This window comes from Mesocricetus auratus, unplaced genomic scaffold, assembly GCF_017639785.1.
Source record: "Mesocricetus auratus isolate SY011 unplaced genomic scaffold, BCM_Maur_2.0 Super-Scaffold_100013, whole genome shotgun sequence".
NCBI lineage: Eukaryota > Metazoa > Chordata > Mammalia > Rodentia > Cricetidae > Mesocricetus > Mesocricetus auratus.
This window is the reverse complement of record NW_024429196.1, coordinates 69,022,493-69,094,581: the sequence shown is the minus strand read 5'-3', so window position 1 is coordinate 69,094,581 and position 72,089 is coordinate 69,022,493. Positions and strand designations below refer to the sequence as shown.

Sequence of the window (72,089 nt, the reverse complement as noted above, 5' to 3'; positions counted from 1 at the left end):
GACCTTGTAGGCAAACACAACACAAAGCAATTATAGAACCTGCAAACGGTTCCTTTGTTCAGGGTGTATTTCCATGCCTGTGTATGCGCATGTGGGTACAAGTGCCCTCAGAAGACAATGGAATCCCTGGAGCAGAGTTCCAGGCAGCTGTGAGCCACACAGTGTGGGTGCTGGGAACCCAACTCAGGGCCTCTGGGAGAGCAGTAAGTGTTCTTAACTACTGAACCATCTCTCCAGCCCTAGGAAAGAGTATTTTCACTGTAGTTTTGAGAATCTCTCAGTAGAGCACTTTTAGTTAAGACTTTGGTCTCTTAGAATTCAGATGTTCCCTAACATGGTGTTTCTTTAAACATTTAACTTCTTAATAGTGAATGTGGTCATGTGTTCCGAAACCTCTCCAGTTCCCCCCACTCCTCCAGAGTCTATAGTCTCATACAAGCTGTGTGAGGCTCTGTTAAGTCTGGGTCTGGATTTGAGGCTTCGTGCTTACTCAAGAGACCCTCCCATCTGTCTTTGTCACTTTTTAAATTGCTGTCATAAAACACCATGACCAAGGCAGCTTATAAAAGAAAGCATTTAACTTGGGGCTCAGAATTCCCGAGAGATGGAGTCCATCACCATCGTGGCAGAGAGCATGGCAGAAAGTAGGTAAGGGTGGTGCAGGAGGAGGAGCTCACATCTGGAGCCACAGCAGCAGGCAGACAGAGCTAACTGGGAAAGACATGGGCTTTGGAAATCCCTAGTAGCGCACCTCCTCCAACAAGGACACATTTCCCAATCCTTCCCAAACAGTTCCATCAACTGGAGAGCACCTGTTGTCAAATCTGAGAGCCTTGGGGAGCTTTCTCATTCAAACCACCACACGCCCTGTCTTGAATTTCATCATCTGGCAATTTTGCATATCAGGAATTTTTCTGAGTACTTGTTATTTCTTGATTCCTAGTTATTCTTCCCAGAGTCCCACCATCCTCCATGGATTTATGCAAGAGTCTTGCTTTAGTTGTTGCCTCCTCTCCCCTCCTCTTCTCTGCTCTGCTCTCCTCTTCTCTCCTCTTCTCTCCTCTCCTCTCCCCTCCCCTCCCCTCCCTTCCCCTCCCTTCCCCTCCCCTCCCCTCCTCTCCCCTCCCCTCCTCTTCCCTCCCCTCCCCTCCCCTCCTCTCCTCTCCTCTCCTCTCCCTCCCCTCCCCAAACTCCTTCCTCCTCTCACTAGCTTTGTGTACCACTTGTGTGACTTTCAATGGGGAGAAGTGAGGAGCCCCACATTTTCACCTCACCTGGGGCACTGATGACAGAAAGAAGAAATGCTTTCACTCAAGCCTAGCTCAGTGAAGGAATGAATTTATTGGGGGAACTTGCAGGAGCATGGCTTAGAGGTTATTTAGAGGAGCATGGGTAGGTCAAAGGCAGCTGCAGCATCCTAACCCTGACCCTGTGGGAGTGGTGACTGCTGAAACCTGCTCCCTTTACAGAGTCTCCTCTGCTTAAGGGGCCTTAGGGAAAGGCCTGGGAATCCTGTAGCTTTGCAAGCTCCCTGAGCCTCCCAGTCTCCTTCCTGCTCTGTTTTTTCCCCCTACATAGCTTGATTATTCCATACCTAAAATTCTTGAGACAAGAAGTCATTTGGATTTCAGATTTTGGGAGATTTACATATGCACAATGAGATACCATAGGAATGAAAGCCAAATCTAAACATGAAGTTCATTTTAGTTTTATCCTTGTAGTCTGAAGATAATTGAATACAATATTTTATGTTCACGTTTCAAGTTTTAAGCTGGCACATGAGGGTGGGGTGCCATTTTCTACTTGTGACATCAAGTTGGCACTTAAAAGCTTCCAGGTTTTGGATCATTGTGTATTTGAGATTTTCTATTAAAGATTCTCAGCTATTATACCTATTATGTTACTTCAATAAAAGCAAGTGTTTTTGAATTTAAGAACTAAGGTTAGTTGGATATAGTGGCTCATGCCTTTAATCACAGTACTCCACAGACAGAGGCAGGAGGATCTCTGTGCCCTGAATGACTGAAGCCAAGCCATTTGTGCCCCAGCTACAAGGTACTCTGACTGACCACATGAACTCATCTACCATCTCCCTGTGTGGGAGATTAAAATGCAAGGCAAATGCTCAGGGATGTTAATACTTAAAAATGTTGTATGTTTACTGCACATGTCAAATATTCCCAAGTGATGTGTGTGTGTGTATGTGTGTGTGTGTATGTTGTGTGTATGTGCTGAATGTTCTGTGCTGGTAGGAGAACACATATGTGTGCATGCCTGGGGAAGCTGGAGATGGATGTTGGGTGTCTTCCTCTGTCACTTTCCACCTTAGTTTAGTTTTTGAGGCAGGGTCTCTCACTGAGCCTGGAGCACACCTGTTTGTCATGAGTAGCTGGGTGACAAGCCTCAGTGATGTCCCTGCCTTGGCCTCCCTGGCACCACATTTGCAGGCATGTGCTGCTCTACCTGAATTTTTATGTGGTGTTGGAGATCTGAACTCAGGTCTTCATGCTTACATAGCAAACATTTTAGTGACCTAGCCATCCCCTCAGCCTTTCCTTCCCTGCCCCAAATGATTTTTAGCTCAAGAAGTAATTGCAAGTAATCTTCAGCTTCCATTCTTCTACAGCAGGTTTATTTGGTAATGTCACTGGAACAGGGCATGTGTTACTCACCTGCTTCATTATCTATCGATCTATCTATCTATCTATCTATCTATCTATCTATCTATCTATCTGCCTGTGTGTGTGTGTTCGACTGTAAAAATACTTGTAAAGATCTTTCGTCAAGTTTCTTAATGATGTTGAACACATTTTTTAGCAACTGTGGCAGACAAATCTATCTAACCAGGTGGCTGCACCATGGAAAGAGTCCAACTCACCTCTGTGGGTTTGGGGGTTGGAGGTTGGGTGTGTGTAATACTCTACAGCTCCAAGCTAAAATTGGTCTGCTAACTTTGATCGCGTGGAATATGGAAGCCAGCTTTCCCTAAAAGGATAGGCAAATGACACTATTTTCCATCTGGTGTGCACTCCTCAGTCTGAGATTCCATCCAGAAACAGTTGAAGTGTCCACTAGGACTCTGCAAACAGAAAGTTTCTTTTGTCAGCAAGCACCGTTAGGAGACTCCATGCTTGCCCACTCTGTTCTTCTCATCTAGCTGGGAAAAAAATTCAAGAGGCCAGCGGGTGGGTTACTTCTCACTGATTGATGACTTGAACACTTTTGTTGTGTGCTCCTCTTAAATCTACATGCATATTACATGTGATAAGGAAGAGTTTGTCCATAGGATGTGAGGGCCACACACATAGCTGTAACACCTTTCACCTCATTGACTGCCAGGACTGATTTGGTTGGTCTGATTGAATAGATAGGTGTCCCCTTCCTCCCTTGTAGTGCCTCTCTCTGGAAGGTGGTTGCTCAGTTGGTCAAAGAGGATGACTTTTCCCTTAATAGAGGAAGACCAGCCTTTGATCAGGGGCACGCAGGTAACTACCACCTCTGTTAGAACCTCCAAACAAGCACTCAAGAGTCTGCCTATACATTTGAAAGAGAACAGACTTTGCCTCTAGGTTGTAAGTGGTATGATAGCACATACCTGTAACCCCAGCACTCCGGATAATGAGGCGGGAAGAGCTTGGGTTCAAGGCTAACTTGGGTGTAGACAGTCTAGAAAGTTATAGACCAGTATGAGCTCCATAGAAAACTGCCTCAAAGGGTTAAAAAGAAGAGAAGAAAAAGAAATAAAAGACATTATTAGTAGCTAGAACCATTATTATTTTGAGTCTACCAGTATGCTATAGTCATCTTTTTCCTTTCATTTCCTTGTCTATGTTATAATTTCATTCATGTAATTTTCACTGAGATATAAATGTTACCCTAGTTCAATTTCTCCAGACATTCTCATCTTCTATGACCAGCGTGCATTTGTCAGAACTAAGCTGTTATCTTGCTATTAACTACACTCTTAATCATTTCATTACTCTTTCCCAGTACTGTTTAATCTATTACAGGATCCTGACTGGGATACCACAGTACATTTAGTCATCATATTTGTGGTAGTCAATCTTATTGTCAACCACCAGGATTTGGAATCACCTGGGAGAAACGCCTTTGGGCATCTCTGGGGGGGGCATTTCTGCAGAGGCTTAACTGAGGATGAAACACCCATCATCAATATGGATGGCACCAGTCTATAACCTTGTATTGTACACAGAATTTATAATAAAAAAGAGAAAGCCACATGGAGGCCAACATTCCTCTCTCTGCATCCTGATCTTAGATGCAGTGTGACCTCATCCTTCTGCTGGCCACACCTTCCTCAAATGGTGGACAGAATGCCCTAAAAATAAGAGCTGAGATAAATCCTTCTAGCTTTAAGTGGCTTGTGTTAGGGATTTTGTTACAGCACCAAGGAAAGTAATGAATACATTGTCCTTACTGGTCAGAGCTTGTATCAAAGCCTGTTTCCATGGTTGTGACTAGTCGTGTTTCACAGACAATGGATTAATTTGGGTTGTTTTGATTTCTTTTTAAGACGTAACTGAGTTTGTGAAGTTTTGGTAAGGATGCCTCCAAGTGAGCTGCCTTTCTCCTTTAGTAGGGAGTACGCAGTGTCAGCACAACTTATCACAGGTGAACATCAGCTCCATCATGATGAAGGCTGTGCATGGGTATTTTTAATGAAAAGTTGCCACTGCTTCCCCATTTCCTATTCTTCAGAAGCCAGTTTCTCAGATCCGCACACGACCCCCTAGAAGGGCGTGTCTGCCTGTATCATCTGGTAGCTGTTATTGTTTCCTTAGGAAAGATGCATCTTTCCGTCAATCATGTGTTGAGCTATTGGATCATCTACTTATACCAGTGCAGTGTCGTGTGTGTGTGTGTGTGTGTGTGTGTGTGTGTGTGTGTGTGTGTTCTGTGTTTTCACCTGAAATCCAACATGGGATACTTTTTTCTGTTAATTGAATTGTTTCAGTTTTGCTATAGGGAACTCTTTCATTTGGGGTCCTTTTGGACACGTTGCCACTACTTACTGTTACAGTAAACAACTTTATTTGCAGGAGCTACAGCATCTCCTTAATAATTTTTGAAGTATTTTTTAGTTTCTCCATCTGCAGTGAATAATATCCTCTTGGTTGTGTAGTTTTAGGCAGATAATCCCTACTTCATGTTTTCTGTGATGGATTATTTAGTTTCTTGGAAACTGGAGGGAAGAGTGGAATTTTGGACTTCTGGGGAAGTAGAGTAGCCAAGGCCTATGAGGGAAAAGTGAAGTCCATTGGGGGGGTGGAGTCACCATGTGAAGTTTCTGTCTGTCTGTCTAATTTTGAGACAGGGTCTCATGTAGACTAGGCTGGCCTCTAACTCTTCATAACTGATGATGACCTTGAACTCCTCCTGATCCTCCTACCTTTACCCCGTAAGTGCAGGGATCACAGGCATGTGCCATCACACTCAGATTCATGCATATTTCATCTCTTAGAACTGGCTTGCCTGTCAACTGTGGGAATATTGACAGGCAATACTGGGTTGTTCTGTGTCCACTGTTCAATCCAGTGGGGGGTTAATGTTCATTATCAGTTATTTTTCATTAGGACCAGGTGTTTGATACAAAGACTAATACCATTCTTAATGAGCAAACTTTTCTACTTTGTCTTAAACAAATCCCTTAACCATGGAGAATTGTTAGTGTCATGGTAACAGCAGATATATAGACCTTGGCTTGACTTTGTGAGCTGAGAGGCCAGGGACCCTTCTTGCCCAGTGATAAAGAGGACAGCCATGGCAGGCTCTGGGTCTCCCAAAGTGTCCTAGCCACTCGCAACCCTCACATGCCCAATGTATAAGAAGATTGTGATACTAGTGCGCCACGAGGTTAAACCGGATGATGTTTATCAGTGTCCTATACAGCATCTGGCACACAGCAGTAAACTATATTTGTGATTAAGGCTATTTTCTTTTTCATTTTAGGGTGCTTCCATATATTAGTATAATAGAAGATCCCAAGACTTCAGTCATCTACACAATCGCTTCTCCTTATTGCTTCTTAAGCAAGGTCAGGTCAGAAGTGCTTACTCCCTACTGAGCAGATGAGGTGGAGCCCTGGGGACTCTGATGCCCTCTGCCTTTCCCAGCTAACCACAACCAAGAGACAAGAGCTGACCTTATCCATGGGTCAAACCTAGATCACTTGCTATTTTGTGTAGGAAATGTCAGCTGATCCTTCCTGGTGAGCTACTTTATCCTTGAAAATATCATGGGACTGTGCTAAAAAAGCACCCCCCTTCACATGACCACCGATCTCTGGGAAATAGCATGGACACACGGTCCTTCTATTATTTTAATTTTCTAGTGATATGTCAGGCTGCTTGGATGGTTTTCTCTGCTACACAAATGTAGCTCATATGAATATCTATTATGTGTGTATATACATACATGTATTTTTTCTTGTTGCAACTAAAGTGCTTAGGGGTTGCTTTTGCTGCAGGTGTGGCACCTAGTGTGAGCATGCTCTTAGTATGTGCATTTCCACGTGAAGGACATTACTTAGCTCTTCCTGCTTTTTGGCTTTAATAGCGACACTTAGTGTCACAGACTCCAAAGGGTAGACATCTGGAGGATGTTCCCTGGGAGTTTTACTCTGATCAGTTCTTACACCCACTAAACATCCTCGAGTCCTGAGAGCAAATGCATTTGTAGAAAGCTGTCCAGCCCAGTTCCGTCTGATCATGTTTTTCTTTACAATGTTAGCTTTAGAGAAGCCACTGCCCTCCCACGTTGTGCCTAATTGCCTCTGTCAGCAGCTCAGTTTGCTATTCTAGACTCATGGCCAGTGGTTCTGAGTGGAGACAGGTGCTTCCAAGAAGGCACTCTTTCGAAGATAAGTATCATTCTTCTCACTATTTGCTACACTTTGTCTTTAATTCAGACTCACATCTGATTTGAGAGGAAGTTGTTAGTTGCTTTTGCAGTTGTGATGGAAAGGTGTTTCCTAAGGGAGTAAGTCAGACAAAGCTATTCACTGGTTGAGGGGCTAGGACACTGTTTATCCTGTGTGGGGTGAGGAGGGGATTTGCATGCCAGTAGTGCTTCCGCGTGTCACAATGGCTTGCTGATGGGTCTGGTGCTGAATGCATGGACATACTCATCAAAGTTCATCAAGGCATACATGAATGACCTGTGTACTTTACTGTTAAGTATGGATGTCATGCTTTATTAAAAAGTTTAACTCTTTGTGTTATATCTAGATAATGGAATATTATTCTAAAAAATTGAGCTTCATGTAATGAATACACATTTTTAAAAAAGCCCTAGGTGGGTATTACTAAGTGAGATAAAGCAATCTGAAAAGGCTTCATGAACTACGATCCCAACCATATGACCTAGAAGAAACCCATGGAGACCATAACAGGATCAATGAATGCTAGAGCTTAGTTGGAAGGGAAGGATGGCGTGCCAAGCCACTGAGAACACTTCGTGTGGTGAAGCTGTTCTGTAGGACGCTACAGTGACGTCATCACACGTCTCAAGTCCACAGAATGCAGAACGCTAAGAATAAACCCCATTGTCAGCTACGAACTCTGAGTGACAGAGGCAGAGCAATTTAAGACAATCTTAGGCAGTACACGAGGCTAAACTGGCTGGGGATATTGATATTAGGGGCATCTGTGTCTACAGGGGGAGGAAGTGTTGGAGGCACATGGGTGTCTCTGTACTGCTAGCTCACGTGTTCTCTGAAACCAAGACTGCTCAAAAAAAAAAAGTCAGTTATAAGGAAAATCACACACATATTTTGTTAGTCAGCTCTCTGTAACTCTACCAGCTCTTAGTTGCTTTCTCACTGCTGTGACACGATAGTTGACAAAAACAGCTGAAGAACGGAAGGGTTACTTTGAACAGGGCAAGTGTGGCATGGACGATGACTTTGGCTGTAGTGACAGAGCATGGGGTGGCTGGTCATGTTGCACCCGTACTTAGGAAGTATGAGAGAAGGATGATGATGCACCCTTGCTTCCTCTGTTTATCCGGGTGGGTGCTCCATTCCATGACGTGGTGCCACCTCCACTCAGGGCGCATCTCCCCATCTCAGCCAAAGCTGTCTGGAAACGCATCAGACACACCCAACCACCAAGGTGGCAACAACTATCGCAGCTGCTGTAGCCAAGCACTGACGTCATCACCTTATAAAGGCAGGTTTATTTTAGCTCACGGTTTTTGAGGGTTTGGTGTGTCCTCTGTTGGCCCCAAGACCTTTGGGACAAGCACTGTGTTGTGACAGGAGTAAGGTGAGGTGGGACTGCACCGTATGGCCAAGAGGCAAAGGAAAGGAAAGGAAAGGAAAGGAAAGGAAAGGAAAGGAAGGGAAAGGAAAGGAAGGGAAAGGAAGGGAAGGGAAAGGAAAGGAAGGGAAGGGAAAGGAAGGGAAGGGAAAGGAAAGGAAGGGAAGGGAAAGGAAAGGAAAGGAAAGGAAAGGAAGGGAAAGGAAAGGAAGGGAAAGGAAAGGAAGGGAAGGTAAAAGAAAGGAAAGGAAAGGAAAGGAAAGGAAAGGAGGGGGTATAATTCCACAAACCACTTGAGGGGCAGGCCTCCACTACCTAAAGACCCCCTGCTAGGCTCCGACCCTTAGAGTCTGCTATCCCGTAATAGCAGACAGTGGGTTCAAGTCTTTGACTCATGGACTTTGAGAAGACATTTAAGATCCAAACTGTAGTGTACGCAAACATTACTTTCCCTTTTTTGTTATAAATAGAACCATCCCTCAGTGTCTCCCAAGCCATGTGGTACCCATGTATGGGAAGGGTGTAGAGAGGCAAGAGAAAGCAGCCCTTGGAGACAATCCTTTCCTCTCTGAGGTGGGCTAATCATCTAGAACAGAGCAGACATCGTTAAGAACCACAGTTTGATAAAACAGTTTACTAATACTCATCACAGCAGCAAGTAGTGGCTACTTCTGGGTGCAAGCTAGTGGTAGCAGAGTCCCCAGACTTCTATTCGTTCAGTTATTAAACATGGTCTCAAATGACGTGGGAGAGAAAGTGTTAGGTGAACACATACTGCTAAACTCTTCTGAGCATGCAATGTCTAGAAACTCTAAAAGTAGGTTTTAAAAGCCAATTGTATATAGTAAACAAAGAAGATGAATTTCACGTGGGTAAATTTTGATGGAGTGTATGTCTCTAACTACCCATTCATTCATTAGAGGAAAAACTGCCTCTTAAGTACCAATCAGTGCCTGAGGTATTGGACTCCTGTCTAAGAGTTCACCACTATGTCAGGGAATACGACAGAGTCTATCGACGATTAGTGACAAAGGATGACACACACTGTGACAGTACAGGGTGTTAGGGTGCTTGAGGGGACCTCACCTAAGTGAGGAGAGAGAGACTGGGAGACCTGTGTGTGTGTGTGTGTGTGTGTGAGTGAACGTGTGAGTGTGTGAGTGTGTGTATGTATGAGTGTGTGAGTGTGTGTCTGTGTGTGAGTGTGTGTCTGTGTGTGAGTGAGTGTGTGAGTATGTGAGTGAGCGTGAGTGTGTGAGTGTGTGAATGTGTGTCTGTGTGTGTCTCTGTGTGTGAGTGAACGTGTGAGTGTGTGAGTGTGTGTCTGTGTGTGAGTGTGTGTCTGTGTGTATGTGAGTGAGTATGTGAGTGTGTGTCTGTGTGTGAGTGTGTGTGTCTGTGTGTATGTGAGTGAGTATGTGAGTGTGTGTCTGTGTGTGAGTGTGTGTGTCTGTGTGTATGTGAGTGAGTATGTGAGTGTGTGTCTGTGTGTGAGTGTGTGTGTCTGTGTGTGTCTCTGTGTGAGTGAGTGTGTGAGTGTGTGTCTGTGTGTGAGTGTGTGTGTCTGTGTGTATGTGAGTGAGTATGTGAGTGTGTGTCTGTGTGTGAGTGTGTGTGTCTGTGTGTGTCTCTGTGTGAGTGAGCATGTGAGTGTGTGTCTGTTTGTGTGTGAGTGAGTGAGTGTGTATGTGTCTGTGTGTGTGTGCGCTTTGGGGTGGGGAGAGCTGTCATTTGGCACAAGCCTTAACACAAGAGACAAATCTGTGAGAAAGAGAAGCTCTGGTGCCTTCCTGGTCACATGTTTGGGTACATTAGAGAGAGATCTGGGGATGTTGGGGAGATGGCTCAGTTGGTAAGATACGTGCTGTACGAACATGAGGACCCAAGTTTAACCCAGTAGTACCCATGTAATAAAAGCCACATTTGGTAGCATGTACCTGTAATCTTAATTCTAGGAAGCTGGACACTTGAGGGTCCTGGAACTCACTGGTCAGTTAATCTAAGTGAATGAAAAAAACTCCGGTTCAGTGAGAACCTGTCTCACAAAACAAGGTGAAACACTATTGCAGAAGACATCTGATGGTGACTTCGGGCCTCCACACACACATGTGCAAACACGTGCAGAACTGATCAGAAAGCAAGGAACTCCTTGTTCCCTGTGTGCAGTTCGAGACAACTTAAGAAAAATACAGAAAAGGCGGAAAAGTTTGGGAGAAGGGTGAGTCCACTAATGAAAGGCATTAGCTGTCACTTAGAGATGCCACATGTTGCCATGCAAGAGTCACTCTCATGGGCCCCAACTGTTGCTCTCTGACTCCTTATGACCACTGTCCCCAACCTCCACAGTGATAACCTGCTGCTGCTTCAATCACCCATAGAGAAAGAGCTACTAGCAACACTCCTGGAAGCAGACTACCAGAGGTAGGACCTTAACTTGACAAGTATGAGTAGAAGCTTACAGTACAATATTGGGATGTGGGAATTTATGTCTATACAAACAAATGCCTATATAAATGGAGCTTGTAGCTTGGGGCATTGTGGAAGAGAAGAAAGAAAACTGGGCTCTTCTTCATTTGAAGTGATGACAGTTGGAATGAAAGGTTTTGGTTAAATCTTATAGCAAGTTTATGAAGGAGACAAGGCCCGTTGGTCTTGCAGAACACCGGGAAGTGTCGTCCATTCTTCCTGTTGCAATGGGTATCTGCCCACGTTCTGCAAGCACCATATAGAAAACCTGACTCCTGAACTACAAGGCAACCGTGAGAGCTGGAAGAAGAGAAAGATAAATGAAGTAATTTAGTCTAAGTGATGGGGAAAATCTAGATATCAATATTTCAAAAAATTATGCAGGCTGAAAATATAAAACAGCAATAACATGAATAGTGCTACTATTAGGTCGTAGCCTCAAGGGTAAAATATTCATGAGTCCAGAGTGATAGCAGCAAATGATTAAATAGATAAATAAATGGAAAAAAAGAGAGAATTCTCCCTTACAGAATTCTAAATACTATGTATTAATACTGTCCCCTCAAGGGAATATTACATTTCCCTCCTACAAACTGTGGAGTGTTCTAAAGAACTATGAGAACTACATGCTGGTGGGGGTTTTTTGGTTGTTTTTTGTTTTTTGTTTTTTGTTTTTTTTGGTGGGGAAACCCTGCAGGCCCAGTCCTAAACCCCTGAGATCAGAGATCAGATGGTGACAACAGCAGCTGAGCTCTGCCTGCCTGAACATTGTGCCACAAGGTGATGAGAAAGCTTTTTCCCACCTCTGCTGTGCCCCTTCTAGAATTTAAAACCACAGTCCACTCAAGAAAACATGCCAGACAAACCCCAGCAGAAGGCCGTTCCACGAGTCCTCCGTGCTGAAAGGCCATGAGAAGCTCAGCGAGTGTGAGACATGGCAGGCCAGAGGAGTCTGACGTAAGAAGAGCTCAGCACATGCTGAACCAACCTAGAGCTTAGCTAGCAACTTTGAAAAGCGTGCCATGTTAATATAAGGAGCTGATGAGTGGTGGCATGGCATTGCCTTCGGACCTTTCTGGAAACTGAAACTTATGCCTGTATTTGTTGCTTTTTTCAACATTGTGACAAAAGCACTTGGTGGAAAAAACTCAGGAAAGGAAGTGTTATTTTTGGCTCATGGTTTTAGAGACTTCATGGTGGGAAAGACGTGTGTCCTGGTAGTCCTCCTGTCCCTGTATCATCGCACTGCCCAGTGGTTGCATCAATGCCCAGTGTGGCCACACCCAGCTCTTTACCCGGGTGCTGGGGGTATCTAACCTCGGGTCCTCATGCTTGCCTAGCAAGCACCTTACCAATTGAACCATGTCTCCAACCCCCAGGTAGGTTTCTATACATGAGAGAAGGCGCTGGGTCTCCAGTGAGGATTGTGAAGGGAAACACTTGTGCTAGCTGTACGGGATGGCAGGTACAGCTGAGGGCCTTACCCCACTTTAGTGTGTGGTCACAGTGCTCGCACACGCGCAGTGCGTGTGATAGAGTGTGTGGGAAAGCCCAGCCATGGTGTCCATCGTGGGCTGTTTCCCTTCCTTCCCTAAATACTCGTATCTGTCTCTGAATCTGTATTTTTTCTCTTTATTCTAATTCTTAGCAGGTAGCAAGGGTGCTGCCGTGTCTTCCCCCACTCAGCTTCCAATATCTCTCCATCGCATGTTCTTTCTCCTTTCTTCCCCCTGACCCCCTTTTCTTCAGTGTGCTGCTCCTTTATTATTGATTCAGAAAGCAGTTACAGAGTGTTTATTATGCCCGGAACCTGGCAGAGCGAGGATGGCCCATGCCTGCTATTGGGCATGGGGCAGGCCACATGGGCAGACGGCAGCAGCCAGAGCGGGATGCTCGGAGAGGAGACCGGTGGGTTGCGTGTTCAGGCCTGCTGCAGGTCTCGTCCGGGTTGTAGCAGTTACTTTTCTCACTTCTCCATCTCATATGTGAAGAGCAGCTGAGGAAGGATTTGTGTTGGTTCACAGTCTGAGGGTACAAATCAAGAGAGCTGGTGTCCTGCCCACTCCCTCCCGTTTCTCCAGCCCGTTGGATGGTGTCATCCACAGTCAGGGTGTCTGCCCCGCCCCTCAGTTATCCCCTTTAGAAATGCCTTTACCCGCAGCCAAAGGCTCGGCTCACTAACACCGAGGCATTTCTTAATCTAACCAAGCGGACAGTGGAAATTGTCACCCTGAGTCCTTGGGAAACCAGTTCCTTCTGGGAAAAGCCTTGGACATAGATCCTTCCAGGAAGGACTGGGGACCTAGGCCAAGTAGCCATAAAAGGCCTGAGAGGAATGAACTAGAACCTGTGAGCAGGAGGGGGTGGGGCCAAGGCCCTGTTCCTTTCTGAGATTAGGACGCCCCTGCTGTGTCTGCTCTGCTCCTGCCCATGGAGGTGGTAGATGCAGAGTTCTCTGTCTCAGCTCCTGTCCTTTGCCCAACATTCCAGTGGCTCAGAATAGAGCTGACCACAACCCTTGAGGGGTCTAGCACCCAAGTATATCATTAGCCTGAAGGAAGAAAAGGGTAGGGATTTGAATACAATAGAAAAGGGACAGTACTGGTGGCTTGTGATTTGCAGAATTCTGCCTTTTAGCCCATTCCTGACTCTCTCTCAGACACTGTGTGTGTGTGTGTGTGTGTGTGTGTGTGTGTGTGTGTGTGTGTGTGTGTATGGAGAGACAGAGAGAGAGAGGGAGAGAAAGAGAGACAGAGAGAGGGAGAAAGAGAGAGAGAGAATTAGTTCTGATACCACATTATAGCCATTCCAGAGCAGGTGCTCTTGGACCTGAATCTGGGGCTGGGCTTCAGGAACTCTATGAATCTCTGAACACTGAAATTCCAAGTACTAGTGAGCTTCTAAGAATTTTGTTCTTTTTATGTTTTCAGCATGTGTGTCTATATGTGTGCGTGCATGCACGTGTGTGGACGTCATAGAGGTCAGAGGACAATCCACAAGAGTCTGTTCTCTCCTCCCACCATGAGGGTCCTGGAATTGAACTCAGGCCTCAATGGTAGTCATTTTACTCACTGAGACACCTTGCTGGCCCATGATGAACTTTTTTTTCCTTTTAGGGAGGGATTTCTCTGATTTGCAAGCAGCCTGTGTCGTGATGATGACTGGCCAGGAAAAGTGAGACCTTATATGTCACAGAGGGAGGCCTTTGTCTCCATGTTACCAACAGATTACTCAGTTTCCACTGGTTTATAATGCCCCTCCTCCAACTCGCTGCTTTCTGATGAGTGGGGTTGCTTAGTGTTTTGTCAACTTGACACAGCTAGGGTCTTCTGGGGAGAGGGGGGGCATCAACTGAGGAATTGTCTCCATCAGATAAGCTTAGAGGCAAGCCTACAGGATATTTTCTTGATTAATAGTGGAAAGGCCCATAGCAGGGCGGGCACCAGTGTCACCCGGGGGAAGGCCATCCTGGGTTGTGATAAGAAAGCAGGTGAGTAACCCATGGGGAACAAACGTGAGCCTCCTCTGTGGCCCCTGCTTCAGTCCCTGCCTCCAGCTCCTGCCCTGGCTTCCGTTGGTGACGGACAGTAAGCCCCAAGGGAAAACAGACCTTTTCTCTCCAGTTGCTTTTGGTCTGGTGTTTATCACCAGCAAAAGAAAACAACCCAGACGGGGAGCATCCCTTTAGGAACCCACGTGGGACCCCAGAGGAGACTCGGTCGTCAAAGGGTCTGACCCCACGGGAACAACTGCCCATCATCACACTGTGTGGGAGACTCCTAGAGACCCCACTCACGTTCTCACAGAATTCTCACAGACATACTAGCTGCAGGACTTCCCTCTCACCTCTGACAGAAAGACCCAGGCTCAACGTGGCAAAAGGACTTGCTCAAACACCCCATGAGTCCACACAATGGCTAGACCCAAACTCTCTTCTGCTGGAATGAGCAGGCATGACTGTACCACCACGAAATCCTGCTGGGCTATAATATGAAGAGGCTGCTTGGAGCTCTACCCAGGGTGCTTCAAAACCATCCATTATTCTCCAGAGCCGCAAATGGCCTCACATTTTCCTTGGTGCTTTGAACCGGTACAAAACCCGAGGCCGCATAGAGCCATTATCAGAGATGTTCCAAAGTGCAGGAGACTGGATTTTTTTGATCTTTGTTTCCCTGAGGCCTTTAAACAAACGACAAGGACGAAGACCAGTTATTAAAATAAAAATGCAGTGTTCAGGAATCTGTACTGATAATCTTGGAATCTGACGGCTTTGTGTCTCTCTGGTTTAGCAGGGACCCAAATCCCATATGCCAGGCAGGCCTCTTCAGCCGAGAATTGAGGCCGTTATCTGATTATTCAAGGTGAAAAACCCGCTAAGGCTTCTATCACCTGGAGACTTCACGTGTTTTGTTTTTCCTAAGAATAAGTTTCTTTGGTGGACTTATCTGAGTCACCCACCTTTAGCCTTGTTTGGAAGGCTGTTGTTCTGATCAGAAAGGAGCTGGTATTTCTGCAATGACACCGGTTACAAATTTCACAGAAGTAAAAACCAATTTTCTACAGTGTTCATGAGGATTTATATATACACACTCCTTCCCAACACAGACTCTCTCTCTCTTTCTCTCATTTACCCACATATTCACACACACTAGACACACTCTCACACACATACATACATACACACATCACACTCCCCTCCACACACAGACTCTCTCTCTCTATATATATATAGATAGATATGTATATATATATTTACACACACTCACAAACACATAGACACACTCTCTGTCTCTCTGTCTCAGTCTCTGTCTCTGTCTCTCTTTCTCTCTCTGTCTCTCTTTCTCTCTCTCTCTCTCTCACACACACATACACACACACACACAGGAATTCCTTCGCTGTGTGTTTAGGGTACCTCTATTTTACCCTCTCCCTTCCCAGCCTCCTCTACCTCACCCAGGAATGCAGCACCCTGTAGACATACATAGATCATGTTTATGATCAGCTAATTATGCCCTTGTTCCATGATCGTTGTCTCTCTCCTGCCTTTCATTTTTTTGAAGCTGTTCACTGCTTCTAGAAGCCCCAGCAAATATCTCAAGAGCTGTGATACCTCCAGCAAGTCCTTGCTCAGTCGGTTCCGAGCTTGGGAGACATACAATGCCAGCACCACTCAGTAATCTTGTCAAGCCTGCCTCTCCACCTTCCCATCCTCATTCCAGGAGCCTATTAAATTAATGAGATAGAAGTCAGTGCTACAGCGGTCGACGTGTTATTGGGATAGAGCACCGGTGCTGTTACAGTGTGCCTGTTTTCTCTCCTGGGACATTTAATTTCCGCTTCTCAAATGAGCTGCGAAGCTGTGAGGCCTGGCAGTGTTCGTTCCCGGCACTCTGTGATGCAGATAATGAGGGTACTGATAGGTGCCTAGGAGACTTCAGTGGCTCCAAGCACAGCCATGGTCTGATAATGCTTTATGCCAGCAGTGTCACAGCGGAGCCACTATCATCCCTCAAGGAATGGTTCATCTTTATGTGTAATACAGCAGCTGTCACCTAAATGGCTAATGGGGAAGCAAAGTAGAACCTTAGTGCTAGTAATCTTTGTCACTTAATAATTTTAAAGACATCAGACTTCCGTGGCTCCTGCAAGTTTGAGTGAGTGAACCTGCCGATTTTGTGTTGTTTGTGGTGGATTAAATGTAAATTGAGAAATCCGCAGTGCTGTTCTGTGCAAATCTAATTTAGTATAATTTGAATAGCCAAGTAATTAAAATGTATTATAGGTATAAGATGCTGGGATGGTGGAGTGCCTGCGCTTAAGAGGAAGATTTATTGGGCTTGCTGCAGCCACAGCAAACCTTCTACAACCACATTAGCTAACATCTGTTGGAAAATGTCAAGATGCAGGGCAGAAGATGTGCTTCCAGGAGTTGGAATGACAAACTGGAAACATGGGGCACTTGCAAGTTAAATTAATTAGCAACGAGACCTGCATCTATATAGGCATGCAGGAGGCATGTGTGACTGCATGAGAGGGGATGGATGTATACATACAGGTACATACAAACATGCATCCTTTCTAATTAACATCCAACCCCTGCAGAGTGGGAATCGAAGTTTGATTGGATTTAAGGAACAGGGTAATAACAACAGGACAGTTAATGCAGACGGTGTTGGTGTTGACACTGCTCCATTAGTGTTTCCTGGCAGATTATTGTGTTTGCTTTGCCTAAGTGCACAAGATTATAGAAGGTGATTTAGTAGGCTAGGGCACTGGATCCTGAAGGGAAGCCAGGCCAATTTCAATCACACCTACAACCAGGCTGTTAGTCTTCGGGGAGTTGCTGCACCTGTGCTGGCAAAGGTTACACAGCCAGGGATTCTAGAAGGCACAGATACAGCTTTGTCCAGGGGGAGAGGGAGAGCTCAGAGGGATCCATTATTCTCTTAGGGGATAAGTCAAAGGATGTTTTGAAATCTGAATATATATATATTCATACACATACACACACATACACACATACACACACACATATTTGCAAGATATAGTGCTCAGATACAAAGCACATTCCTAGGAAATGATGGCCCAGAGACAGTCAAGAGTTAATCAGATGGATGTAAGATGTGTCTAAGTGTCAGTTAACATGCGTTCTTTCTTCATTCTAAGATGGTCACCTAGGGGGCCGGGCTCAGACACAAGCCTTGATAGGAAGGACAAAAGCCAACAGCAAGGAGGGGCTGAAGACATGGACAGAAATTGGCATTTGCCCTCACCCCTGCCTTCCTGATCACTCTGCCATCACATTCCAAAACATCGGGTCAAATACATGCGACATGAATGGGAAACCTCAAGGCTGTCATTGACTTCCTTCAAAAGACCCATCTTGCCTGGCTGAGCTCACTTGCGGGGAGCTGGGAGCAACTATGCACTGAAGTCCATGGGTACCAATGCTGAGTTCAGGCCCCTGGAGCCAGCAAGCATCTGATTCACGTCTCCAAGGACTGCAACAACAGCTGACTGTTTGGAATAAATATGTAGATTTTAAATAATGTTTTTAAATGCACCCTCTGGTTTGTGATGTCTGAGCCAAAAACAGGTATTGACACAAGTGCTGGAAACATTTACCAACACCTGCAGCCTGCCTCCTCAGTCACGTGTCTCTCCACAAGTAAAAGAAGCAACATGAATCCAGCCGTCATCACATGGGGGAGAAAGAAGACCCGGAATGCAACTTAAAATAGTTGTTTTGCTTAATATAATAGCAACACAGTAGTAGACACATTCTGAAATTAGTCTCATTTCTTTGACATTCATTACATTATTAAGTAGCGTGATTTCTTGGGGATTCTCATGAATGCAATTCATAAGAACTGCCTGCGCTTGGCAGTCCCCAGTGTCCACCTCATACAGCATGTCATATTTTGGGTGAGCTCTTCATCTCTTTTCCATTTCAATAGGAGACACCAGGTTTGTGCCCTGAAAGTCACTGGAAAGATGGCTTTTGGAGGTGGAATTCTGAAAGTCAGTCTGGAGGAGCCCGTAACATCAAATGTCTGGCTCTATCTTTCACTTATTCAAACCGAAGCCTTTGTAACAGGGAACGCAGAGGCAATGGCTGCAGACAGACCTGCTTCTATAATGCAGCAAATGGAGAAGGACTCTGTGCAAGTCAATAAAGTATATTTAGCATATTTTCATAGCACCAAATATCAGCTGATCCACCTCTTATTAGTATAAATGGCATAGATTAGTGTCAGGCATTCTCAACAGTGAAGAAATTACAGGAGTCTGTAAGGCTCATTAAGTTCTGGCTGCATGTTAACGAGGGGCTAGGCCTTATTAATACGAAGAGGAAAGGAAAACTCAGCTGTAGGAGGGAAAAAGGAAAAGCACATTCCTTCAAACATTCCCTGGCATTTTGACGTGAGACGATTGCATTGAGTGATCCCTCTCTTTCCTACTCTTCAAGGCATTTGAGGTGATGCATACATTATTGGTATCACTATTTTTTTTGGAATGTATGAAAATTATTCTGTTTCAGCACATGTCAAGGACATACAGGAACTGTGCAGTTTTGAGATTTTTGGCTTGGCTGTCAACTTTTGCTTCTGAATTGCTGTCGTGAAGTTGAGTTCAGGTTTTGCGTTTTTGGGTAGTGTTGAGGAAGATTCCTTCCTTGGCCTGGAGAAATGAAACATTCATGTCTCTCCTCTACTTGCACACCATCGTGTGGGGCTAGGTGATGATAGAACTCAGATCCTCAGACATGGCAGCACGTGCCCTTACCCAATGTGCCATCTCACTGCCCCTTTTCTCATTTTATGTATTTATTTTTTGGGTGTATGTGTGTGTGTGTGCACATGTGTATGTAGGTGGACTTACCTGTATGTGCTGGTGTGGAGGCCAGAGGCTGATTTCCAATGTCTTATTATTTGAGATGAATATTATTTGAGATAGTTCTAGTTGTTTTAGCTAGTCTTGTTGGTCAACCAGATCCAAGGATCTGCCCCTTTCTGTCCCTTAGCTCTGGGTTTACAAGTGCATGCCATCATACCTGAGTTTACATGGGCCTCAGAATCTGCACTCCAGTCTTCGTGATTGTACGGCAAGCACTCTGTACCTCACTTGCCAAGCCATCCCCTTAGCCCAATGATTACTTTTTAATAAAAAATTAAAACCTTCCATATTTTGTACTTTACAGGCTTCCAGCTAACAATATTTTAAAATTTTAGCTTACATCCATTGTTAGAAAAATCATTATTAAAGGAGAGAGCAACAGGCTAAAAAACCAGGCTATTTTTGAAAATCCAATGGTAATTTAGAGTTTAGGGTTATTTGGAATTATCTTCTATTATAGTTATTATATTGTCCCATAAGCTTAGAAATTACATTTCTTTTCAATACCCACCCTCTTCCTTTCTGGTTCATCTATTTATTTCTCCTACCGTATTGAGATGAAAAGTGAAATGCATTTTCTCTCGAGATTTGTTCTGAAACATCATTGTCGCAAATATTCTCACAGTTCCCAAACACCGTTTTCAGCAGATGACCATTGCAAAGTGGGATGGACAGCTTCAGTACAGGGCTCATCATGATGGCTTCATTGTGAAGTCCCAAAGGAAATATGGAGGTTCTGGGACACAGAATAATGAGTATTTTGGTCACTTTGCACTCTGCTATGTCTCTAATTATTGGAATGATTGAGGCCAGTATCATTGCAATCTTAATCTGTTTAATAACAATAAAGCTCTCTTTCTCTACTTCATCTAGGCTGTCTTCGAGGGCCAGGACTTGGTGACACATTATTGCAAACACAAAATAGCAGGTTTCTGTAATCCTACATTGTGTGTACACACAGCCACACCCAATTAAATTCCATGCTCATACAAACACAACTGTTTTCTCAAGATAGTCGAATCAAATTTCTGGAGTGCAAGTTTCTGAGCCATAATGGTCTCTGTGCAGCTATTTTTACAGTGTCCATCTCATCAAGGATCCTGTGAAAATGCCATGGAAGTTGTGCCCTGAGTCCTCACTGAGGAACAACAATTTCTCCTTTTAATCTCTAAGATGAAGGTAGAAAAGTCATTTCTGGCCACCATCCTCCCCAGCAGATTTTACCAATGGAATGGAACCTGGTTCAGGAAAACCCTGCAAGTCTCAACCCTCTGACAACCCCATCCTGAAAGAATGTGTGTGTGCTACTTGGCTTCCTGGAGTGACAAGGCATGTATTAAAAAATATTTCCATTATTGTTACATTTTAGGCACGTTTACTGTTAGCTGCTTGGCTTCATTGTGGATCATAGTCTGAATCTACAAATCAAGTATAATTAGACTTAGCTAACTGATTGGATTTCTAATTAAGCTACATTGGAGACAATGTACAATCAGTAAATATTCTGACTAGGTACATTTTAAAGAGCAACTCTTGGGCTTTTTGCTGATGACTAGACACCAGTGTCATTAAATTTGTTGGTGGCAAGCAAATTTTAAAGCTAAAATAGAGGCAATTAGTAAAGATCTTGAAATATTTAATCACGTTTGTCCAATTAGTGTGCAATTAGGCTGTGGTGTGGCGTGGGACAGGCATTCTGCCTTGCTACTTGGTGCAGAAGGATCCCTTTGAAATTTTGCTGTTTAGTTTATTGATATATAAAAAGGAAGTTATGGTTGTAATTTTCAATTTAAAAAAAATGCTGTGCAGATGGCCTGACTATATATTTAACAATGTTAAACAAATCCAAACAAGGGGAGCATGCTACCTGAATTGCACAGCTGTGATCTGTGAGTAAGTTCTGGATGGGGGAGATTACAGCTGTGCTTATCTGGATCACAGAAACCACCAGGCGGTTTAGACGGAGGACTCTGAAGCCTGATCAGCTTGCCCAACAGGTCTTAATGTGATTGGCAGCTCCTGACTTGTCCAAGCTCCTGGTGGTTAGCTATGCTATTCTGAATTCCAATGACTTCAATTTTATGCACAGGGAGAGCCTGGAGGAGATCTTGTAAAAAGTTGATTTGAAAAGCTAGATTAACCTAATAGTAGCTTGAACCCCTCCCGTGTTTTCATTGCATACGGACTCACTCGCGGCTACTGGGTGGTGATGCTGTCCATGAGAGATTTGGCATACTGTGTACAGAGGGAGAAAGGCTGTCTCTTGTTTTAGACCCTTAACTTCCCTTGGCCTGCCACAGAACACAGTGCTAAGCATCATCCTTGACCTTGCTCTGATCTTTGGGAAGGTAGTAGCCATCCCACTGTAGCAGAAGAGCTGCTTTGAGTGGACCGAGCATCCTGTATCATTGAGCTGAGTCAGATCTAGGATGGATGACTTCAAAGATGCTGACAACAGTGCTACTTCATGAGTTAGTGGGAGAGGCAGAGAGATGATATAAGAGGAAACTGAAGGAAATTAAGCGTGGGTGGGGTAACTGAGAGAGACCCAGAATATACCTAGATAGTCCGTGGGACTTGTTTAGATGAAAGAACTATAAACCAGTTTTTTTCTGGGGCATTTTCTGCCACTCTTAGGATTAATCATATTAGTATCATTTGGGCTGGGAAATAAAAACTGTTCTTGAGCCAGCTTGTTCCTCTAAACCTTGGTGACCTGGTAGGTTCTATATAGTTTCATGTTGAGTGTACAGGGCTCAGGACGAATGCCCAGACACACCGAGTTCTCCTGTGTGTGCTACTGTTCATTCACATTGCCAGATGCATGTAAACTGTTGGTGTGATTTCTGAAGGCTGACCGGAGGAAACCCCACATGTAGCTAAAGATGAAGAGCATGAAAGAAAAGTGAAAGAAAAAAATATTGAAAAGGGCACAGGAGGATATATGCAGAGTGTGGGTTTGAAAAGGAATATAAAACCTTTTGGTGATTTTGATTAGAATCTCAGTGAGATTCCTAGCTCTGTGGTTTCCTTCATTTTAAAGGCGTTTCCCCCCTTCTACTCCACTTTCTGGAAGCAGGCTATAATTGTCATATGTCAATGCCAAACTTTGAGTATAATTAAATTATACATTAGACATTCAAACATCTAAATTCTATATTTAGAATTTTCATAAACTTTCTAGGCAGTGTTGGCACACACCTTTATTCCCAGCACTTGGGAGGCAGAGGCAGGCAGATTTCCATCAGTTCGAGGCCAGCCTGGTCTGCAAAGTGAGTTTCAGGATATTCAGGACTGTTACACAGAGAAATCCCCTCTCTCAGAAAAAAAGACACAGAAAAGAATTTTCATAAATGTGTGGTTTTATTCCTTGCTGTCCTCTCATCGCTTTGAGACAGTATCTGGCTATCTTCCCCACACTGCCCTGGAACTCAGCTATCCTCTTACCCCAGCCTCTGGGTTCTGGGAGGATATGGCATGTGAGCTATACCATGCCTGGCTATGAGTCTTGAAAAAGCAATTTCCAAATATGAGAAGGTAGGAAGTCATTGAGTAGCTTAATGTGGCTCTCATCTCAATTTAGTTCTTGCTTGAGCAAGAATGAGAGCCTAGGTTGAGGCTTTTGGCTGTTGGGGATAGTCCCATAAGAGTCCTGAGAAACTTTTTACTGCCCATGTCAGGTAAGCTGGTAACAGACAAGAGATCATCCTGAGCATTTAGTCACTGTGGCAGACTACATAGCAAACATAAAACACAGAGCACCCTGTTAAACATAAATTTCAGAGAAGGCAGTGGGTATTTTTATATAACTGTGTATTGCATGGGGTATAGTCACACAAAAAATGACTGCTAACTCTAGACCTCAACTTTAGCTGTGTGTGCTGTGTGTAACCTGGGAACATGACTTCTGGAATGCATCTACAGGAAGCCTTGTCTCTACCCGGAACCTGTGGCATTTGGTCTCTGTCTGATCATCTTGTGTTGAGACTGCAGGTTTGCATCCAGGGACTGGTTCTCAGTCTCAGCAAAGTTGTGGGAACTTCTTAGGGGCCTTGGAGTCCTCTTGGCCTGGCTGGAACCCAGCCTTACTAAATTAGACTCTCCCAACGTGGGACTCAGGCGTCTATAGTGACTTACGTTCCGAATAATCCCAATGTGCAGTAAAGTGTAAACACCATTCACACTAAAAAGGGTTCTCAACTATGGCAGCTTGGAGCCACCTGAGGAATTATATACGTTCCATGTCTGGAGTCTAAACTTAGAGGTTCCAACGTGAATGGTCTTAGTGGGAAGCTGTCATTCATGCTTTAAAACACATGTGTTATATAAGGTTACATAAGGTCATTTTCATGCAGATATATAAGGTACTTCCCTTCCTCTTCCCCACTATTACTTCTCCCCTGGCTCCCCAGTGGCAGCCTCAGGCAGTGTGAGGTCACATGGTATAAAACGAGAGTTTAGGGGTGGTTCTATCCTCCCTGGCATCCCATAGAGGTGTGTTGCGCAGCTGGGCAGAGAACCCTTGTGCTGGATAGTACCTGGAACTCTGCAGAAAAAGAGCAGACCTGAGTTTCTCTTAGAAACATGAATAAGAATATGATGAGACATAGTGAGGTTTACGACTTCCTGGACTCTCTCTCTTCAGACATCCGGGAAGTGGGCAGGGACCACTGTGGGCGGTGGTGGGGCTGACAGGGTTGGTTCAGGGAATCAGAAACCTGAATGAAGGAAATAAAGTCAATGATAACAGGAGAGGAAAATGGTAGAAGCAGGCTGAGAAACGAAGAGATGAGACATGGAAGATGTGATACCACTTTTAAAGGTGTCTGTCTGTCTGTCTGTCTGTGTGTGCATGTGTCCACAAAAGCCTGAAGGGCATTAGATCTTCTGGAGCTGGGGCCATGGGCAGCTGTGAACAGCCTGATGCACACACTGTGACAGGAACTCCTGGTCCTCTGGAAGAGCAGCAAGCGCTCTTGACCACAGAACTGTCTCTTCACTCCTAAGCAATGCTACCACATTTGAGAGGAAGAGTGGCCGGTCCCTAGAGCAGGCAGCTTTGCTTCCTATAGAGCCTGGAGTCTGGAGTTCAGTCTCAGCCTCTCCATCTTCTTTATGTTGTCTTCTGGATGAAGTTTTGTTGCCCCATCCACAGAACTCAAAGAAATCAGACACAGAAACAGCAACTGGGGTCCCTATTAAGAAAGACTGCTAATGGTGATCTTAAGGGTTACCACAGACTAGACCTGGGTGAAACTCCTAGTAGGAGTTGTCATTTCTTCTGAATTTTAGACTTCCCTTTCCACTCAGTCATCCTGGGTCATGGTTATCTTGTCACCTCCCTAGGATTTTAGATATAAAATTCTCTCTGTATAATTTTGCCAGTTGCTTTTCAAAGACATTGTTAGCATATGCCCCAGCATCTCTCCAGGTGCTCTGGAACTCACTAGTGTTGGCTAGAGAGCAGACTCCTGGGGTTGCAGAAGATATGCTGAGCCCCCCTTGGGCTTTTCTGTGCCTGCATTTCCTTACTTGCCTGTAGAATGAGGACAGCAACTATAACAGTGAGAGATTAAATGAACATGCAGAGCATTTGCAGTGTGCCTAGGAAGTCGTAAACCTCAGTCTATGTACGTGGTTGTACTATAAGCCCCTTTCTGCTTACAGGGACTTCCATACATGTTGTCAATGCTCCCTCTCCAACTTGGATGCCCAAAAGAGGTGAAAGTTGACCCTGTGGTTTTCTCGGTATCTTTAGCCTAACCCCTCTTGGTGCTAAGTGCCACCTTCATCCAAGGCTTGATCTGAACTACACAATATGATGGATGCTTACTGCGTTAATGGAGAGGGCAAAATAGTATCAAAACAGTGGGCTCTTCCTGTACTCACACAGCTCAAACAGGGCACTGTACTGATACCTTTACACAGATTCTTTAAAGCCTTTGAAAGTCTGGGTTATATGTTTTCAACTTTGCTGATGAGAAAACCGAAGACTTAAGAGATTAAGTAGCTCCCCACGGCTAAGCAGTCATTAAGTGACAAAGTCAAGGTCTGACTCAAATCATCTTCCTGGAAAGGTCAAGCTCCTTGTGTCTGTGCTGCATCAGACATGGAGGCTACAGTCTCCATACATGCAAGATGCATTCCATTGGCATTCCATGGAAACCACAGCAGGGAGAGAAAAATATTCCTTTTTATATTTTTTTAAAGGACAATAGTGAACAATTGAGCAGGTTCTCTCTTGGGGATAAGCTGATTTCAAGACTGGGTTTGTGTGAACTAGACACAGGCTAGAGTCATCAGAGAGGAAGAAGCCTCGACTGAGGAAATGCCGCCATGAGACCCAGCCAGTGATCAATGGGAGAGGGCCCAGTCCGTGGTGGGTGGCGCTATCCTTGGGCTGGTGGTTCTGGGTTCTAAAGAAATTAAGCCGAACCATCCATGGGAGAACACCAGTAAGCAACACCCCTCCAGGGCCCCTGCATCAGTTTCTGTCTCCAGGATGCTGCTATCTTGCTTGAATTCCTGTTCTGACTTCTTCAGCGATGAACAGCAATGTAGACGTGTAAGTCAAACCCGTCCCACTTTTTGGTCATGGTGTTTCATTGCAGCAATAGAAACCCAACTAAGACCTATCTATAGTATGTATTATGTGTATATGCATATATATTGTATATATGTATACAAAAGTGTACATATATTTCAGAACAGATATTTGAAAACAGAGCAAGTCATCAGTCAGAATAGGTAGTAAATTTAAGATTTTATTTTTGATTGGCATGTATTTATTAGTCATAATGACAGCTTCGTAAAGACATTTAAATTCGGATATATCTTGTACTTTATCCACATTCTTAAATAATTAAAAATCATTTTGTGTGTGGGTGGTGTGTGTGCCTGGGTATGTGTGGGTAGATATGGGTGCAACATACCACGGTGTGGGCATGGAGGCTGGGGGACAGCTTCAGACTTGGTCCTTTCTGTAAATCAGGTTCTCTCTGCTGCACTGCATGCAGCAAGCTGGTTGGCTGTTTTTCTGCCATCTTGCCACAGAAGCATTGGGGTTATAGACGTGTACTGTTGTGCCGGCTTTTTCATGGGTCCTAAGGCCTCACCTCAGGTCCTTACACTTAAGAAGCAAGCATTTGACTCATGGAATCATCTCCCCAGGCTCGCTGTGTTTTTATTAATGTCCCTCGCTACCTCCCCTTCCCCCTCCACTAGGCTCCTTCCCTTTCCCAGAGTCTCACTTCTACTTTCATGGTGGGTGTGTGTGCATGCATATGTGTGCATATGGGCATGTGTGTGCTTCAGTCATGGGAATCTGCCTAGGTGTTCATCAATAGATGAATGGATACAGAAAATACACACACACACACGCACATACACACACACACAATGGAATTTTACTCAATCACAGAGAAAAGGGAAAGTGTGTTGTTTGTAGGAAAATGGGACGAACTGGAGAGCATCATATTAAACAAAATGCATCTGGCTTGGAGCATTTTTTGTGGTTTTCTAGCACCCTGATGGAGTAAATGGTGCTTCTTTGGCATAGGTAGACAGGAGGGAATCTGTGTCCCATAAAACCCACTTAGTAGTGCTGCAACTGTTGTACACGGGGTGGGGGGAGGGGTGAGCACAGGCCACATCAGTCTGGTTTGTACAAGAGCACAGTACAAGAGTACAAGAGGGAGTGTGAGCACCTTTTCTGATGTGGAGCCGTTCAGCAAGATGCTGGTTGGGTGACCCAGCTCCCTCCATGTAGTCTTCCTCGAAGACTGAGTGATGCTCCCAGACTCTCTGTCTGCTAATCGGCTGATGCAGGGCCCGGCTACTTTGAGAGAAGAGAAAAGATGTCTTTCTTTCTTTGTCCTTCTCTCCCAGCAGCCCTCCTCTGACACTGCCCCCGCCCACATTGTACAAAGCCACGCAGCTTTCCCGAACAGGTCTGTAAAATTAATTATACTGTGAGTGCTTGGTAACCAATGAATTGTAAATTGTACATTATTAAAACAGCATCAGAGCTTTGACTGATCTATTATTCTTTGGGGGAATGAATGAAGATAAGAGCTTTATACATTTTAGGGGTCTTTCTTGCCACCATCCAGCAGGCACACGGAAAAAACAGCAAGCATTTACGTTTTGTTTTTTTGGCAAGTTGAATTAAATAGAGAGTGTATTACTTTCTTCCATTATTAAATTGTCGTACATGTTTTCATGTGTCTGCTCCTAGCACTAATATGGTAGTGGATATTCAATAAATGGTATTTTATAACTGTGATAATATATATCTATATATGCTTATTCAAAAGGCAGTTTCTTGTCAACCCAATGTGAGTGGGAGATATATGATATGACATGGTATTACAGTAAAAACAAATTGTGTTAATACAGTGCTTCTTGGAAAAATCTCTGGAAGAATTCAGAGTAAACAGTCAGAAGCATTAAAAAAAAAGTCAGCTGAGTATGCACCAGGGGCCTTGTGGCTTCAGCTAAAAATGAAGAATCTGGAAGGAACTTTTTGTTCCTGTCTCTTCTAGATTCAGCAAGAGTACCCTTGGGGGCAGCTGGGGAAACCAGTCTTTTTACTGAACGATCTCCCCTGTGCAGAAGTTCTCAGCATCTTTTCACCTGCTACAGTGATTCCTTCCAGGCACATCACACACTTCTCCATGGAAACTTCTCTCTGTAATTGACCAAGCCTGCAGCCCTGAGACTGAACCCACCCGTCTGCCATGCAGCACTGCTCTCTTGAAAGCAGCCATGCTAGCTAGGAGAATCGTGACCAGGCAAACCACACAACAGAACACCACTAAGATAGCTAACCCAGCACCATCACATTGTGGACTTGGATGCCTCAGGACTGGGCTATTTCCAAATGCGGGGTAGAACCAGCTATTTATTCTATAGGGCCCATGCAGAAAGTAACAATGGGCTCATTGCTTACAAATTGATAAGAATTCGGAGACAGTCATCACAGAGCCATAAACTAAGTGTGCATCCTACTCAGCCACAGAGACTGAACGGGGAATGTTGCTGCCCAAGAGATTACAAGGGTATCTGTAGTTTCAGTTCATTTTAATCTTCTAGGGGTCTGATTGGGCTTTCAGAAAATTCTAGCACTTCCTTCATCAGGATAGCAGTGTCACCCATTCTTTTCCCATCCAAGAAGAGTGCAGTGAGGCCATCATCCCTTCATCTCCACACGAAGGGAGGGGCTGTTTTCTCTGTCATGACTGCAAGGACAGACCGAAGGAGAAGTTGCCACAGAGAAATTGAAAATAAAATTTGACAGGGTTTATTCTTAGACATAGTCTTCTTGCGATTTTTTTCTCCAGCAATACATGGTTTCCATCTCCTTGCTCTCCAGTAACACATATGAAACTGGGGGTGGGGGTGGGGGTGGCAATCACCTGTCTCCTTTTGCCTCTAAGGAAGATTCTCTTTTTCCTTTTGGTCTATGAATTCTTGTGGCAGAAGGAAGTAGGAGGGGAGACGGGAAGGGAGAGGGGGTAGCTGTGGTCAGGTAGGACCTGGGGAAGGAGCTCTGGGGCCACAGGAGAGCAGAGAGCAGCTGGTGGAGAGAAGGGAGAGTGGGTTAGAGCTGTGCTACTGGCATTTCTTCAAGCCCCCCCCCAGGCCTCTGTCACCCTGTTAACCCTACGAGGACCTCGGTCCACTTTTGTCATGGGAAGATAGACAGTACCATCTGGAAAAGCTCACAAAATGTATTCTGGTGTGGCTGTTCTCTTAGGATCTTGGTCACCAGAACTGGATGCTGGCATTTAGGGAAAAAGTAGATCAGGCTAGAGGGGGTGGCCTTCTGCGTGACAAACTCATTAAGACAAGAAAAGAATTTTTTCACAGTAGCCGTGGTGAGGACACAACCTAGATGATCTTTGGTAGATGAAAAATAACTTCGATGTGTCCTATATCTGCATCTGAATGTATAGAGCAGAATAGTATTCAGGCTTAAAAATAAAAAGGAAATTCTGCCTTTTGAGACAACCTGGAGGACATGGTGCTAAGTAAAATAAGTCGTGAACAAAATGGCAAACATGGAATTTTAAAAGGTAAAACTCTTAAAAATGGAGCTTGCACTGTTCGTTATTTTGCTTAACTTACTGATCTCTAGTTCCATAATTTTCCTTGCAAACAGCCTAATTTTGTTCTTCTTCATGCTTGAACAAACTCCATTGTGTATACTTACACCGTATTTTCTGTATCCAGAAAAACGACCAACATCTGTTAGTCAAAGAATATGAAGTTTCAGTTCTGTAGGACCGGCAAGTTCTGGGTACCTAATGTATCCATGGTGACCATAGTTCATGGGACTGGAAATAGGCTATTCTGTTTGGGGTTGGGCTCAGACCTATACATGATCCAGTTCCCTGTGCAAGATGGCTTGGGATGTGGATGCCACGGAAGGCCTTCAGTGAAGGTCTTTTGGTAGGGAAAGAAGAGTGAACAAAATGAAGCCTTGTTTGGAAAATAAATCTGGAATTGACGCTGCAAGGCTTGATGGCAGTGTTTTTCATATGATCTGTTTAAGACTGTACATCTCAAGAATCTCAACACACACACACACCTATGTCATATTCCCCCACATAAAACACACATGTGAATACTTGCACCCACACTCCCACACCAACCACGCTGCCACACCGCATCCCCAGTGCACACACGTGCACACACACACACACACACCAGCTTATGATGATCACTTCTTCACACACACACACATAATCAAGTTGCACATAAAATGTAATTTTTCAATTATATGTCAACAAAGCAGGTAGAAAAAAGAGAAGATCCCTTCATGTCTTTTGAGTCCTTTACTGCTTTGAGAAATGGGGTTGAATTTCACTTGGGGGACAATGACAAGGCAGCACTCAAAGGGACAGTTCCAGAGCGTTCTAGCTAGCCCTGGATAAGGTGAAGCTATCCCACAAAGGGAGAAAGACCTCAGGCAGCTGACCCTATTTCAGCTTGCAGTGTGCCCTAAAATTCAAGAGAGGGCAGCAGATAACCTACACTCAACCGCATGGAGGACCCAGCAAGAGCGGCTCCTGAGGAATGCCAGCGGGGTACTCTGGGTCTTTTTCAAAACTTCTGGAACCCTGGCGTTCACCGTGCCAGAAATTAGTTGCCAGTCCTGCAAGCCTGGAAAGCAGGTACATGATTGGATGGGATGGAAAAGAGCGAGTGAAGCAGATTGCCATAGCAGACTCTCGCCCCCCCCCGCCGCATCCTGCCCCCACCTCGAAGGGACAGTTCTGCCTGCAAAGTCAGCACAGGCATGCAAGCTCTGCTGCCCTGTGACTACTTCAGCTAGGTCTCTGCAGTGAACAGCCCCTACAGTCTGTCCTTGGCAGTGGCTTCCTACCCTGTAAGTTAAGCTCCACTGCGGAAGGGAACTCTAGAGAGTGTCAGAGCTTCCAGGAGAGAGTTTGCAACAGGAAGGACTTTTCCAAGTCATAGTGGGGCTGAGATGATAGAGGGAATGAGGGATGGGTAGGGTAAGAAAGACTGGGAACAATCTTTTGGTGGTGGTAGGTGTTTTTGTTTTTGTTTGTTTGTTTTGTTTTGTTTTTGAGACAGGGTTTCTCCGTGTGTCCCTGACTGTTCTCGAACTTGCTCTGTAGACCAGGCTGGCCTTGAACTCAGAGATCCTCCTGCCTCTGCCTCTGGAATGCTGGGATTGAAGGCTAGTACTCCCATGACCCAGACTGTGGAATCAGCTTGGGGACCTAACCTCTGCATCACAGGATCTGTTTATATAAATTGCAGGTTCCTCAGGGAGGTGACAGGGGAATGTGGGTCCCAAATGCAGCCCCACCTTAAGCAGGCGAGGAAGAGTGAGTGAAATAGAATCTTTACTGGGCCAGACAAATCTCAAAACGACAGTGCAAACCAAATGCAGCCCTTCCTTAAGCAGGCGAGGAAGAGTGAGTGAAATAGAATCTTTACTGGGCCAGACAAATCTCAAAAGGACAGTGCAAAACTCGAGAGAGCTGTGGAAGTCTTTTCTTTCTTTTTTTTAATTCTGCCCCGTGTTTAGTCACATTGTAGAGTCACTGCAACCTACCCAAAAAAATGCCAGATTACGTAAGCAGTTTAGATGTTGCCTCCACAAGTTGGACCCTTTTCGTATTTTTAACGGATTTTTTTATTTCCTGTTAAATAATTGAAATTTGTTAAAAAAAATTTCATCAGCAAGGTAACTGATAGAACTGTGGAGAGTTCTGATTTCAAACTGGGAAAGTGTGCATTACCTCCTGTTTTCCTTTTTATAACCTTAAAACTGCCAGATACTATAGGTTCTCAACCTATGGGTCCCAACCCCTTTGACAAACCTGTATCTCCAAAAATATCTACATTGTGATTCGGTGATTACAGTTATGAAGTAGCAACAAAAATAATTTTACGGTTGGGGTCACCACAACATGAAGAACTGTATTAAGGGGTCACAGCTGTAGGAAGGTTGGGGACCATTGCACTAGATACACACCTGACATGGCACAAAAGGTTTCTGGGAAGCACGTCTTAAAATCCTGGGCTGGTTTAGTATTAAACAGTGACTCTGGGGTTACGTTAATCTGCCACTTCATAGACCCTGGAGGGCTAAGGGTTCTCTTCATATGCATGATAATAAAATCCAGACTTGGCAAGAATACAAGTCCACCCCACACGTGCTCTGTCTCTGAAGTGCTGAGGCAGGAGGATGACATTGTACATGTGGGTCACACTTTGGGAAACTGGAAGTACAAGCTGATCAGCACATTGATAGAGTCTACTGCCCTACCTGGGGAAGAGGGGGTGCTGGGGACCTAGGGATTGACTTGTGCAGTGATCATGGAATCTTTCACCCTAGGGGAGCGGCTGTGTTCACAGAGTTTGTGTAAGAGGAAAAGGATCTTCCAGAGAAAGGAATATATGGTCTAACAGCACATATAGGGATTTTTAAAAAGCATGGTGGGGGAGGGACAGGGAGGGAGGGAAGGAAGGAGAAAAAGAGAAGAAATAAGGAAAGAAGGGAGAGATTGAGAATGAATTTTGATAGTACAAGTGTGTGTGTGTGTGTGTGTGTGTGTGTGTGTGTGTGTGTGTCCAGTTTCTGAAGTTGAAGTTTTCTCTGCCTGAGCTTCTGAAAGAACCTTTTAGATGTACATGTTTTTATTTCATGTGTAAGGGTCCTTTGCCTGAATGTGTATGCAGTGCATGCCTGGTGCTCTTGGAGGTCAGAAGAGGGTGACATGTCCCCTGGAACAGAAGTTATGGCGGTTCAACCTGGGGATGAATCCAGGTTCTCTGCAGGAGCAGCAAGTGCTCCTAACATCCTGCTGTCTCCAACAGCCCTGCTGGCAGCTCCCCTTACAAAAGGCACATCTTCCAGCTTCACAGCTTTGGTTTCACTCTCAGTAAAATGTGGGAAACTGGGCTCTTTTCAGGATGCTCTGGCGTCCTGACTCACTGGAATGCTGTAGTGGACACAATGAATTCTTAGATATTGACCCTTCCCCCACTCTATTGAATTTACCACAGTTAATAGAGATATATAAAACCCAAATACTTTCCAATACCACTTATAAGAGATGCATTTTTCTTGGCTATGAAGAAACAGGTTTTGATGTGGCTTTCAACTTTAGCCTGTTTACTCTATTTCTGATTTTGAGATGGGGGGTCTCGTGTAATTCTGTGGTGGCTATCTGCTTGCTGAGGCTGACTGGTCTTGAACTCCTCATCCTCCTGCCTCTGTCTCCCAACTACTGGGATTACAGGTGTGTCACCACTCCCTCTTCTTACCTTCTCAGCTGTCGTGCAGTATACCACTCTGGTTTTGTCTTTGTCTTTCAAGGTTGCTTCTCTTCCAAAAGAATGTAAATAGACTAGTTACTGTGCAAGTTATGAGCATTTAGCCACACATCAGGAAACAGATCAAAACACAGGCAAGCCCTGAACCTGACCTTCTAGAGCAAAATCAACAGACATAACCCTATAAGCTTCCCACAAGGAAGCTTGAAGAAATCAGGGCTTCTTGGCTTTCCCACCACGGCAGATCTGCCTTGCCCCCAAGACAGATCTTGGCTTTCTTATACCACGGTGTTTAAGATGGTGTTGCCTGAGCTTTGTAGTTCTTGGAGTTGCGGGAGACAGTTCAGTTATAAAACTACTTTCTGCATCAGCTTGGACACCTGAGTTCATTTCCCAGAATGCTTCTAAAAACCAGGCAAGACAACTTGTGCTTGCAAAGCAGAGACAGATGGATGGATCCTTGCAGTTGACTGGCAAGCCAATCTAACCAGTAGGTGAGCTGAGAGACCTTGATGATGTCTCATGCTGACCTCTGTCCTCTCCATGCACACGCACCAGAGCCCCCTTGAGCATTCTGGATCCTTGATGATGCCTCATGCTGACCTCTGGCCTCTCCGCACACGCGCACCAGAGCCCCCTTGAGCATTCTGGATCCTTGATGATGCCTCATTCTGACCTCTGGCCTCTCCGCACACGTGCACCAGAGCTCCCTTGGGCATTCTGGATCCTTGTTGAGGACTTCATCTTTGCTCTTCTTTTCTTCTTCCTTTTTTTCTGTTGTTTTGGTTTTTGTTTTTTGAGACAGGGTCTCTCTATACACCCCTAGTTGTCCTAGAACTCACTATATAGAGTAGGCTGGCTTCCACCTCACAGACATCTGGCTGCTTCTGCCTCCTAAGTTCTGGGATTAGAGGCATGTGCCACAACTAGTCTCTGCTGCTCCCCCGTACCCAGCTGATCTCCTCTTCTTAAAGACTGACAAATCAGCCCAGCACTTCACAGTTATTTGCCTACGATCCAAACCCCGCCTTCTTTGGAAAGAACACAAAATAATTGTAGATTATCATAACCCGCCGGGGGTGGGGGGTGAGGTACGAGAAAACCCATCCCCAGTGAGTTTACCACTCTGCTTCAGAGACAGAGAAACCTGGTCTCATGTCTCACCTACCACTTTGTCTTTTGCATATCCGTCTTTTGGCTGGAAAGTAGGACATGTGCTCTAATACGCAAGCAAGGTTTCCAATCATACACCTGCTTTTAGGCCCCAGATTATAGCAGGAGCAGTGAGCACTTGTCCCTGAATACTGCTTCTGAGGAGTTCGTGCAGTGACACTTAAATCCAAGGGGCTGAAAGCCAAGACTCGGCACACACACACACACACACACACACAGAGAGAGAGAGAGAGAGAGAGAGAGAGAGAGAGAGAGAGAGAGAGAGAGAGAGAGAGAGAGAGAGAGAGAGATTCCTCCCCACTCCCAGGGCCTGCTGCTGCCAAACCTTTGACAGTCAGTCACTTTGAGTCACTCCTCCTTGCCCTGCATTTTCTGCCTAGGCGCCGACTATCTTTGTCTACTTATCCTAACTTGAATCAGTGAAGCCTCTTTTTCTACTTAGGACACCAGATCTGTTCTCCCTCTCATTTCCCCTTCTCGATGTCTTCTTCCAACTCGCTGCCTGAGGCTGACCATACTCCTTCAATCTCAAGAACATACCGCTTATCTCATTTCCATGTTGGAGGCAGCCAAAGGCTTTTAGATAACGAAAATCTCTCCTCTGCAGTTTTGAGCTACAAAGAATTTGCTAGATTTGCTGGTACAGAGCTAGCACTTGTGTTCTGCAATTCTCAGAAGGTCAGGGGTCAACCATGAACATGGTCATATGAGAATATGAAAATAATGACAATATAGCATGAAGAATAGCAAAGATTTCCCCAGAAGGGGGAGCAGCTGGGTCTTGAGAGACAGTTGGGACTGTTATAATCAGGACTGGGAGCTGGGGCTCAGGGGTCCTGACAGAGGTGACATGGTGTGGGAAGGGAGGCAGGAAAGAGCAGCCCCAGATAGATCCGGTTGACTTAGCTGGTTCGGCTGGCAGGGCAGGTACCTCTGCCCCCCATTCTTACAGTTCCACATTCCAGGTGTATCTCTCCCTGGGCTGTTCTCCCCCTGACACTCAGGGATCAATCATAATCTGTCAAGACTTGAAAGATAAGCTAACTTCACACATTCAGGATGAGATCTGAGGTACAGTGGGAGCATAAAATGTGAGCATAATGACAGGAGGGGAGGAGAGAGGGCTGGTGGGAATGACCATCGCCTTCGCCATCGTCATACTTAGAGGCAGGGTCTCATGTGTCCCAGGTTGGCTTTTAACTTGCTGTGGAACTTGAACTGCAATCCTCTTGCTTCTGTTTTCCAAGTACTTGGATTATAGGCATGAACTGTTTACACCCAGTTTATGTGGTAAATTCCACTCGTGGCTTCTGTCATGCTGGAGAAACACGTCACCAACTAAATTATATCCCCAGCTTGGACATGACTCATTTGGTGCCCAGACACTCAGGTGTGCTGGTCCAAGGAACTGGACATTACCTCATAGGAAGAAAGGGTGACAGGTTTTGTGGCTACATACACAGTTGACAGACAAAGAGAGATAAGGCCACGTGCAGAAGATAGCACAGCCGGGATGGCTCAGGGGATGAGACCACTGACTCATCTTCCAAAGAAGACCCAGCCTTGATTCCCAGGACCACACGGCAGCTCTGTAACTCTGGTTCCTTTTTTTTTTTTCTTCCAGGCCAGAGGCATGCAAGTGGAGCACAGACATGCATTTGGGTAAAACACCCATACATATAAAATAAAAAATTTTTTAAATTAGAGAGCGCGCGTGCACGCACTCAGGAGGTGATACTGAATCCAGATGTGAAACGGAAGACCATGAACAGAGGTAGCAGAGACGGTGGGGGTGGGGTGAGGTGTTGGCATGGGGCTGTGAGAACTTCAGTAGTCACTTTTATGAAGCAGTCAAAGTGCTTCTCTCAGATTTCTGACCTGTAGAGAGGTTCCATCAGTCAAGATAAAGAACCCAAAAGACAGAGCAAGTCTAGGGAAAGACATTTAAATCTCTTGCTTCTTAGAGGCAGGGAGGACCAGAGCACAGCGCTCTCAGTGGTTTGAAGTGCAGGTGAAGAATCCTGGGGTGAAGCTGTCTGAAGGTGACATTGTTCATCCCACCAAATACAACACAAGGTGCCATGGGCCATGAGAAGAGGTTCAAACACAACCGTGTACTCAGACTCGTCAAACATGAAAAGTGTCTCTGGGGATGGCTGCAGAAGCCATGTTTCTGTTTTGCCTATTAACTTTGTGCTGTGTTTCCTGGGCTTTCTCTCATGTCTGACATAAAATTGAGAACATCTTCCTTCTCTTTATCTTTCTTGAGATTACTTGCAAGATTCAAACAGCATCCTATGCGCTTCTAAACACAATAGTCGATTTACCAGTGTTTTTGTTTTAATCCTGTATGTGCTTAAATATGACAAGCTTGGTTAGAATAGTTCAAGGAGTGTGTGTTCAGGGAAGGGGCATTGAAGGAAAAGGAAGAAAAAGAGGGAGGTGAAAACTTGTTGAAATTACCAATTTTAGAAATTAAATACTGGGGAGAATAGAGAAAAAGTTCATACAGGCCCTTTCAAAAGTCATTTTTCCATTTTCTTGTGTTCACAGTCATGACTGTAGTATCTCAACTGACTGCTAAAACATGTATTTTTAAGCTAGTATGCTTAAGGAAATATCTTAAATATTTCAGTAGATGTTTAAAATATTCAGGAGATGTTTCAGATATTTGAGTATTTAAGAAACATGGGTCTGCATGAAGAACCATTAGAATTCAATACCTTGGGAATTAAAACTGGGAACAAAAGATATAATTATAAAATTTGAATTTAATATGCATGTCAGAAGTGCCAACCGACATTTTATATCATGAAGAATTACAAAATGCTAATTAAAAGTCAGTGGTAATATCTTCGTTCCCCATGAGCCTGCATAGAATCCCTTAGAAAGTTCCTATCTGAAGTAGGGAATTTATGGGAAAAATTCCAGACACCACTGGATTCATATATAGAAAGTGTCTTGGGTCTCCTTATTTAGATGTTTGAAGTTCAAATCTTCTATGATCCTATTTTAGTTAGTGAAATCTGGGTAATACATTTCTCCCCTCAGAAACAGTGCTGTTTGACTTTTTTGTTTTTTTGACTCAGTGGAGCTTTCCAAGTTAACCTTGGGTTTTACACCTCTTTTCATATACAGGCAGCCTCCTTAAGTTAACCACTTTGCATGGGGTGTGTACAAGGCCTTTAGTACAGCAGTCCACATCCAAGCTTTAGTCTTTGAGATATTTTTTTCTTTTTTCTTTTCTATTTTTTAGAAAGAGCTTGGATAGGAAGGAAAGTTGAATGCAAACACATTAGAAGATTTCACCCACGGTTTACAGTAGTCCCAGTGACTCCTGTGAGACCTGAGGTTGTCATCCCTCAATAAATTGGTTCCCATTTGTGAATAGTATCAGTCATTGAACATGTGCACTAAGTCTTGTTCCAGGTAGAGCTGGAAGTCAAATCAGTTTTATAGTCTTATGGGCAGTGGTTTTAATTAATAAAACCAGTACTTTAGCAGAATATCATGGCTTATAATCAAAGAAGTCATGTGGGTCTGAAGCCTACTGAGGACAGCCCTATTAAGATTCACTCTGAAACAGAAAATTAATTTCCTGGACTTCACAAAGTAGCAGTGGGAAGGCTTCCCTTCTGCATAAGCCTGGAGGGTGGGTGCTTGGTCCCATGGACACCCAACGGCTATGTGGGCTGATTAACATGCATATAATTAATATGTGCCAAGTAGAAAGGCAAAGGCAGTTTGATTGATTCTGCACTACTGTGGGATATTTTCTTTCTGTGCCTATTATGATTTTTTTTCCCGGATCTAATCTTCTCCGAGCACCACTCTTTGGGTTTAGGATCTCAGCTTCCTGTCATAACAGACACCATCACATTGGAAAGCTAGCCCTACTCCAACTAGATCTCCTTCCTGTTCACATCACATTTTAAAGACACATTTTTCACCCCATGGTTAGGAACATGGTAAATAACTGAGGCGATCCATCAAGGGACATGCTCCTGATAATGAAAAATTGCATAACTCGGTGCCAGTCAATTAAAAACCACAAACTTCGGATCCTTTTTCTCAGTGAAGATTGATTTATTAGTACAGGAGGCATCTAATACAACAGGCTGGGGGGAGGTTGAATCAAAAATTTTTTTAAAGTTCTAAAAATGCAGTTAAAGTTTGACAATGAATTTGAGTAGGAATTACACAATACCAAAGTCAGTCAGTTCTTTGAAATGAAAAAGTGTATGTTGTTTTCTTTCTTTATCATAAGATGTCTGAGATGCCAGGGTTTTGTAACAACTTTAGGAATAACATCCTCAGCAGGGGATACCTATCTTCCTTCCAGGGTTTTAAATGAACCTTATTCTTTGGTTTTGCCTATACAATACAACTCTACAAATTACCAAAAACAGGTCAGGATATTTTCTTTGTTAAGCTAAATATTTGCACACTATCTGAATAAGAGGCTTAAAATGTTTTTAATATCTGGTTGCCTGGTTAGGACAGGCAATATAGTTCATAGAATGTGGTAACTTCTACAGCTGCATAGATTTTTTTTTTGTCATTTATGAGCAGTGGTTTTATTTAGAAATGTCAAATTCTGCTTCAGTGGGCCAAGGGAAAAATATGAACTCTCAGGAACAGAATCTCCAAACACATTTCTTTCAGTATTTTTGTATGCTCAAATATAAATTTAAACACCAATATCTCTTTTCTAACACCAGAGACATCCAAACATTAATTTTTTTTCTTAACGATTCAGAGTCTAGCAATGTGAGTTTTAGACTCTGCCTAACAGCTTAGGTAGGGTTCAGCAGTCAGGCATGACAAACACACAGTCCCAGGGAAGGACACACATGTGACACAATCCCTCTGAAATTAAACTGCCCAAGAAAGGAGGAATTGTGTCCTTTTAAATAACAATGCAATCCTTAGAGTTCTTCAGATTTGGAATTCCACCAGTGTTCTACTGTTTTCCTCCTGATGTGTGAGAAGAATGAGTAATAAAAAAATTAAGCACAAATCCTTTGACTCTATAAGGTTCAACATCAGATACATCAAATTCTCAAAATACCAGAGACCAGGGAAGGAGCTTAAACACTGGTGGCGGTGCGGAGGACACAGGCTTTTAAGAAACCCTCAAGTTCATTTTTAACCTGCTCATACTCACTTTGCTCATTTCTGTGGAGGTATTACCCCTTTGACTGACAGCTAGGGACTGTGACATTTCACATCCCCATAAATATTTGACTTTGACTTCATAAGAAGTCCCTTGGGTCTATAATACTTTTATTCTTGTATAATCTGAAACAAATCCTTTCCTTTTAAAAATCAAACAGACCACGTTTACACACAGTTCACTATTTACAAAGCACCCAATTAAATCCTACTTAATTCTCCCACTCTAAAAATTCCATCTAACTAGTATGTAAAATACCTATTACATTAAATGTGTGATGTTCACAAACCCTGGAGTTAACAGCTCACCTAGAAAATATGACTTTCCCGGAAGGGAAGGGCCCTAAATCAATTCAAGGGTGTTAAAGAAATCACACTAGAAGTCACAGTACAAGACAGATAAATCTACTTTTAATTTTCACATGTAAAAGTTACACATCACATGAAATTGGACAGGAGCTTAGTGGTAACTGACACCGCTATAGTGAAAATCATTTTTATAAAAAAATAATCTAGATGTGGTCATCAGAATTTTTGGTCTACGTAAGTTATGTTTGAAGATCGACTTTTATCCCTGCTTGAAGGATTTTCCATTATGCTTTTATTTTCCTTCTTCTACTGATGCCTATTAATATTCTTTGGAGGAAGGAGGGCAGAAAATGTCCGTTTCCAAGAGTTTGTCCTTTGGTAGCAAGCAGAGAACGTTTTTCATTTCTATGACTTAAATAATCTGTACAGATATGAAACTTCATGACATTATGCTTTAGAGTAAAATGAAGAACAAGCATTTCCACTTTGATAAGAGCAGATTCTGTAGCCTCCTTAAAGAGCCAAGCATTTCTCCATCCTATATGCAAAATCACTCAGAATCTATTTTTTAACCTCAATTCAATAAGAAAAAAACCCCACACACTTAATTCTTTATATATATGTTACACTATAAAACCCTGCACTTAAAAACAGATAACGTATGTTTTCAATATGTACACTTCCAATACAAAGGTTTCCATCTAGGTTAAAGAAAACACATCTGAATGGACTCAGGAGTTTATTTTGTGATTAAACATCTCATGCAGTCATGCAAGACCAGTACCTAGAGCTGTTACTTCCGAGCCTCAGATACTGGATACTGGGCAAAACAAAAAACAAATCAACAGCCTGGCCAAACAGAAAACACATCGAGATATTAAGAGCTCTGCAAGAGAGCTGAAAAATAATTTTCCAAAAGAAATATTCCCATAGATTAAAAAAACACACACATAATATTTACAAAAAATATTTAATTAAAAATATCTTATAATTACAGTAGTCTATTAAAGCGCATATACTTTCTCACACTTTATAGAACATCTCTATATATACAGGGTATGAAATGTCACTCACTTATCTATACAATATGTAACATTCTTGCAGAGAAAAAGTTCCCTGCCCTGTTATAATCATCTATTTTAAACAATAGATGTAAAACAACGTATCTACAATGCTCTGGTATATTAGTAAAGCTTCGAAAACAAAAACAGTTCCCTTGTCACAATGCAGCCTCTACAGTTGGATTCACTATTGGTCTTCTACTTAACAGTCCTGTCCTGTCACACTCACGCTTCAAAGTTTAACTACACCTCCAAAAGGGTGATAAAAATCACCACAGAAATGTACAATTCACAGCGGTTATGAAAGAAACAAAAGAGAATACGTACGGAGAAAGCTTGTGAACGTGCAAAAAATTAAAAGTGAATGAAAGGTTTACTATTTTTTTCCTCTCTCTCTTGGAAAGACGAGACGAGACGACGTTTCTAGATTTGCTGAAGGTTGTTTTTCCCCCTTTCCTCCGGTGGCTTTTTCTCTTAATTTCTGCTCTGACCCTCCCTTTCCAGGGCTCCTGGCTTGCTGGTGCTCGGGCGGCAGCACACCTGTGGAAGAGGAATGAATAGAGGGGGTGTGTGAACCATCTCTCTGCAGACTGACTGGCGCCACCGACCAAACTCAAGACATGCATGATCAACAACCCAAAACAAACCGCCGGATCAGACAAAACCCGCAGCCCGCAGCCCAGTCAAGAGCTGAGGAGGCAAATGCGGGATGGGGAAGGCCAGGGGTGCGTTCCGGGGGCGCTCTGCCCGCATCTCTTTTTTGTGGGTGTCAGGCCGCTTTGCTGGGGATGAGGAGTAGGGAGGAGGGCTCGGGGAACTCGGGACACCGGGGCAGTTTCCACTCCCACGAGGATGCCCTCCCTCAGAGGTAGAGGGGACCAGCAGAGCATGTTGTCACAGCGAGAGGAGCGCGGGCGGCAGGGACCGCAATTGATGAGTCTCGGCAGTGACCCCCGAGTTGGAAAGTGCGGACTGCCTCACTGAGTGGCAGCGAAGGTGTGAGTGTCCACGGGGATTTACGCTCCGAAATGCTGGCAGACAAAGATCGCCTCGGTGCCTGGCACTAGCAGTCCCCGGAGAAGAGATCCACCACCCAATTCGGGACCTGAGCGCTCACCTGGCCAGCGCGGCTCAGCGGCACAGAATGCTGTCGCCCTGCTTGTTCACGGCGCCGGCCTGGAACAGCAACCCAACACCAAAGGGAAGGTTAGGGTGTGCAGACGATGCTGTCGCCACCGCCCGGGAACCGTCCTGGGAAACTAGGCGGGCGAGCAGAGTCCCCACCCCAGTCCTAAGCTGAGGAAGCCCCCTGAGCTCCCGGAGACGCACGCACGGCTCCGAGTCCCAACCGGCTCCCGCACGGGGACTTGTGATCACCCAGCCCAGCAGGCGGCTCCCGGCGGAGATCCGGGAAGCCGCTGCCATTCCCTGGGAGGAGGGGGGACCACCCGTGTCTTGCCGCCCCGCCACCGCCCTCGCGATGCCCGGGGGGGAGGGTGGTGAGGGGGACGCCCGCCGAGGCTTCTCACCGGGTCAGTGTTGAGCGCGGTGAGCGGGGTCCGCGGCGGCGCGGCAGGACAAGCCCCGGCCGGGTGGAGCGGTGGCGCGGGCGGCGGCGGCTGTCTCAGCAGAGCAGGGTGCGTCTCCAGCGCCAGCTGCAGGTCCAGGATGTAGTCGATAACGTGCTGCAGGATCTCCACTTTGCTGACTTTCTTGTTGGGCGGGATGGTGGGCACGAGCCTCCGCAGGCGGCTGTAGCAGTCGTTCATATCGCACTGCAGGCACAGCGCCGGCTCGTCGGCCGCCGCCTCAGCCGCTTTGCAGCGCGCGGCCGCGGCGGCGGCGGCGGCGGCCGCCGAGCCACCAAGGCTGTGGCCGTGCTCCGCCAGGCAGCGTAGCGCCAGCTCTCCGCCGCCGCAGCCCGACGGCGCCTTTCTGCCCGAGGGGCGCACCGGGCTCACCGCCTTCATCGCGCGCGTCCTGCGCGAGGAGACCCGCTTGGGGGACGAGCGGTCGAGCGAGCACTGGGTCCTTGCCCGAGATGAGCTTTTTTGCTCCCTCGCCTGCTCGTCCGGCACGTTTTGCAGCACCGGGAGACCCCGAGCCCCAGAAATCGACGGGAGGATCGCTCGGGATTTTGGCAAGGGGATCTCAGTTCTCAGTGAGCGACACTCGGCTCAAAGCAAAAGACAAGAAAAATTAAAAGCCCCGGAAGAAAAATAAAGTAGCCCACCCTGGTCTCGGAGTCGTTCCCTTCCGAGCTCCGACTAGGTGGATCGCCACCACCGCGCTCCCCTAGCCGGCGACTACCCTCTCGAAGTAAAGACTCCCAACCGCGCCTCCCAGCTCAACGGCTTAGCCCGGCTCGCGGCGCAGCGGTATTTGTAGAGCCGCGCGCCCTGGGGGCGGGGCCAGCGCGCGGGCCGGGTCGCCCCGAGAACCGGACGCTGGCGAGCTGTGAGCGCGGGCGGAGACGCGGAGGGAGGTGTCGAGGGCGGGGCGCCGGGCAACCCGAGTGCCGGGAGGAGTGACCAGCCAATCAGGATGCCAGGAGAATGATGCTCGGGCCAATGGGAAGGGCACTCCATTCCGTCAACGCTGTGGGAGGGGAGCTGAGAAAATGAGAACTGGGTGGGAGGCGGGCCAGGATAGAGAGTGCCCAAGGGAGGGGAAAAGACAGAGAAGTTCCTGCGAAGAACTAGGGGAATGTGCTGGCTGGAATGCGTTCTCCGTCGGCCTAGGATACGGGACTCTGCGCCTTGCTCGCAGGTCCCCGTCATTCTTCAAAGTGGGGAGCTCAACCCCCCCGCCGCCCCCGGCCACCCGTCCCTATGATTCAGTGCCTTCAGAAGAACTCACTTTCAAGATGCAACGTTGGTTCATTTGTCTATGTTACCCCTCCTTGGTATCATTCATCTTTGGACAATTGCGGAGTCCATATGATGGAATGAGTAGCCTTTCCATATGTACGTATGCATGATTATGCACACTAAAGCTTAGCAAAAGAAAAAAAAATAGGAAAAGAATGCCGGAAGCCGGATCGAATGCAGGGTTTCTGATGAAGAAAAACACACTTAAAACAAGATCCAAGATCGTGGTGGGTTTTTCTTGAATCTATCCAGAAAGTGAGCTTAAGGCATGCAATTCCTTTGCGGGCATTAAATTAAAACACGCAAAAATTTAAAAATGCACGGACTCCACCATGACATATAATATTAATCTGATTTATGTAAAATTCATGCCTTAATTTAAGTCATTAATGCTTCACATACTTCAGCTCACCTTGCTTTGAATAAGGGGATAAGAATAGTTCAGAGGCCTCCGTGTAATGACTGCAAAATATTAACATTCACATCTCCAATCCCTGGGCTCCTGCTTGGACCCCACCCTGTCCCTTTAAGGGAGGGGGGAGACAGAGACAGACAGAGGAAAGAGGAAAAAGGGAGGGAGGGAGAGAAGAGAGGGGGGGAGAGAGAGAGTTAGCATTTTAACAAAAAAGGCAGCCCTTCAAGGTTCAGAATTAAGTGTTGCTTGTGTGTCCCCTTCAAGAAAAAAAAATCCAGGTCTTCGGATGGCAACTGAGCATAAAACCCCCAGCTCACGGGAAATGAATTTTGAGTGCTTTCTCCCTGTGAGTCCTCCCACCTTTAGACATGCTTGGAGATGAACTAACCAGAGAGTTTTCTTCCTTCCATACATGACATGGACTGGTGCCTTCATTTTCACTGATAATTGAAAGAGATGTGGTCTTCATTTCTTGTGGCCACCCTGGATGGGCTTTATTCTCCTCCTGTCTGCCTCTCAGAACTCCAGTGCCCGTACTAGGCAGGGTGTTTTGGCATGCATGTACACTGTAACGGTTGGGAGACTATTTTCCCAGCGTGCATTCCTTTTTCCTGATGAAATGGAGTGGATGATTAAATATCAGTTTCAAAGGTGGATACAACAATCTTCCTCTCCCCAAATCCTCAGAGGCCACTGTCCCAAATTAATGGAAACTAAGGACATTCTTGTTTGTGTATGTGCAAGTCTCCATTCACACTTCTAGAGAAAATCAGTTATAAAATGCAAAGTAACATTTTCTCCTAAAGTCGTAAGTGTTCTTAATATAAACACGCACTGTGATTTTAGATCGAAAGTGGGGGAGGGAGTCAAGGCAGGCAAAAGCTAGTGTGTGTGTTATCACATTTGATACTGGAAACACATACATACATGTGTTCTGTCATGTTTTTGGATAAACCTTACTATGTCTAGCGCACACACAATGTATTGAAGTTTATCTAGGCTGAACTTATCAACAATAAGACTAAAGTTGTAAATATGTGACAAGTTTTCTTGGCTCTTGCTCTGTCTCAGAGATCCATACCTTGCCTGTGCCAACAGTTTTAGGGCTTGTTGTAGGGCAGGGTTTTAAAGGTAGAAGTGCTGGTTTACTGTGATGGAGCAGAGTTCTAAGGAATGATCTTCACTAGTTGATCAAGAACACCCAGGAAAAGTGTGATCCCCAAACACTGATGATGCAGCAGGCAGGGGCAGCCTTTGTATGCTTCCTTTTGAAGGTCAGAAGGCATGAAGACAATAAAAATTAAAGTGCTACATAAAACGGTTAACAATGGGGTTAAGGAATATGATCTTGTCCTCTTAGGCCTTTGAAACCAGAGAACACTGGATCTCATGCAATGTATTTTTTTTTTAATTCCTAGATGTCGACACTTAGATAACAGCAAAACTGAAGTAAAAAGAATTCTGTGTTCAGTAATTTGAATTAACCTTGTAAGTTGTTATTGCTGCTACTTCAAGGAAGAAACATAGCTTGCCCATAACTCTTCCTTTTACAGAAAAGTGTTTTACTCACATTTGTAAAAATGAGGTAGGCTGCTGGGCAGTGGGGGTGCATGCCTTTAATCACAGCACTCAGGCGGCAGAGATAGGTGGATCTCTGTGAATTCCATAAAGCCTGGTCTACAAAGCGAGTTCCAAGACAGGCTCCAAAGCTATAGATAAACCATGTTTCGAAAACAAACAAAAAAATGAGGTAGGCTAGACCAAACTCATTGCTATGGAAGTGCTAGAGACTCAGAATTTACCTCAATAGAAATTCAGAATGAAACAATTCATTGAATATCAGGGAGCTTGGTGATCAAGGGACATGCATGCACTCAAGCCTCTAGATGAAGAGATCTGCAGGGCAGTCTTGAAAGACATTCTAAGTGTTCATCAGACCCTTGCTGAACACTTATATTTCCAGTGCCCCCATGTTTACAAGAGCACCCAAGCATATTGCACTGTTCAGCCTATAAGCCTTCTGAGGCTCTCTCCCTCTTTCTCTAAGTCCTGCAAGGGACTAGCAGGTGGGCGCGACGCACAGAAACACCTGCTCCCATGCCCTACTTCCCTCTAGATGTCAGAAATAGTCACAGGGGACACACACATTCTTGCAGGGCACTGGGAACCATTACAGACTCTCTGGCAGGAATATCCCTTGCTCCAAGAATGAGCTGGGGAATTACAACCAAGTTCAAGGCTGCTCTTATCAGGCACCTGCACACTCACCTGTGCCAGGGTTGCTGATGTGCATCTAGAAAACGCTGCCAACTTCCTGGTGCCCTCGCTCTTAGAAAAGCCAAGTAAGAAGAGGACCTTATACACTGAATGAGAATGGGCAGGTGTGGTCATCAAAAAATGCCTTATTTGGGGGGAATTCTTTTTAAAGGCATTAGAAATAGGTGAATATTCAAAAGTGTTTCTTACATTAAAGCCAGAAAAAAATGGGAAGGAAGAGAGGATATTTAGAGAATGCTGGCAGCCTGCACTCAATTTAGGAGTCTCATCTTAATGCTTTCATATTACTGAATACCTATAGAACTTATATATTTTATGTTTATGAAACATGCACCTCAGTAAATATATGTCAGTAAGTCCTGAGGACTGCGTGTGGCATCTAACAGGTGGGCAATGTTAACATTTATTATTAATTTTGGCAAATATTATCTCCTAATTTCTGCTTTTTCTTTTTGTTCACTTAATAACAGTCTTCTGGGGAGCAGTTGTTTGTGTTTTCATTTTAACAAAGTTGAGTTCATCTATTTGTTCTCTTAGGCGTGTAAGTCATTTTTCCTAACACAAGGTATGGAAGCTTTTCTCCTATGTTTTCCTCTAAGAGTTCAATATCCCAAGGCAGGCCTATCTGCTTTCATGGCGTGTAACTTCTGAACACATAGAGGGTCGTAGGATTGGAAGGGCCAGGACTCTTCAGTTGCCATCTTGAAATTCTTAACCATTTTATTTATTTACTTTTGTGTTTGAGAAAGGGTCTTGTGTAGCTGAGGCTGGCCTCAAACTCACTGAATGGTGGAGGCTAGACTTGAGCTCCTGATTCTCCTGCTGGGATTGTAGCTATGCATCACCATACCTGGCTGTTTTAGCAATATTTGAACAAGGGAAAGTGAGTTTTCGTTTTGCATTTGGAGTCCACAAATTAGGTGGCTGGATGTAAAGAGAAGCTTTCTCCTTGTTAGCTGCTTTGGTTTATCACCCGATGGTCGCCTGGGCTCTGCCGCGTTGTAGTCCCCAAATAACACTCAAGACGCTGTATTAATTATGAAGCTGTTGGACTTGCTTGTTTCTTACTGGCTAGCTCTGACTTAAATAATTACCCCATAATTGTTAATCTAAGTATTTCTCTTACTGGAGAATAGTTCCGGGCTTCCTACCCCATGGCGTTACATCTCGACTCTCCGTGTTTCTCCTACCCAGAGTCCTCCTCGACTCCTAGTCCCACCTATCTTACTTCCCTATTGGCCAACAGTGCTTTATTGACATATACACAGGACTTCCACATCAGCTGGATATTGTTTTCTGCATTATGTATAAGTCTGTTATCTTTTTATTTCATATGTGGTACAAGGTAATGACTAAGGTCAACACTTTGTGCATTTGGTTCAGTTGTTTCGGCTAAAGAGTCCATCTTTTGTTCCTGGCATTACTTTGACACCTTCTTCAAGTCAACTGAAGACACACATTCTACATCTATCCTTGAAACTCTGTTCCATTGACCTGTTTGTTTTTATACCACCAGTCTTGATCAGGGTAGCTTAATGATAAACCTGGAAAGCAGCTAGTGTTGGATAATATGATCTTCCAATGCCTTTTGGTTTGGGGCTGTCCTGGCAGGGTACATTGCTTTTCCATGTGACTTTTAGAACCCATTTTTAAAGTCTCTTCCAAAAGAGTTATGTAAAAAACACACAAAGACTGAAAGTAAATCAGAGGCAGGTAGAACACTTGCCTCTCACGAATAACACACACACACAAACACACAACACACGTGCACGTGCACACACAAACACACAACACACACACCCTTATACCCAGCAAAGTAAACATGGAGTTATCAGACACTGCCGGCAGGAATGTGAGTGACCATGAAGAAATGAGGAGGTGGGAGAAGGCTGGATACATCCATCATTTCCCTCCCTCTATACCATGTTGCTGTGAGTCAGGCATCACGCCATTAGCCAAATGCCGGTAAGCTGCACTTCCAAGCAGGTGCAAGGCAGATATTGACTGACAGCTAGCACAGCTATCCCATCACTTGCTGTAACTGCTTCATGCTAAAACCCACGTCTCCTACTCAGCTATCCCATCACTTGCTGTAACTGCTTCATGCTAAAACCCACGTCTTCTACTCAGCTATCCCATCACTTGCTGTAACTGCTTCATGCTAAAACCCACGTCTCCTACTCAGGTCTCAGATTGTTCTGCAAAGACATGATTCAAGGCCCTGAGGACCCAACCTGATCATTTGAAAGGCCTTTTCCTTTGCACAATTGCTAGATCCATGTTCTGCCTCTGTGATCCACCCTATCTGTAGCCTCTGCTGTCTGGATTACCTCAAATTCGCAGCTGCTTTGGGGAAACACCCAGTGGGTGGGGAAGATAAGAGGCTTCATTGTGGGTCCCTGAGAGGGGTCAGGAGATAAAAGGGTTTGTCCAGCAAGCTTGCTGACTCGAGATTGATCACTGGAACCTACAGTGGGAGCAAACACACAGACAGACAGACAGACAGACAGACAGACACACACACACATTTGAAAAATAGGCTCCATCATTTTATATTGATGGTATTTTACCATTTTTCTCTCATACACACTTTCCTTGGGGAGAAAGCATGATGAAGTGCCCCTTTTATATCTTCCACAGCAAAAATTTCCAATAGATACTATATTCTTTTTCACTAAAATTGTATGGTATGATATGTGTAAGCCCAGCATCTCCATCTAACAACAACAAGATTCACAGGACAGACTGAAGATTTACTACTCTGGAGGCCCCAGGGAAAGGCCAGTCAGTAAACAATGGGGACAATACAGTAGGATGCTCATACACATGGGATATTCAATAGCCCCTGATATCTATGCCAACAATGAAAGGAACTCACACGAGGGAAATGGTGATGGAGACATCAAAGAGGTCGTGCTAGCTCTTCGTTGTCCTTTAGCAGAGAAACTTGAGACCGGAATTATTGTTATCACAATTTAACTCATCCCAGGGGATCCCACTGTATCTGTCTGATGCCTTTTCTTCTTGACCCAGTTATGAATGCTTAGAAAGCCATCACCGGGAACGAGAGGCCTTTAACTCTATTTCCCTCTCTTCCAAAGAGAATACAGAATAATTCTGTGCTGGAGAAACTTGTACTTAAATGTATCTTAACTATTCAGAGGAAAAAAAATAAACAGTGTTTCACGGTGTATAAACGAGTAGTGAAGTTCCTCCACAGAGAGAACACACTTTTCTATTTTGTTGATATCTAGGTCAAGGCTGATAGGAGCAGATGCAGTGTTCAAGATAGTTGCATCTTTTTTTCCCCTGGATAGGAGCTTGGGGAACATTTTTGTAGAGCCTCCAGTTGGTTATCACTGGATGTTGGGGAGGCTGTATCAATGATTTTCATGTTCATAGTAGGAAATAACTGTGTACAGTCAAGAAAAGGTATGAAAACTCACTTGTATGTGAAATCAAAGCAATTTTTCCCCCTGCTAGCAAAGCACATTCGCAACAAATCCCTAATGACAGTTTATACTGGAGAGAATGTGGAGAAAGGGGAACACTCCTCCACTGCTGGTGGGAGTGCAAACTTGTAAGGCCACTTTGGAAATCAGTATGGAGATTCCTCTGGAAAATGGGAATCAGCCTACCACAAGACCCAGCAATTCCACCCAAAAGATCACATTTATACAACAAGGACGTCTGTTCCACTGTGTTCATAGCCACATTATTTGTAATAGCCAGAACCTGGAAGCAACCCAGATGCCCCTCAACTGAAGAGTGGATAGAGAAAATGTGGTCACAATGGAGTAATACTCAGTGGAAAAAAACAATGGAATCTTGAAATTTGCAGGCAAATGGATGGGGAGTGCCAGCCTACAATCCTACCGTCAGACACCCACAGCTAATCACTGAACTGAACTCCTGGAACCCAGTTGCAGAGAGGGAGGAGTGATGAGCAAAGGGTTCAAGACTGGACTGGTGAAACCCACAGAAACAGCTGACCTGAACAAGGGGGAGCTCATAGACCCCAGATGGATGGTTGAGAGGCCAGCATGGAACTGATCCAGATTCCCTGAATGTGGGTGTCAGTGAGGAGGCCTTGGCAATCTATGGGGCTTTGGGTAGTAGATCAGTATTTATCCCTGACATATGAATTTTGGAGCCCATTCCACATGGAGAGATGCTCTCTCAGCCTGGACACATGAGGGAGGGCCTAGGCCCTGCTGGGGAGGATATGACAGACTTTGGAGATTCCCCATGGAGGGCCTCACCCTCCCTGGGAATGGAGTGGGGATTGGGTGGGGAGTTAGGGGGGGAGACTGGTAGGGGATGGGGGAGGATGGGAGGGAGAGCTGGGATTGGCATGTGAAGCAAGCTTGTTTCTAATTTAAATAAAAAATAAAGTTTTATTTCATTCATTAAAAAAAATAAGAGAAAATTTATAGGTGAAGAACGGGAGGACAAGGTACTGGTTTGACTCTGAACTTCTCAGCATTGGTGGCTCTGAATCAAACCAGCCAGGCTCAGCCAACTTCTTCAGAGCAGACCTGGAAGACTGTTTACCTTCAGTAGAAACAGATCAAATGTATCGCTTTGTCAGGTGTTTGGGAGGAAAATGTCTCCTATAGGCTCAGGCATTTGAACACTTGGTGCCCTGTGGGTGAGTTGTTTGGGGCGATGCCCCCTTGCTGGAGGAATTACATCACTAGAAGGGCTTTGAGAATTTATCATCTCTCCCACGTCCAGTCCTCTCTGTACTTGGGCTTGTCTCTTAGCTTCCTGCTGCCACTGCCTGCTGCCATGCTGTCCCTGATATTAAGACTGGAACTGTAGGTCAAGAATAAATCTTCTGGTGTGATAAAAGACTGGCCAAAAGCAACTTAAGGAAGAGAGTTTATTTTGGCTAATGATTCCATAAAGAGAAAGAATCCATCAAAGGAGGAAAGGCATAGCATGGCAGCAGGAGCCAGGAGGCTGAGAAATCACACCTCAATCAGAAACCGGAAGCAGAGGGGGGCGGGGAATCAGGACAAGGCTATAAACCTTCAAAGCCAACGCCTAGTGATGAGCTTCCTCCAGCAAAGTTCTATCTCCTAAAGGCTCCATAAGCTTGCCAAACAGTACCACCAACTGACAACCATGTTTAAATACATGTGACTATGGAGGGCGTTTCCACCCAAACTACCAATGTGTAAATCTGTTTACATTATTTTAAAAATAAAATAAGTGTAATTAGTGAAAAAAATGACAATTACTATGACAACATGGAAAAATGCAAAGTATGTTTTCATCGACTACTGTGGGCATTTAGAACAATTTGATATTAAAGAAATTTAGTGAAATGTTTCTTTTGTTAACAGCAGTCATGAATCTGTTCCATTTTTATCAGTAGTCTACAACCTGCAACACGCAAGATGCTTTTGCTTCTTGGCAGAAGGTTAAGTTGATGATACTTGTGGCCACTACTGTCCACTACTGTTTCCCCTAAAGTGTCATCTTTTCTCTGGAGGCAGAGTTGTAAGAATGGTAACACTTTATATAGTTTCTAGAAAACCACACAGATGGACACGAAAACAAAGACCACCCACAGGCTCCTATGCAGGAGTAACCTGTTTTATTTCATTATGAAAACCAATGGTACCCGTGCTTAAAACCTCCAATTATGAATTCTGCCAAGCCTAGCTCTGCAGCCCCACTGTGTGTGTACAGGTTTGTGTGAATGTGTGCGTTGTGTGTGCGTGAGTATGTGGGGGCCAGAGGGAGCTGGTTTCTGACACCCTTCACCTTGTTGTTTTGAGGCAGGGTCTCTCACTGATTCTGGAGCTCACAGATTCAGCCAGACTGCTCATCAGTGAGCTCCATCTCACTGTCTGCCTTCCTAAACCTGGGATTACAGATGTGAGCCATCACACCTGCCTTTCAGTGTACGTGCTGGGGATCCAAAATGAAGTCTGCGTGTTTGTGCAGCAAGATTCTATCGACTAAGCCACTTCCCCAGGCCCAGTAAGAACGTCTATTAACTAATTCCCAAAACTGTTTCAACTGAATTAAACTTAGTTCTAGTTAATTCGACCACAAACTTGCCCCCATTCATCTATTATATGACAGAACTGAACTTAAAAAGAAAGCAAGTTCTTACTTAGTTTCAAGATTTACTTACCTTGGTGAATCTTGCTATATAAAAATGTATTTAAAGAAATTCAGCTATTGTGACGTTCTACACAGCGACACAGGCCTGGATAGGACACAGTTGGGGCAAAATCAAACCACACAGAATAACCGCAGCTGAATGTTGAAGGGTGACTTCATCAGTGGAAGACGTTCCAAGCAGTGTGTGCAGATGCTCAGAGGTACCATCAAAGTCTTCCTCCTCTGCTTCAGTTTGAGCTTCAGCATTGGTTCCCTTATGGTCTATCAGAGCTTCTCTTCCTCATCTCGTGACGGTCCTTCCCATGGAAAGGCTTTTCCATTTGTACTTCTCCCAGTGCAGTCATCAATTGTTGCAAGCACATCCTAGGACTTCATGATACATACCCTCTTCATACAAGAAGCTGCCTACTTCTCATCCACTCCCTGAATAGCCATGCTTAAAAACAATGTCACTGGTTTTATATTATGTAATAAAGTATGTATTATACAGTTTAAAAAAGGAAATACAAGCAAAAATACAGATTAAAATAAAGCCCACCCATGAACCACATCTGTAAATAACCTTTGTTATTTTACTACATAAATTTTCAGTTTTCCACCATATGTATAAATACTATCCAAGTGACTATTCTTTCTGGAGTAAAAACTGTAGTGTACAGTACTTGTAAATATAAATTTTCACTTAATATAATGTAAAAATGTTTCCTGGATGGTAGTTACTTGCCTATGTCTTAATTTTTATGGTTGCACCATATTTTCTTCCATGGCTAATCATAACTTATTTAACAAACATGACATCGCAAATATTCCTATTGTTTCCATTCTTGCTGTGTGTTCTTATCAAGTCTGATGTATACACTTCCTCTCAATACTGCATATTACATAATGGTTTGCATTTTTTAATAGGCTACTGTGCAATTATTTTTGGGCTAAGTTGTTCTTCTGGGTTTGGGTGTGCCCCTGGAATTCATATGTCGGAAACTTAGTCCTCTGTAATATGTTAATGATGGGAGTGAGGCCTTTGGGAGGTGACTGAATCATGAGAGCCCAGCCTTTCTGAATGGAACAATCCATTCATGGACTGAGAGAGTCCTGAGACAACAGAGTAAATTAGCGATCCTGAGACAGGGACTGTAATAAAAGCCAGACTGCTTTCATCAGGTCTTACCATATGAAGCACACTGTCTTCAGACTTTACAGAGGCCCTTCTAGTGAGAGCGTCCTGCCTGGCACAGGCCCTAGACTTACAAGGTCCTAGGACTATAGGGAACAAATGTCTATTCTTGATACACTATCTCATCGCAAAGATTTTTATTACAACAACAGGAAACAATCTGTGTATGTGCACGTGTGTGTGCACGCACACCATGGCGCATGTGGTGCATGTCCAGTCAGTTCTTCCACTGTGTGGTTTCCAGGGATCAAACTCATCTCATCAGGTTTGGCAACAGTTACCTTTAAGCAGTAGACCACTCAGCTAGCTCAGAAAACAGTCCCTAGCAAGCACTGTGTGTGCTCAGTACTCCATGAGCCATGGTGCTGTCTGAATTTGCAGACAATTCCGGATTTGAGGGATGAAGAAGTGAGTAATGCAAAGGTGACAACCAGCTGAAAGAGTCTTCTCACGGTGGAGACTCAGGGTCACAGTCTCAAGCTGTCCTTGTTCCTGTATTGTGAATAGAAATCCCAGATGCAGGGTCCTACAGCTTCCCTTCTTCCTACTGTTGTTTTAAAATTCTTCTACCAAGGACTGTAATGCACCCTGAACAAGACCTATTTTTTAGCCTAGGAAGGAAAATTTGGATTAGTGATTGTTAAGTGTCTGTGCCCTGCACCAACTGATAAATACCTGAGATTTTCACAGATAACACAGAAGAGAAAACACCAGGGGTTGGAGGAAGGATCCAGGGCTGACACTTGGGAAAGCAAGACCAAGGAGTCAAACGCATTTGTATTTGAACTAATGAGCTAGTGTAACAACATCTGCTAGATGTGGTACATTTCCTAGGTGAACACATAGAATTTATTCTGCATTCATATGTTTACGCTTGGGAGTGAGGACTGGAAATTATCTAGGTCACTTCCAAATGCAGGCTTCTCTGTATGACCTAACCATCTTTTTGCATCGCCACGCACAGCATTTCTCTCCATTTGTAGGCTTCAGTGGCTTTGCAATTTCAGATGTAGTAAAATGCTTCAGTAGTTTACACTTTTAAAGATTTATTTATTTTTATTTTATATGTATGGGTGTTTGGCCTGCATATATGTCTGTGTACCACATGCATGCCCAGTGCCCACAGAAGCCAGAAGGTGGCTGATCCCCTGGGATTGGAGTTACAGTTAGTTGTGAGTCTTCATGTATGTGTTGGGAACCAAATACAGGTTCTCTGCAAGAGCAGCAAGTACTCTAAACTACTGGGCTATCTGACCAGCCCTTATATGCACTTTTAAATACCTAAGGTCACTTTAGTACCAGCAGTCAAGAGATGAATGGACACCTTGGTGATACAGGTGGCTTCCCCGTGCCAATGACACTAATATATCACCTTGCAAACGCTCAGTGTTTATTTTAAAGCATCCAGCTTGATGCCTGTGCCTTGTGACTCGCTGTCCAGTCTGGTCTCATCTATACCATGCAAGATAGTGACTACATCATTTTGTTTTCTTCAGAGAGTGTTAGTTTCTGTCATCAAACCTATGTAGTGAAGACCTTATATATTTAATACAGTACTTGCAAGTAAACAAATAGGAAAAAATGTGACATCTTCAGACCACTATGGCTAATCATTTTTGCATGATGCCAACTCAACACAGTGAAGGGGTCCCCAGCCCTTCCAATTGAAAAACAAGGTTTTTAAAATTCAAATTATACATATGTACATATTTGAATATATTATTACAAGACCAGTCAGTATACTATATATATATATCAGTAACAGCAGCACTCTCTGGGCTCTGGAGGCATCTGAATAAAACTAAAGAGATGGCAAGAATGCGCTATTAAACAAATCAACAACAAAAAGGAAAGAGGTGCGAAAATAAAAGGCAGCGAAAAAGCAAAGTTCTGTCACTGCTGCGTAACCTGGTGTGGTTCTTTACTAGCTGCTTGATCTTCATCTGAGAAGGGAACATTCTAGTTGCATCATTCAAATCATCCTTGATGAAGCCCTGTCTAACTGCATTCTTGGAACACAGAGTACGTCTCTAAAAGAGCAATTCTGATTTCCATAACCTGTGTAGGAAAATTGGTCCCACCCCCAGGGTCCTGTTGTACAGATGAATTCTAGATATCTGACAAATTTTTATTGACACTAGACACTAAGAAGTTGAGTTTATACAGTTCTAAACAGGATCTGCAACAACTCGTTTCATAGACAGGGATGCTGTGCTACCAGACTCAGTCTTCTTATTAAATCAGGGAAACAGGCAGCTTCCCCAAAACCATGTTCTGTTATGACCATGATGTAGAGCCTGCTTTGTTCACTTCTGCATCTTCTCAAACACATAAGGTGCTGAATTCCTATGGAGTTTTGGCGTGCTAGAATTGTTATTAATTCATTAACCTAGTCCTTCCATTTCCCCTGAAAACAGAGACTTTTATAGTAATGATGATGATGATGATGATGATGATGATAACAATAATAAAATGCTTTGATCTGTTTTGTGTTACAATACTAAAATGCCATGGACTTAATAATTTATAACGAAAAGATTCATACCTCTGGAAGTTCAATATCAAGGTGCCAACATCAGGCTAAGGCTTTGCTGCTGAATCTGTGCCATGTCCCATGGCAGAAAGGCAAAGACAGAGGTAAAGAAAGTGAGCACCCAAGAGTGGATAAGATTAGTCCTTCCTTAAAGAAACCACCCCTGAACTAACCAACCAATTGCGTCAATTCTCAGTCCGTCATGAGAGTGGCATCCCCGACTCAAAGAGCCCTTAAAGGTCCCACCTCTTGATACTGCTGCATTTTTGAGGCTTGAGCCTCAACATATTGACTTTGGGGGACTTATTCAAACAATAGTAGATGCATATTTTATTCTGTCAATAGGTCTGAAGGGCCCTGGTGTGATGGATGGCTCAGCAGGTAAAGATACTCTCCGCCAAGCCTGATCATTCCTCAGGATCCACATAGTGGAAGGGGAATCCTACACACAGACATGTATGCACATGCACGCACAAAAGTCAACAAATGTGAAAAATTTAAAAATTGATCCTAGGAATTACACTGTACAAACATGAGTTATTTTAGTGAAGCGATGAATAAAATTCTCTTATATCATCTCAAAAATCACTGGCACAGCGATGGCCTTGGAAAAATGGCAGGAGTTGAGTTGAGAGTGACTTAAATGGTCCCCATGTTGTGTACAATCTCGAGTAATTGCTTTAAATGCAAACATCTGGGTACCGTCTCTAGTTGTTATGTTTCATGTGACTAAGATATAGTGAATCAAGGATGACATTTTAAAAAGTCAACGGTTAAGTTTAGCAGTAAATATTTTAAAATATTATACACAGGGGGGTTTATTAAAACTATAAAATGTGGATAATTCATGACAAGTTTTTGAGAATTATTTAGGCAAAAAGTTTACAAGTGAAGATATTGTGTGTGGCAATTGAGGGAACAAAGTAGAGATGAATGATGAAGATAATGGTGACAATGACGATGGTGATAGAGGTGATGATGATGGCGAATCCAGTGATGCCAATAGTAATGGTGACGATGATGATGCTAAGAGTTCATAGTGCCTTCTGGTTACTAAATTGTACTAGACTCAATAAATTCATTTATTTATTGACTACTGATTGACTATGTCATCATCACTAGAAAGTAGCTTTACATGTAGATATGATACAAACAACAATCCAGAGAGATTATCTCAGAACAAAGACTGAATAAAATCAATTGCCATCTTACCATCAGCAAAGAAAATGCTGGAAAGTACAAGAAGTCAGTCACAGGCAGAGAGATTAACTAATTTGCAGTCATACACAGACTCACACATGTATGTATTCACCGTCTTGCAAATGTAACTTGCTTATCATTTAAATGGAAATGTTCAACTGCATGCTATGTTTTCAAACAACATCAAGCTGGGCACTTCTTAAAAGACTTTATTATGTGTGTTGGTGTTTTCCCTGCATGCATGAATGGCACCAAGTGCACACAGTGCCCACAATTGCTAGAAGAGGGTGTCAGAACCCCCAGAACTGGAGTCAGGTTGTTGTGAACCACCATATTGGTGCTAGGAACAAAACACATGTCCTCTGTAAGAGTGCTCTTAACAGGTGAGCCATCTTTGCAACCCTAAAGTTAAAAATTATTTCAAAGATAAATACTGAAGCGTTTATGACAGCAGGGTAAACTGGCTGTCTAAATTCAGTGTCTTAGAAGGCTTTAAGGGGCTTTCCCAGCTAAGTTTCTCTTTGGGAAATGCCTAGGACAGCGTAATCACTGTAGTAGCCATAGCATGCTGACTGATTCAAGCCGGCCACAGTGAGGATAGAGTCCTGGTTCTGATGATGGAAACTCTTCATGGACTTTGGTGAGAACATGAACTCACCCCCTAAAGAAACCTTAAAATTCAGCAGAATGATAAGTCAGGAACAACATGTTATCTGTCATACTTCATTTTAAAACTAGGTTATAAATAACACGCCTTTTATGAAGGCGAATCACATAACTTCTGTAATTAATACGCTATCCAAAGATGAAACAAACTGTCTTGGGAGACAATGTGACCTATAATCTGCAAGATTTTCTGGGGAAAGAGAAAACTTGCAAATCCTAGTTCTGGGGAAGGAGCAGGAGGGGAGCTTCATCTGCCCACAGCGACAGTTCAATATGCCCCTGCTTCTGCCATCTTGTCAGTAACAGGGTGACAGACAGAACCTTAGAACTAATTGATTTGTGAGGTTCTGCCTGCTTCTGATAGTTAATGACCCCAGTGAATTAATTAACTTGTTGATAATGGCTCTTAATTTTGAACAGATTAGGTTGCAGGCCATTTGAATTTGCTTACACCACTTTTCAGGCTCAATTTTCTACTAAGGGTTGGCAGTCAGTAGGAGCCTGAGAACAGAGGGGACCCTCTGGTGCCTTGTAGACATTCAGTAGAAAACAAGGGCAGAAGCAGGAAAAAGAATGTAACCATTGAACTTCTACTACAGTGACTCATCGGGGATCTTAGAAGGTCACTGGGGGCTGGAGAGACAGCTCATAATGTTCAAAGCGCTTTCTACCAAGCCTGACAACCTGGGTTCCATCACCAGAGCCTACATGGCAGAATGTAACTAATTAATTCTGTGTGTGTGTGTGTGTGTGTGCATATGTGGTATGTGGTGTGTGTGTGTGTGTGTGTGTGTGTACAGAAATTTAAGAAAAAGTCACTGGATTTACCTCAAAGATATGGCTATTGGGCGAATAAGGAACAAATGTGGGCTATAAGAAACCAGAGCTCAAAGACAATGCAATTTTAACCACTGGAATTGGTGTTGATATTTGCTGATGGAGACTTGTGTGAAAGGAACAGGTAATTTTGCAGAATAGTTAAGTTCTGCATTTAGCAAATAAAGATGCCCACTGAGCATGCAAACAGTGGTGCTGGGGAGGCATCTGGACATGTAAGTACAGAGATCAAACCACTGCTTATGTTGGAGGTATATGCTTGGGACTATCATCTCCAAGTGAATTATCCGTTCATCATGATTGTCAGTGTGACAAATTTCAGGATCACCTAGGAGACCAACTTCTGAGCATACCTGAGAGAGTATTTCCAGAGAGACTTAATTCAAGGTGGGTGGCAGCATCAACTAGATACAAGGGAGAGAGTGAATCCCAGCATTCACCACTCTCTGCTTCCTGACTGTGAACACAGTATGACCAGCTGCCTCACGCTCCTGCCGCCATGCAATCCCTCCATGACATACTGCGCCCTCAAACTGTGAGCAAAAAACCCCAAAACAAAACAAAAGAAACCCAAAATAACCCTTTCCTTCCTTAAATGACTTTTGTCAAGTATTTTGTTACAGCAACAAGAAAAATAACTGACATAGTATGTTACACTAGATAGCATGTTTTAGAAAACCACTTGAGCTAGAGAAGGGCTCCTACATCACTTCACTGCCCATATATCTGGGAGGAAAAGAATATACAAGGAGTGTTGAAAGAGTGGCCACTGAGGCAGCAAAGCCAAGGAAGGAGGCTATGCGTGGGGCAGTCAGGTCCGCTGATGTTAGGATGCAGCCCAGAAGCTACCCTCGCTAGGAAAGACCTCATCGGAAATGGGAGATGGCTCATCTGTCTCTGTGCCTCTGAGTGGCAGAAAGAAGGGTTTAAATGTGATGTATTGAAAATATGGATGAAAAGCTGGCAACTCTGGTGGAATGTCATCCTGTGATTTCCTCGTCTGTTTTCAGTGACCTGAGATTGAAAGGTCTAACCCAACGTGTCTGCTTCCCACGTGTGGAAGGAGGGTCCTCTCAAAGTCTTCAAGTGCATCCTGGCATGGTGCAGCCTGGCTGCAGCTATAGCGTGTGGGAGGATATGAGTTCAAGGTCAACTTTGGCTAACTAGTAACAGTCCAGTCTGGGTTACAGCCTGAGACCTTGTCTCAAAATCAGCAACAACAGAAACAGAAAACACAAAAACAAAAAACCCAAACTAAAGTTTGTAAGTACGAAGCCTTCCCACGCTGCCATGCTTGTGTCTATTCCTGGATTCCCTTGTAAATAGAGCGGAGAATGGACCCACGGAATTCTGATTAAGACACATTGTAGAGACAGCCTGGTTGGCAGATCTCTTTGTGGCTGGGAGCATTCCTTAGCCTGCACCCTGAGACTTGAGATCTGTAATTTAAAACCCCTCCTATCAGCTGGCCTCTTTCATCTCTACTTTACCCAGGGAATGTTCAGCTGCTTACCAGGTGGTCTGTGAGGTCACCTGGAATTCTTCCCCCCCACTCCCTAATGATAAGCAGAAAACAGTTCTGACAGCCACCTGATACTGGGTGTGGGTCTAAATGGTTCCTATGTCTAGATACGCTATAGGGGTCACACAAAACACTTCCCATCTAGCTTGTTCCCACTAGTCTTTCCTCTCTTGAACCCTTTGTCTGTGGGTTCCGGCATCTGAGTTTGCAAGAATATTTTTGTCCACTCTTACAGACAATACTCTTCTTGGCAACTCCAGAGAGAAAAAAGCTTGTTTATTAGGTGGTGGTCTTGGGGAAGGATGGAGTGCTTTATGACTTTATTATAAAGTTTAGATTCTCTCCAGCGTAGATATGCAGGTACTTGGGCTAATGATCTGATATTTCACATCACTGGAAATTGAAATGTTTTTGTTCATCAGTTTTGCTGATGATTTGCCCATAAGGCCATACTTTAGTAAAGTCATGAAGCACACTGCCATGCCAGCAGTGCGCTTATTTTACTATAATATTAATGCTAATTTCTATCAGAGGCCACTTGTATTGTTGTGTTCTGTTGAGTGCTGTCATGTGGGGACTGTGGATGACTCTCCAGTGACTTTCCAGCTTAATGAGGGGTCTGGAGACTCTCAGCTCTAGGTAAGGACAGTGCACATAAAACAAGAGCAATGTCCAAATGGCTCCTGTAATGCATACATAAATGTAAAACCCAATAAGAAAGACGAGCTCAGAGCAGAGGTGAGGGAGACCATCCATCTATCTGCCCTGTGGGATACAGGGCGTCTGTCACCAGGAAATTTGACTTTTCTCTAGGTGACATTTGTTTTAAACGTAGTTCTTATCATCCTTTAACATTCTTGAAAAGTAACTATTATTTGGAATGTTTTCAGTTGTAGAGAGAAATTGTAAGGAAACAACAAGGACTTCCCCACTCTTCCCAGCTTCCTCAGGTGCTGACATTACACACAGCTACTACGTACTACGATACTTCCATGCATGCTGCTAAAGCAGACCTCAAACGTTCTTCCTCTTTCCTTTCTCTTTGTATTTCTTTTCTCCTCTTTCTTTCTGCATTTGTCTTTTGAGACACAGCCTCACTCTGTAGCCCAGGCTGGTCTTATGTGCAGCAATCCTCCTGTGGCAGCTTTGTGGCTATAGCATTTTTTGATTGGTGCATTTCTCCAAATAAGGATTTGGAATTGTTTCTAGGTTTTTTTGGTTCCTGATAAAAAGGTGGAACCGCAGTTGAATCTGTAAAGGCCCACTGTACAGTAGCCAAGATTTACAACCAGAACGAGCACGTGAAAACATCACAAACATGAACCTCCAAGGAGCCTGAAAGGCTAGAGCTATTGTTACACTTCGCTTTGTATAAAGCTTCCAGTGCTACGGTCCAAACATCTTATATTTTTCTTTATTACCAAGATCCAACAAACCAATTTATATCAACAAAACTGTGTAACTGTGATGTGTTCAAATGATGGGCAGCATCTCTGAGAGATTTGGCAGCATCACGTCAGAGAGAGAGTGTATAAAATTCTGAGAAATAAGCCAGGCAGTGGTGGCGCACGCCTTTAATCCCAGTACACGGGAGGCAGAGGCAGGCAAATCTCTATGTGTTCAAGTCCAGCCTGGTCTACAAAGTGAGTTATGGAGCAGGCTCCAAAACAATACAAAGAAACCCTGTCTGGAAAAACAAAAACAAAAATTTGAGAAATAGATAACCTTCATTCATAGGTGGTACCTTGTCTCTTTCCAGGCCATTCCATTACCCTTGAACTGTGCCCACGTTAATTTTTATTCATATATTTCTTTTATTCATGAATTCATCCAAAACACTGAGAACCAGTTATGTGTTGGGCACTGGCGTAGGAGCTCTGTGGCCCTACAGTCTGGTCCGTCCGTGCTCACCAGGTTTAACTGACAGTTGCTAATTCAGGCTTTCTTTGACTGCCAAGAAAAGAAGCACAGAGCTCTTACACATGGTTGAGAACCCTGATGTGAAAGTCACCGAGCGGGTGCTGCTTTGATAAGTGATGATAAAATGAGGGTTCCTGTCTGGCTGTAGCAGGGACCAGAAGTAGACATATGAGTGGCCTTAGAGTGGGGATGGTCTTGGATGCTGACCAAGGGATCTGCATTCACCAAGAAGATAGGAAATGGGTGGCAACATGTGCCCTTTGAAAAGATGAGTATGGATCACGTGAGAACAGCCGTGAAGCAGGGAGACAAGAGGGCACATTTGGGTATCACTGGTTTAGGGTAGAACCCATAAAGATACATTCCTAGGTTTTGCTTTACCAATATTTAAATAATCCTTTTAGGAGTAGACTGAAATGCTTATTCCCCTGAGGAGGCTTCGCCCCAGTTCCTACTTAGGCACACATACTCTCCTACTACTGCTTGGACACACCTACGCCCCTACTCCTGCTTAGACACACCTGCTCCCCTCCCTCTGGCTCACACACACCTAACCACTTGTCCCTGTAGCTCTGTGTCTATAACTCACCTCCAATATCATTGAGTGTCGTAAGACTATGTTTCATGTCTGTCTCTCTCCCAACCACAGGGAGATACTGTGACTGAGATCAATTGCCTAACCGATTGTTCTAATGCAGTTTACATACATAAACATCTCTTTTTAAAGAAGAATTCGTTTTATTTTTAATTATGTGTGTATGTGCAAGTGCCCGAGAAGGACAGAGGCATTGGATGACATGGGTGTTGGGAACTGAACTCTGGTCCTCTGCAAGAGCAGTATGCACGGTCAACAACTGAGCCATCCCCTGGTGACACATCTCTTTTTTACTAACTCAAAATGTTTGAGTATTGACAGTAAGACTGAGCAGTTGTAACATGTATCAACTGCTTCAAGGCAAGCAGTGTCTTCTTTCTGTCTTTTTCTCCCAATGAAGGGCTGCCTCACGTTTCCTGGTGTCTCCATCCAGTTAGGGCAGTGGCTGCTGTGGCACCTTCTCTGAGAGTCCACAAGTGGGAAACACAGTGTCAAAGCTGCTCATGGGTAGCATGACAATGTTTACTCTCCCAGAAACTGAAGAAATGACAGTGCCAAGCTCATTTTTGCAAACCTCCATGTGTTATTTTGATTACATGAATAAGAGAATGAGGTCCAATTAAAGTCTTTGCATGATTGATATGCATTGCAATTGTTTGGTTGCACTGTTGCTAAAATTTGTGAGTTTGAAAGAGAAGTGTTTGTGGATGCAAACTTATTTCATGGTATATTGTAAAAGTCAAATTATGTAATTTACTCCAGTTGTATCTAAGAAGAAATTTCTTTAGTTCTAATGGTTATCTAATTTTGTGTCTATGTGTTTCTGTCTCTGTGTGCATGTATGTGTGTATTTATAAACGTGTATGTGTACATTGTGTGAATGTGTGTATGTGAGTTTGTATATTTGTGTGTATGTATGTATGGATGTGTGTATGTATGGATGTGTGTATGTATGTATGCATGTATGTGTTGTATGTGTGTGTGTGTGTGAGAGAGAGAGAATTGTGTGAGAGAGATAGAGAGAGTGTGTGTATGTGTGTGTGTATGAGAGAGAGAGAGAGAGAGAGAGAGAGAGAGAGAGAGAGAGAGAGAGAGAGAGAGAGAGTGAGTGTAGAAGTTAAAGGTCAGCCTCCAGTGTTCTTGGGCACTATTCGCCTTATTTTTTGAGACTGGTGTCTTGTAAGGCTGGAACTTACCAATAGGCTAGACCAGCTGGCCAGTGAACTCCACCTTCTCAGCATGGTGTTTACAAGCACACACCACCATGGCTGGCTTTGTAAAAGTGGGTTCTGCGGTGTCAAACTCAGGAGCTCATATTTTCAAGGTGAGCCAAGCCTCAGCCCAGCCTGAGTTACCTAAGTTCTATGACACATGACACGAAGAAGTATCTTGGGTTTTGCTGTTGCGGGTGGTATTCAAATTACTATGGGTTTTTATTGATAGTAAATAAAAATAATTGATATTGTGTGGGCATATTCTTTTCCACCAATAAAATGCTATGTTTGAGACCATGGTGAATAGCTAGGAGAGATAAATTAAGTATTAAACCATAACAATTATAGCAGCAGAAACAGACTCCAGATTTAAAATTGTTGCAAAGCCAAGAAGGCAGCAAAGAATAATGGAGTTAGGATCTTGATACATATCCATGTAGGTTGTCTTAGTTTTCTGTTGCTATACCATAATATTTGAGACTGGAAGATTTATTAACATAGAAATTAAGTTGAGTTCAAGTTCTGGAAGCTGGAAAGTTCAAGAGCATCATGCTGTCAGCTGTTAATCTTCCAGTGAAGACTGGATGTCACTTAGAAGTCATGCTCAACCATAGGCCACGTGGCCACAGGTAAAGGAGGCAAACTACAAGAGGTGACCTGCTTTACAGCAGCCCAGTGTTACCAAAACACACCCAATCCCATAAAAGCACCTTTCATTCCTTAAGAAGTCTCTTACCACTATTACATTAGGAGTCAAGTCTCAGAGGAAACAAACCATGGCTGGGGTGAAGCTGGAGTCTGGGTTCACTTTCTTCCTAAAGTGACTGAAAAGCTGTGGTCCAGGTGAAGAAAACTAAGAGAGCAGTGGACACTGATGGGGCGAGCAGCCCAAGACTGAAGGCTAGCGCAAAGGAAAGAGCCCCGAGTGAGAAGATATCAGATGTTATTTCCCACCCTAGGTGGCTGGGATCACTGAACTGAGGTGTTCTGAGGTCCGGTGCTCTCAGCCCAGCAGTCTGCCAAAAGCATGTGCACATTCTCTCTGCAGAGAGGCCACGACGTACTGCTTCTCTTGGCAATACCCACACCAATTTCTGGCAGGAGGAAAGAACCATGCAAACAAAAAGACAGGATCTGACTGAACACCCAATGAAAACAGAAACAGATTTACGGTGAGATCAAGAAAATGGAATTTGGGGAGAATGGACATTAAAGTTATTTTTAAAATATTACAATTACAGAGTCGGGGAGATATCTCAGTTGGCAAACAGTTTGCCACACAAGCATGAACAGCTGAGTTCAGATCTTTGGCACCCATGTCAAAAAAACCAGGCTCTGGGTACATAGTTGTAATCCCAGTACTGGAAAGGTGAAGACAGACGGCCGACCAGCCTAGCCTGCTTGGCGAGCTCCAGGCCACTGGGAACTGACATCAAGGTAGACATAGACACACACACACACACACACACACACACACACACACACACACACACACACACACACAATTAGAGATACACTAAAATGCAGAGAATGAGAAATAGTAGTAACGAAGCAAAAGAAACCTTCAGAATTAAAATATCTGATGCATAATTAAGAAATGCACACGTGTAATCAGACAGCAATTCTGATTAAACATGGCAGAGTCATCTTTTCTTCTCTTCTACAGTTTCTTTTTCTAAGTCCAAACTTTTTTTTACAAGACTTTACCATGTTGAAGACAAATATCAAAGAAATGGAAACTGAAAGTTGCAGTGTTCATATTGCAAATGACTCTGAAATGTCCCTCACAGGTGAGATGCTGTTTATACTGCCATTGGTCAAGGAACTTTCATGAGATGGACATTCAGCAATTTTTATAGCCAAAAAATATAAGCACTTCCAACTTTTAGTCTATGTTCTTCAAATAGCAGTGATCACAAAATCTAATATGTTTACTTTTTGTCATATGAAGAAATTGAGCCTTTGTTCTTTATTTACAACTATTTATATAAAATGTATTTAATCTTGTATGTATTTTCTGCCTTGACTTTAATAATTTTTTAACAAGGGTGCTTTTTCTAGGTTAACTTCAGAGACAAAAAAGGGTCATAATGGAGTTGAGTGATATTTTCTGCATTTAGATTAAAGGTTTGTCAGACCACGTTCTTGTGTGTGTGTGTGTGTGTGTGTGTGTGTGTGTGTGTGTGCGTGTGTGTATGTTTGGGTACATGTGGGTTCACATGTGTGTATACATGTGTATGTGTGTTTGCTTACAGAGTCAGAGGACAACCTTCCATGTCATTTTCAGATCATAAGACAGGATCTCTCATTGCCTGGTAGCTTACCAATTAGGATACGCTGGTTGGCCAGCAAGCCCCTGGAATTCCTGTCTCTGCCTCCTTAGTACTGAGATTATAAGCACACACACTGTGCCTGGCACTTCTATGTGGGTGCGGAGGATTGAACTCGTGTCCTCATAGAGTGAGCATTTTACCAAGTCAACTAGCTTCCCAGCCCATTTATTTTAAAATGCTAAAACAAATCTACAGAGCTGGAAATCACTTTAAAAAGTGTTTTTGAAATGAACTAAGTAAATAAAATATATTTTGTAGTTTTTGATTATTAGTCCAAGAAATGCTCTTCAGTTTGTTCCTTTCAAGACAGTTCCTGGCTGTCCTGGAACTCGTTCTGTAGACCAGGCTGGCCTCCAACTCACAGAGGTCTGCCTTCCTCTGCCTCCTGAGTGCTGGCATTAAAGGCATAGGCAACTACTGCCTTGCCTTGCCCCCATTTTTTTTGCCAAAAGCAAAATTCACAATTTTATCAAAAGAAATCTCCTACCTCCTTTCTGAAAGACAGAAAGACTGTTTTCAAAGCCCAAAGTTTCCATTCACTGCTTCCTGGGGAGGCAAGGGTCATCTGTATTCCTTTCTGCTTCTAGAACTCTTGCCTGACTCTCCATGGTGCTGTAGCAAAGAAGAGATAGAGTAGCTGAGCACGAATCTCAAAATACAGCGAGTGTTTGTATTCTGTTGGGCATAACAGCGAGGGCAGAGTTAACATAGAGGAGGGTGAAGGCATGCGAGCTAAATGTACTGGTTTGGAAAAGGAAGGGAGTGAGGTGCGGGAGAGGGACCGCAGAGACTAGGCTTCTTGTAGGCAATATCTGAGCTGAGTTTCCAACTCAAGAGAGAAGTCAAAGCCTGAGTAAAGACTGTATAAGAATAACGGTGTGCTTAAGAAGCAAACTGAGCTGGGAGAGGCAGAAAGCCCTTAAAGGTATTCAGAAACGAAGCAGGAGGAAGGCATTTGTGTGTCGCTGTAAGGTCTAAAAGGGCTGAGAGTGGTGAGGTTCCAAAGCCACCTTGCTCAATTGCTAGAGGAGAGCAGATTGGGTGAGGAGGTGTGCAGTCCATGTGGGGTTGGGGGGGCGGGGGAGAAATCTATCTTCTAAAAGGGGAGGGAAAGGGGGGATCATTTAGATGTTGCCTTAACACAAACAAAGCTCTTACTTGCTAAGCCTGTGGGTTGATCAACAGTTGGTAATGAAAGATTTAAAAGCATGTTACTTGAGACCTGGAAACAGGCAGAGATCTATCTCCTTTGGTCAAAGTGAAGTCCAAGAGGTTATTTGCCCTCTAGTGGTAACCACAGAGCATATTCTACCCCTTGCAGGAGACAGGACTGTTAATCCAGAAAACGGTCAGTTCAGGAGCCTACTGGCCACTATTTCAGGGAACCTTTTGATTTAGTACATGCTTAATATATGCGAGGTTAATAACATCAATTAACTGAAGCAAGAGGAAAATTATGTGTTCTAATGATGTATCCTATATACCATTGGTTTTGATCACCCTTGTTGAAGTCACTAAATTTAGTATATATAGCTTTTGATGTAACACACTAGATAGGCAATGATGGAGTACAGCATCATATCATAAAAGACATCTTTAATATTTTTAAGTGAAGTGTTTTATTTCATGCACGCAGTGTAGAAATATATTTGAGGTCACTTTGTCCATTTCCCTGCGTTTCTCAGAAACTATGATAGGTGCTCAGCTGTTCATTCAGATTTTACACTTAACATCTACAAGGAATGCCCCTGCCCCCACCCGTGCTTTGTTGAAGGCATTTCACAGAAGCATCTCATTATTTATTTATAAGGTTTAGTCTCTAGAAGAAGGTAAGCTTACCACTGCTCCACCATTGCCTGTGCACACATGAAGACATCCATAATTGATAGACCCGCCTATCGCTGTGTAGAAGCTAGAATAAATCTTAGGTTAGCTCTGTGGGACAGCAAATTATGTTCTCATTTTTGTTAAGAAATAAATAGGGGCATACGTTGAAAATGCTGCCAAGGGTGGAGCACAGAAAGATGGGTTAGTGGGAAATTGGGAGTTTGGGAAGCAAGCTGTGAAGAAAGCCAGTCTAGGAGAATATTTCAACCCATGCCTGGCTCAGAAAGTGGTCTGCTTCCTTTTTGAGTTGTCTCTGTAAGACAGGTAAATCATCGATGCCCTTGTTAGTGTCTCCTAATGGGCAGGCATGCCCTTGGAGAAACCATGTCTCTGAGGAACATTGGACTTATGTTGCTTCAGGAAGCTCTGAATTGATGAACATGGGGCAGGTGAGGAGTCTCCCAGAAAGCTCTATGTACCAATAAGGGGACAAGTGACATCTCTAGAGTCATCTTCTTCATAGATGACCGTGAGGAAATGAACATGGAGTTCCTGACAAAAGGGACAGGCAGTCACCCTATGTAGCTATCAAGGAACAAAGAGAAGGTTACTATACCATGTACATACATGCATACATACATACATACATTATGTATTTTTGTAAAAACAAGAAAAACCCCATAATATCATGTGTGTATGATGCAATTATATAGCAAACTCACAGAGATTTGCTCTAAACATTGGTAGAGATGGTCTCAGGTTGAGGGAATTGTGAGTAAATTAAATTTTCCCCATTTACTTTTTGTTAATTATCTACTATCGTAAAAGTAGTTTTACAATGAAGATATGAACCAGTGTGGTGGCTCATACCTGTAATTCCAGCAGCTTGGGAGGATGCTGTGCGTTCAAGGTCAGCCTGAACTACACACTGAGTTTCAGGTAATCCCTGATTACACACCTCAACACGAGAGTGCAGTTGATTTTTATTTTTCTCCTTTCCTCCTTCCTTCTCACTCCTTTTTCTTTGTGATGTTGGTGATAGAACCCAGGGCTTTGTACATTCCAGGAAAGTGCTCCATGACTATATCTCTAGCTCCAACTGTTTTTGTAAACATCACAGTGTGGGTAGCTATTTGAAAATGCTAACTGATTAATTTTGGTTTAAAAATACTGAAACTCCTACAGGATCTAGAATGCTAATCTGATTTTAGAGTGACTTAGATTTTTTTGTGCATGAAATCAAGCAAAACTATTATTTTATTACATAATTTTAAGTTTCTTTATTTTTTAAGGAATGATCTTAAAATAGAATTAAAGACACACATCAAATTAAGTAAAAGTTTACAATCCATAGGATCCATTAAGAATGCATTGCCCAGCACCTGGAACATGTAAGGGCTTTATAAATGTAAGCCATTATTATTGTTAAATATATTAATGTTATAAATTAAATGGAAAAATAAAAACTTCAAAATTGTGCAAGAAATGAATAAACAAGTCCCTAACTATAAAATTTCTAATGACTAAATGGTAAAGTTGAGACTGACACCTGTAAAATGCATTTATAACATTAGATCTATAATTGTCCGTTTATAATGTAAACATGGGTTATTTGAGAGTGGGATGATATGTCTTCCAGCACTGATAATTCTCAGTGAATAGATAACATATACCATGCAAATGAGAAGATAAACTGGTAATTGTGGTGGCTTGAATAAGTATGGCCCCATGAACCCATGTGTTTGAATGTTTGGCCTGTGAGGAGGTGTGGCCTTTTTGGAATAAGTGTGTCACTGTTGGGTTGGCTTTGAGGTCTCATATGCTCAAGCTGTGGGACACATCTTACTTCATGTTGCTTGTGGACCCAGATGCAGAATCTCAACTCCTTCTCCAGCACCATGTCATGAAGACAATGGACTAAACCTCTGAAACTGTAAGCCAGCTCCAATTAAATGTTTTCCTTTATAAGAGTTGCCATGGTCATGGTGTCTCTTCACAGTAATAAAAACCCTAACTGAGGCAGTACTTTCTAATCAGCAATGAGTCAGAAAATACATAAAAAGATCTTAAAATATTTCTGTAGTTCAAACTTAGGAATTCCCTGCCTGGAATTCATCTGAAGGAAACCACTGGAAATACTATCACAAGATCTTTAGAAGGCACAGTAACTAAGCTCCACTCATAATAACTTAGCTTTCAGATGAGCTTAATGTGTGTGTGCCAAAGTGACACATCTGAGGTTAGTCATGTAGTTTTGCAGTAAAACATTGGGAAGGGCTGGAGAGATGGCTTAGATGGCACTGGTTGCTCTTCCAGAGGACCCAGGTTGGGTTCTCAGCACCCACATGGTGACTCACAACCATCTTTAGCTTGTTCTATGGTACCTGACACCCTCTTCTTGCCTCTGCAGGCACTAGGCATGTATGTGGTACATATAAGTACATGCAGGCAAAATACTCGTAAAATAGGATAAATAGATCTTTTTTAGATCCACACACCCTAAGTTACCATCAGTAGCAGTAAAATAAAGAAGTGATGATACTTGCAAATGTGAGACTAAATTATAGAGGGAAACAGAGTGTGTTCAGATAGAAGGATACTTCCCCAATATTTCTAAATGAAAAACAGATGCAGAACAGTGCCAAAAAATGGAGAAATAAGAACATATTTGTAGTTGGATTCCAGTAGTCACAAAAATAACCCAGGAAGACACTCAAGAAAGAAACCACTGTGGCTTTTTGGGTGGGAGTGGGAAATTAGGCAGATGGAAAGGAAGAATGAGAAGATGAATGGTTTTATTTAGTCTTGTGTCACATGAAGTCCTTAGTTATTAAAATGCAGTATATGAGTAGATTTTAAAACAGTACTAAAGAAATGCAACTGTACCAAAGATAGGGAAAGCTGAGTGCCTTCCCCACAACCAAATTAAAACTCAGAACCACTGAATTTTACAGCACTTATCTTTTCCTCCTTGAGAAAAGAAAGTTCTCCCCAGCCCCACTGGCATCCTCATATCTGAAAAAGTAACGCCCCATAGAATAGATATTCAATCAATGTTAGAGGAATGGAAGAAATCAATGAAGGTTTCAAAGTTAAATGTTAAAGAAAAATCAAGCCATACAACTCACTTTCCAAATTCCTCATGTAACAAGTGACTAACTTGACTTATGAAGGATGATTCAAGTGAAAAGTTCCCAGAGCCACTGGCACTTTTAAGTACTTGCCTCTTCCTTCAGATTTAACCCTAATGGGCTGTTTAAATAGGTTATTGTTACCGATACTACTGTTACTTTGGATGTTTAAGACAGGGTCTTATCCTGTAACCTGGGCTGGAACTCAGAGAGGCTGACCTGGAACTCTCAGCCATCCTTCTCTTGCCCCTGTCCTAGTGTTGAGATTACAGGCCTGAGCCACCATCTGAAGCTTTGAATTAGGTTATTAAAGCAAAAATAAAATCAGGTCAAACAGTGGCAAACCATCATGTAGCCACATGAGGCTTCCATGAGGTTCATGAAACTGAGTTTACCATTTCCACCCAATAATGTAGCAAATCACTATTTCTCTTCTCCTGTTGAGAGATAGAACAATATACTGGATATGGCCATGACTAAACTATGAAAGTTAATAAGGGATGGAGGATATTAAACTCAAAGAATGTGCTAGACTCCATCAAAATCCAGCACACAACACACCAAGAATTAAATGGCCTGGTGCTCCTATAACAGCTAACAAAAGGGAGGGTGTTCGGAGGGCAGAAATGAAGCCATGAAATGAGCTGGAGACGGTGTATGAGCTCAGTGGCTCTCAACAATGGCTGCACATTACGTTCACCTGGGGAGCCTTTAAAAATACTGATGCTAGGGCTCCACTCTCCGGGATGCTGATGA

The 72,089-nt window shown here is 43.7% G+C and overlaps 1 protein-coding gene and 1 long non-coding RNA gene across 3 annotated transcripts; one reads left to right on the top strand and one right to left on the bottom strand.

Moving 5' to 3' along the window:
- Positions 1 to 30,189: 30,189 nt before the first annotated feature.
- On the top strand, positions 30,190 to 36,366 carry LOC121143641. Its single transcript, XR_005880920.1, has 3 exons — positions 30,190 to 30,319; positions 35,758 to 35,907; positions 36,098 to 36,366. It is a non-coding gene; the product is annotated as an uncharacterized LOC121143641 (long non-coding RNA).
- Positions 36,367 to 38,195: 1,829 nt separating this feature from the next.
- On the bottom strand, positions 38,196 to 43,094 carry Id4 (inhibitor of DNA binding 4, HLH protein). Of its 2 annotated transcripts, XR_005880919.1 has the most exons (4): positions 42,208 to 43,094; positions 41,796 to 41,854; positions 41,006 to 41,218; positions 38,196 to 39,990 (listed from the first exon to the last, which is right to left on the bottom strand). XR_005880919.1 is itself a non-coding variant. In XM_005066332.4 (3 exons), the coding sequence occupies exons 1-2, from the start codon at positions 42,646 to 42,648 to the stop codon at positions 41,810 to 41,812; spliced, it is 486 nt and encodes a 161-aa protein (XP_005066389.1). In that variant the 5' UTR covers positions 42,649 to 43,094; the 3' UTR covers positions 38,196 to 41,218; positions 41,796 to 41,809. The 2 variants fall into 2 exon arrangements, 1 of the variants encoding a protein (XP_005066389.1); XM_005066332.4 differs by having other exon boundaries at positions 38,196 to 41,218.
- Positions 43,095 to 72,089: the final 28,995 nt, after the last annotated feature.

What these genes read in the sequence shown, in the direction of transcription:
- Id4 (XM_005066332.4), bottom strand. Translation starts at nt 42,648, where the DNA reads ATGAAGGCGGTGAGCCCGGTGCGCCCCTCGGGCAGAAAGGCGCCGTCG. An exon ending in CCGCGCTCAACACTGACCCG is followed by an intron (nt 41,855 to 42,207) that starts GTGAGAAGCCTC and finishes TTGCTGTTCCAG; the next exon opens with GCCGGCGCCGTGAACAAGCA.